This window comes from Hemitrygon akajei, chromosome 24 (genome assembly GCF_048418815.1).
Source record: "Hemitrygon akajei chromosome 24, sHemAka1.3, whole genome shotgun sequence".
Classification (NCBI taxonomy): Eukaryota; Metazoa; Chordata; class Chondrichthyes; order Myliobatiformes; family Dasyatidae; genus Hemitrygon; species Hemitrygon akajei.
In genome coordinates, this window is record NC_133147.1 from 49,055,265 (window position 1) to 49,127,353 (window position 72,089).

Sequence of the window (72,089 nt, forward strand, 5' to 3'; positions counted from 1 at the left end):
TTCTTGTTCAGACACAACCGAACGGATGTGACGTGTCCACGAACCGAGGTCTTATGTGAAGAAGAAACGACATCTTGGAAAGAGAAATAAAAAAAAGACTGAATACTTCAGCATAAAAGATATAAAGCAAAAGCGTATTCATACTTAAACAACATTTAATTAGTAGCTCTCAAAATCAAAAGAATAATAGTCAATATTTATTTGATTTCTTTGTTGTATTTGCACAATTTGTTCTCTTTAACACATTGGTTGTTTGTCCGTCTGTATTGGTAAACAGTTTTTAATTGATTGTATGTTGTTTCTTTGTATTTACTGTGAATGGTCTGGAAAAAAAAAGAATCTCAGGGTTCTTTCGGTGACGTTTACTTAGATAATAAATTTTCTTAGAAATTTGAACTTTGTAGATTTTACTCAGAACTGATTTTCCCACAGACGACGGACTGTTCGTGAGTAGAGATGCCCTTCTGGGGAAAGCTGCGCAAACACTGGTGTTCAGAGTTCTATTGCTTGTGACAGCTTAAACGGTTTTGGAGTAAAATTGAGTTTGGCTCATGGGTAAATTTCAGATTACATTTACAAAATAAATAAAGAATCGGTATCACTGTATTGTTGCGAATATTGTCAATATTGTCACGGGATTCGCCAGGATAAGAATGAATTGAAACTATTGGCAGGAAAATGGTTAATGGGGTTCATCCAGTTCAGTGTCTTGTTTTCCACTGTGTGCGTGTATCTGTTAGGTCAGATATCTGACATATGTACAAGGTGATCGTGTGGACCATTAGTATTATTGACATGCACTCAGAAGCTGTTTTATTAGGTATCTCCTGTATCAAATAAAGTTGCTGTGAAGTCTATGTTCGTCGTCCTTCGTCATTGCAACCCATCCACTTCAGGATTCGACGTGCTTTGAGTTCAGAGATGCTTGTCTCCACACCGTTTGTGACAATGTAACTTTAATTAGTTTGAATTTAAAACATGAAACATCAGAATGTTTGAAACTGGAAAAGATCAGAATGTGCTTCGTTACTTTGACTATGAAAAGATTGTTGGTGCAATTTAGGGTGGTTTGTGTTTCACAGAAACTGCTGATTTCCTAGGAGATACACACACAACAGAGTCTAGAGTATACATTGTATGCTGGGAGAAACAAAAACGTTCTGTGAGCGGCAATACCATTCAAAAAGCTCAAGTGTTGTATCCCTTGTCCCATATCTATCACCATCAATGTCGCTCAGCCGAGGCCCGCGAGGAGAATCCCTGAGATGTTGTCTCCAGTGTGAAGAGGCTTTGGATTTAACTTCCCCGACATTTCACTACGGCGCCATATGCCTCGGTATCCACATCTCACAGTTCAAGTGTAATTGATGCACAACCATGCATGAATACCCATGTATATAGCCAAACGGAATAGCGTTCCTCCGGTACCAACGTACAAAATACAATATGACACGCACACACACCACAAGGGATATAAGATAGCATGCACATATAAGATATCAGTAAGTACGTCAGACAAAGCAAATAGTCCAAGGTCCTGAGTCTATGAAGGTTGCAGTAATCTGAATCAGTATATGAACAAGACGAACAGTAACCAGAACAAAGCGACTTTCAGCGCCGAATTCCTCACGAAGGAAGTGATAGTGTGTGACTGGCTGCTCACCATGCAGGTTCCCCCCCCCCCCACAAACTCCCACATCACTCGGTGCCGCCTGTACTCCGTATCCTTGCTGACTGTCCCTTTGCCCCCTTGTTCTTTTTGAATACCTCCTCCACCCCCACTGGGACTTCACTGTGTCTGACCTAGGCAGAGTGTGTTGGGACGGCATGGGGGAACCTCAATCTGCATCGGACCCCGGGAGTTTGTTATGTGACGGTGTTGGAGGATCTTCATTGTGTGACTGATCCTGGGAATGTGTGATGCGGAGGTTGTCGAGTCAGTTCTCAGCCTGGAAAATGTGTAATAGGACGGGGCGGTATGCCTGGCTCTAAGAGTTTAGTGTGAATGCATCGCCATCCATCCATCAGACCTGGGAAACGATCGGCTTATCTTCCTTCCCTTTACTCCCCCTCCTCCCCTCCAACCTCCTTCCCTTTCCTTTCTATTCTATATAGGAGCCGTGTTAGTCCATTTAACCAATTAATTCTGCTCCACCATCTCATCAACACGGATCCAAATTTTCTCTCAGTCCCATTGTCCTATATTCACTCGTATCCCTATCCATTCATGCCCTGACTACTCAATAATTTTTTAACCTCTTCCTTAAATATATCAAGAGACTTTGCCTCCACAACTGCCCGTGTCAACGAAATCCACAGATTCACTGCATTCTGGCCAAAGACATTCTTGCTCAACTCCGTTCCAAGAGGCCACTCCTCTACTGATGCTGTGTTCCCTGGTGTTAGACTCTTCCACTAAAGGAAACCTCCTCTCCACAGCAACCCGATAAAGGCTGTTCGATACGTTTCAATCAGCCCACGCTTATTCTAGTGAACACAGGTCCAGAGCCATCAAACGCTTTCCATTTTTCATGTCCTTCAACCCTGGAAAGGTTTTCGTGAATCTCCTGTGAACCCTTTCCAGAATCAGCATATTCGTCTGAGATAGTGAGCCAATAACTATCAAAATAGTGCAAGTGAGACCCTAGCATTGAGTCATAAATACTGAACATTAAATATTTGTTTTTTATATTCTGTATCCTCCTGAAATGCATACAGACATCACGACTTTCTGTTGGTTTGGAACAGCTTCGAAATACTCTCACATTCCTCTAATTTGCTCTATGATAAGCTCACGCTTTGTTTTTTATGTTGGCCCTGACTTCCCTTTTGAGCCACGGTTTTGTCACCATGCCTTTAGAACACATCCGTATTGTGCTAAGTGGATCATTTCCTTTCTGATAAATTCCAGAAATGTCAGCCATCGCTGCTCTACCTTCATCCCTGTTAGAGTTTGTGAGACAGTTGAGTAGTGAGTCTGCGCCGTAGCTTGTGTCAGAAAGCTGGTTGCTGGTGGAAGTAACAGGTCTGAGGTCCTGCTCTCTCCCTCACCGGAAAAGGCCGGTGTCTTCCCACCTGCCCTGTGGGGCTCTCTTCCCCGTCTGCTTTGTATATCGGCCACCTTTAGTTCTTGTGTTATTTGGGTGAGGTTGCTGTGGAGGATGGAGTCGTATACGGATCTCTGACATCTCCGTTCCTGCATCCCCCTCTCCTTCGGAACTGTGTCCCAGGCCAGTGTTCCTGTACGCCACGCTTTCCTGTTACCCGCACACGCTGTCATTCAGGGGTGGTACGCGGCTCCATTCTCACCCTCCACAAAGCTGACTGGAACGTGTGGGTGTGTGTGAGATGCCAGGTCCAAAGCATCCGGATTCTGGAGCTGACTACTTCACCTTTCCCCTGTTTTGAGAGTCGCTTTTGTACTGCCGTCACTGTCTGTGTTCCCGTCTCTGTCCAGCCCTTAAACACTCCTTAGCTTTCACCTTAGCCCGGCGGAGAAGGATTTACCCGACGCCCGCCGCCTTTTCTTTTAATCTCTTCATCTCTTCAAAAGGACCAGAAACTCGTCGCGGGATTTGGAGGCTTGTGTGCCTCAATCGCGCAAAGAGCTACTTTGGCTGTAGTCAGGCCTTGATGCTTTGGGTCCTGATAGGTTCACCCATGCCAAAGAAATCTCGGGATAGATCTGAGACTAAGAGTGATCCACTGGTCCTCCAGACTCGGGAGTTCAGCAAAGGGTCTACCCTGATTAGTAAAACAAAACTGTTATAGAAACAGCAGTGAAGAATCCTTCTACATCTGAGCGCGATGGCATTCCGGATTCCCCACCTTGCATGCCTAACAGTAGTGAAAACCGAGAGTAAGCTACTGAGACGATGATGAACACTGCCAGAGACGGAGGACCTTCAATGCTGCCCCAAATGCCAATGGCGTAACGCCACTGTCTCTGTACAACACGTTGTCCTGTTACCCGAGGATGCTGCTATTCATAGCAGAACAGGAAGGACAAGAAGTTCAACGAAAAAAGAACTGATTTAAAATTATTTGAGGATATAGTCAATTTGTCTACATTCCCCAGGCGCCTCCACGACAGTGCACATGCGTACTACACGAAGATCGACGCCACTGCTCCCGTCGTGTTTGTGTCTGCCGACTGTTTTCCCGGTGTGTGGATCCGCCTTTGTCCCACCCTGAGCGTAGCTTTTTTATGTCCTCCCCCGCCCCGAGGCAGGCGGTAAAGATGCATCAACCAATAGATAGAAACGCAGCTGGTTGTCACCGTCGTCCACCGCCTCTTCTTCCGCCGTTATATTTGGGTTGGAAGGGCGGGCGCGACCTTTGAGGGAAGGGGCGGTGGGTTTGGGTGGACGCGGTGGCTGCAGATGCCGTTGGTCAGAAGGGTGCTCTTTGGACTTGCCAGGGAGGAGCGAAGGTACAGACTGGCGGAAGAAGAAATTCCTTTATAGAGCTAGGCCGGGTGGGTTGTGGCTTCAGATGTTCGTGGACCCACGTCCCTGCCCTGTTCCTCCCAGTAGAACGGACGGCGGAGTTCGCCTCTGCGTGAAATTGTAACGGGACTTGTTGACATGGGGAATTAGAATGGTGGGTGTTGGCACAATAAAAGTCGAGCGTATCGATTTATCTCGCTTATTATCACCGCAATGTAGTTGTCGTGACATTTGTTGATTTGTGGTAGCATATACAAATTACAAAATACGTAATTAATGTGTAAAATAAAAAAAGAACTAGTGAGGTCATCTTCGTTGGCTGCTCAGATGACGGAAAGGAAGAAGTTTTTTTCTGAATCACTGAGTGTGGATCTTTAGGCTCCTGTACCGCTTCTCCCTTGGTTGTAACGAGAAAAGAGCTTGACCACGGGTGGTAAGGGTTTTTAATGATGCATGCAGTCATCTTGAAGATATTCTTGGTGACGTCCGCATTTCTGCCCATGATGGTGTGGACTGATTCTGCAAACAACAGCAGCCACCTTTGAAGGATGCTTGGTTGAAAGAATTCAGACTGGTGTCGTGCTCAGAGCCCCCAATATTTTCATCTATTTTAAAGCTGTCATGAGACTTTGGAGAAGTTCCTTGTCATCCCTTCCGCTAACAATGATGTAATCTAAGTTCCCCAGCAGCTTTCCAGCACCTGGTCCATGGCTTTCTGACAGACTGCAGGTGCAGATGCAACTCTACAAACAAGCCTATTTAGACATAAGGGGCTTTGTAGGTGGTTTTGGCGAGTAAAACGTTGGACTCTTCTTCCGTGTACATCGCTATGTAGGCCTCAGCTAAGAACGGTTTGCTGAAGTGTTTTCCTCCAGAATGGTTTATCCTGATCAAAGTGTATTGATCTACTGTCAGTATTGGATTGATGGTGAAAGGCAGATCATCACAGATCCTGCAGCCGAATTTTCTTTGCACTCTGGATTACTGGAGTTCACCATAGTCTCCACTCCAGTTTGGACAGAAAGCCGTTCCTATAATCTGCCAGACTAACTATTTTGTCCGGGATGGTTTAAGGAGTCAAATCGGATTTCTGTAACTTTGATGTATTCTTTTAGCGTTGACAAGTCTGAGAATCGATGCGGCTTTAAAAGGAAAGGGTGGTAATCACAAATATTGATTTGATTTTCTTTCTTTTTACTGTTTGATGCTCTTCATAGCATTATCGTGATATTTAAAAACTCAACAAATCATTATCTTTCAACTCATCTCCACTTCGCACGATTCTTAAACGTGTGTGTATGAGATATTTTGACAGTGTTCTGTACACTCAATGGCTACTTTATTCAGTACACCTGTATACCTACCCGTTTATGCAAATATCTTATTAGCCAATTAATTGGCAGCAAGGCAATGCAAAAAAGGGTGAAGTCATGGTCAAGACTTTCAATTATTGTTCAGACGAAACATCAGAATGGGGAGGAAATGTGATCTGAGTGACTTTGACCGTGGGATAATGGTTCAGGCCAGACAGTGTGGTTTGAGTATTACAGAAACTGCGGATTGAATGAGATTTTCACGGACAACAGTCTCTGGAGTTTATAGAGAAATGAGTGAGAAAAAAAACCATTCTGTTCTGTGGTTGAAAATGTCCTGTTTACGAGAGAGTTCACAGGAAAATGTCCAGCCTCGTTCAAGCTGACAGGAAGAAGACAGTACCCCACATAACCGCAAGTTAGAACAGCGGTGCGCAGAAGAACATTTCTGAATGCACGGCACGTCGATCCTTTCAGTGGCTGGACTACAGCAGCAGAAGGCCACACAGGGTTCCCCTCGTAGAGCTGATGAATTGGCCACTCAGTGTATATTGGTACAGATACAGCCAAGATATGGACCTAGAAATAACTGATGTAGACAAGGGAGAGCAGTTGCCCTTTTGGAGCTTATGTGTACAGGGAGAAATAATTCCTTGCAACATTTTTTTTTCTCCGAGGGCATTAATTAACTTAGCGTTTTAATTCAGTATACTACAATAGAAAAAGGAACCTCAGGGAGATTGCGGTGGAAATGTTGCAAGGGGGCGGACCCAAATGGAAGACACAGACTCTATAGTACTAGAAGCTCGACAAAGGTTATCAAGAATACATGGGATGTCGGGAAGAAAGGATTGATCAGAGGGAAATCCAGGCGAGAGCAAAACAGAAGCGGGGAGAAACGAAGCTGGACACGGACACAGGGCCTGGGCTAGGTCTGGTGTAGGAAATATTGTGGAATTGAGACGGTTGCAGAATGGAGAGACGGGGAATGCAGGAGGGAACGCGAGAGTGATGAGGGAAATAGACGAAGGGGAGTTTGGATGGGTTGTAACAGAGAACAGAAACCTGACACACCAGAACGTCACTGCACCCTGACCGCCCCAGCCCAGGCCCTCGATCTGTCAAGGGGCGTGTGGGGTCTTCCCTTGCATTAGCTTGCCCACGTTAAGCAAATTTACACACAGGTGTTCTCCTTTGAGGAATCCACCCTCAGATCGCGGTTATGTGGATCCTAGATCAATCTGTACAGCCAGCCGAGGACCCACCGATAGACAATCACTCAGGAGAACATCAGACTGGACTCGAGTAAGCAAGCTATTCCTACCACTAATATTAGCTCCCGTGACCGTGCGGGATTCCTCCGGGTACATCGCTTAACTCCCACATCCCAAAAACATACTGGTTATAAGTCAATAGACCTTTGTAAACTTTCCTGTGGATAGGCTAGGGTTAAGCAGGTGTGTTGCTGGGCAGTACGGCTCGTTGGTCCGGAAGGGTCGAAAACTGCACAGTACTTTAGTAGTTTTATGTATTGCACTATCACCAAAAGAGAAATATATTTCATGTCAGATATGAGTGACGATAAACCCGAATCAGATATGGGTTCTGGTTGTGGACTGAGACTGGGAAGAGGGCTTGGAGAATGAAATCAAAGCTTGGAAAGGGGGAACGGAGAGGGAAGGAAACGGGAAGCATCAAAGAGTCATTCTGTAATGATCAATAAACCAATTGTTTAGAATCAAATTAATTGGCTGGTATCTTAGGGCTATGCGTGCCTGAACCCACGCCAGCAACCATCCCCAACACCGACCCTGGCAATCCTTCTCTGGCACCTGTCGCACATCGTTCCCTTGACGCTTCACCCTCATCATTCCCAACAAGCTTTGCTTCCGCCCTCCAGATTCACAAAGGAGCTCTCCGGACTACCTTGATAAGTACAGTACTGTGGAAAATTCGAAGCCACCCTCACTACCGAAGTGAGCCCAGGACGGTTGCAGAGTCCTATAAGAACACAGAAGAATACAGCACAGAAATGGTCCACAATATTATACCGATCCAATTAAATTAGTCATCGCATGGCCAACGTGATTGATCGCGTCTGCTAACACAATGTCCACTTCCTTCACACTCATGTGCCCATCCAAACGTCTCTTATCAGTGTCAAATAAGTCTGCCTCCACCAACACCTCTTACAGCGCATTCCAGCTATTCAGCGCACTCTGTGAAAAAAAATCTTACCCTTCACATCTCCTTTGATCTTACCCCCTCTCAACATAAAGGCACGCACTATGGTACTGGGCATTTCAACACTTGGGAAAATATACTGTCTGTCTACTCCAGCTCTGGTTCTCATAATCTTAGAAGCTATTTCTACCACTGCCATCATTAGTATCTTTACTAGCACTACTGTACTTACTAGCACTACTACTATTATTACTACCAGTATTTGTGCAGATACACTGCAGTAAAAGGCCCTTGGCCGTACATGCCATGCCTACCATTTTCCCATTTTCACCAATATAAGTCCATAAGATATATGAGCAGAATTCGGACATTTGGCCCATCGATTCTGCTCCGGCATATTCATTTTCTGCGACAGTCTCCGTATCCCAGCATGCCTGACAATCAAGATTCTTTCACCTTAAAAGCAGGTAAAATTAGAGCTGCCAGTGGCACTGAATTCCACATTTTCACCACTCCCGGGCTTGAAATCCCTCAGTATCTCCCCTCTAAAAGGACTGCCCTTTATTCTGCGGCGGTGTCGCCTGCCCCAATATACGAAAAAATATTACTCCGGATCGACCCTATGGAGGGCTTTCAACAATAGACAGGGTTCAATGAAATCACCCTTCATTCTTCTGAATTTCAGTGAGAAGCCCAGGACCATCAAACTTTCCTCATCTGACAAGCCTATCAACCGCAGAAGGCTTGAGGCTCAAATATGTTAAGTGATCACATGGGCATAATTGGGCGGGGCGGAAGGGCTTGTTACTGGGCTGTATCACTAAATTGAATTAAACATTAATATAAACTGTCCCTGATATTCGACTTAAATCTCATTTCCTCAAGTTAAATATAAGCCTTCGTCTCAATGTTGTTCCCACCATGGGAAAGCGATTCTGACAGTCTGCACTATCTCTGTATCTGTTATCTGAATTTCTTCTGGAAATTCATCTCAGCTTTCTCTGGAACCTCCGGCTCCTTCCCGGTCCTCAGCAGTTTTGGATACTTGCACTCAAACGTTAAATTCACTTGAGCGCATTGAACTAATATTGAACAGGACCTACACAGCGACGGACGGTGGAATTCCTCGGGTGCTCGAGGTAAATAGAGGAATTGTTTTTTTGTGCGGAAACTGGATATTGACTTAGCAAAGGTGGGGTCTTTATTCCGAATGAGCGAAGAGATGAGTTAGTCCACCTCGGTAGAGACACTCTGTGTGTGAAGTTCCAAGAAGCTCAATATGAGGAAGTTGAGGTGTTGACATCATGAGATAATAATTTACTCGGAAAACAGTGAAGACCAAAACTTTTCCTTTTATTTTTGAGATAAATTTCTAAAGAGGCCACGTGGTTAATTTCTGAAATTAACCCTATCCTCTATAGATCATGCGCGGTTGAAGTATTCCTCAGTACTACATTTCCCAAGATTCTTCACAATGGAGAGCATGCCCTGTACGGAACAACATTTTAGACTACATTCAGCAGGATCCTCCACCAAAAGCGTATTTTCACCAGGACAGTCGCCGCGTGCTCGGGTCTGCCGTCTGATTTCCTAGCGCGTGGATTGGTACTTACTCCACCCCACCCCTCAGCTCCTCTGTTGTGCCGAGGCACCCAGTCGAGGTGTACCAACCAAAAGATACAAGTGCAGCCGGTTGTCGCTATTGGGAAAGGCTCCTCTCCCGTCGCCATGCTTGAGTTGGAGGCACTGAGTGGTAGCGGTCGGGTTAGCAGAGGCGCAATGGTGAGAGATACAAATGAGCTGAGTGGTACTGTTGGGTCCTGCTACTGAGGAGGAAAGGGAAACACTGCAGGAAGAAACCAAGTTCTTTAAAACGCGGAGTCGGCTGAGTGGCGGCTCAGATGTTCGCGGCCCCGCCCTCTTCCCCAGTGCTCAACCCCAGGGTGAACAGCAGAGGTTGGCCCACTGCGTGAAGTTATAACGTCATCTTTTGACATGGGGAATTACAATGGTGGGTGTTGACACAGTACTACTTAATTGTATCATTGTTATCTGTCTTATTACCTCCTAATTATCTGTATGTATGATTAAACTCTGATATCTGTTTACTCCAGATAGCCATTAAATTCAGAAAGACGATGGTTGTTGATGAAAGAAAACACATCAACTCCCCCCACGCCAACCGGCACGAAAAAGAAAAGAAACAAAACTCGCAGACCCCAATATCCACACCCCTTCGCCCGCAGTAAAAAAAAAGTTGTATCAACAAAGTCTCAAACCATATAACCATATAACCATATAACAATCACAGCACGGAAACAGGCCATTCCGGCCCTCCTAGTCCGTGCCGAACTCTTAATCTCACCTAGTCCCACCTACCCGCACTCAGCCCATAACCCTCCACTCCTTTCCTATCCATATACCTATCCAATTTTACCTTAAATGACACAACTGAACTGGCCTCTACTACTTCTACAGGAAGCTCATTCCACACAGCTATCACTCTCTGAGTAAAGAAATACCCCCTCGTGTTTCCCTTAAACTTTTGCCCCCTAACTCTCAAATCATGTCCTCTCGTTTGAATCTCCCCTACTCTCAATGGAAACAGCCTATTCACGTCAACTCTATCTATCCCTCTCAACATTTTAAATACCTCGATCAAATCCCCCCTCAACCTTCTACGCTCCAATGAATAGAGACCTAACTTGTTCAACCTTTCTCTGTAACTTAAGTGCTGAAACCCAGGTAACATCCTAGTAAATCGTCTCTGCACTCTCTCTAATTTATTGATATCTTTCCTATAATTCGGTGACCAGAACTGTACACAATATTCCAAATTTGGCCTTACCAATGCCTTGTACAATTTTAACATTACATCCCAACTTCTGTACTCAATGCTCTGATTTATAAAAGCCAGCGTTCCAAAAGCCTTCTTCACCACCCTATCTACATGAGACTCCACCTTCAGGGAACTATGCACTGTTATTCCTAGATCTCTCTGTTCCACTGCATTCCTCAATGCCCTACCATTTACCCTGTATGTTCTATTTGGATTATTCCTGCCAAAATGTAGAACCTCACACTTCTCAGCATTAAACTCCATCTGCCAACGTTCAGCCCATTCTTCTAACCGGCATAAATCTCCCTGCAAGCTTTGAAAACCCACCTCATTATCCACAACACCTCCTACCTTAGTATCATCAGCATACTTACTAATCCAATTTACCACCCCATCATCCAGATCATTTATGTATATTACAAACAACATTGGGCCCAAAACAGATCCCTGAGGCACCCCGCTAGTCACCGGCCTCCATCCCGATAAACAATTATCCACCACTACTCTCTGGCATCTCCCATCTAGCCGCTGTTGAATCCATTTTATTACTCCAGCATTAATACCTAACGACTGAACCTTCTTAACTAACCTTCCATGTGGAACTTTGTCAAAGGCCTTGCTGAAGTCCATATAGACTACATCCACTGCCTTACCCTCGTCAACATTCCTCGTAACTACTTCAAAAAATTCAATAAGGTTTGTCAAACATGACCTTCCACGCACAAATCCATGCTGGCTACTCCTAATCAGATCCTGTCTATCCAGATAATTATAAATACTATCTCTAAGAATACTTTCCATTAATTTACCCACCACTGATGTCAAACTGACAGGTCTATAATTGCCAGGCTTACTTCTAGAACCCTTTTTAAACAATGGAACCACATGAGCAATACGCCAATCCTCCGGCACAATCCCTGTTTCTAATGACATCTGAAAGATCTCCGACAGAGCTCCTGCTATCTCTACACAAACTTCCCTCAAGGTCCTGGGGAATATCCGGTCAGGACCCGGAGATTTATCCACTTTTAAATTTCTTAAAAGCGCCAGTACTTCCACCTCTTTAATTGTCATAGGTTCCATAACTTCCTTACTTGTTTCCCACACCTTACACCATTCAATATCCTTCTCCTTAGTGAATACCGAAGAGAAGAAATCGTTCAAAATCTCTCCCATCTCCCTCGGCTCCACACATAGCTGACCACCCTGATTCTCTAAGGGACCAATTTTATCCCTCACTATCCTCTTGCTTTTAATATAACTGTAGAAGCCTTTCGGATTTACTTCCACCTTATTTGCCAAACCAAACTCGTAACTTCTTTTAGCTTTTCTAATCTCTTTCTTAAGTTTCCTTTTACATCCTTTATATTCCTCGAGCAATTCCTTTACTCCATGCTGCCTATATCTATTGTAGACATCCCTCTTTTTTCGAACCAAGTTTCTAATATCCCTTGAAAACCATGGCGCTTTCAAACCTTTAACCTTTCCTTTCAACCGAACAGGAACATAAAGATTCTGTACCCTCATAATTTCACCCTTAAATGACCTCCATTTCTCTATTACATCCTTCCCATAAAACAACTTGACCCATTCCACTCTCTCGACTCGAGGTCCAGTCCTGTCCACATAACGTTTCCGAGCCCTCACATGTAGAAAGGAAAACGGACAGTATCTCCTCCTACACGCAAAAATTAATAGGTCAGCGCCCCCCCCCCAGCACCGCCAATCAGCCAGATGAAAGAAACACCGAAAAACCGAAGGAAAGTAATATAACATGCAGTCTAATAATCAATCAAATTAATTTCAGAAGATGGAAAATGTCTTTACATCTGCGTAAGAGGAGAGCCTGCGCACAAATTCTGCCCTTCCATAATGAGTTACCGCCGACCCCGGTCCTAATATTGCTGATTCGGGGCCGACGGTTGCTGACTGTCTCTGTTTGAGCCGTCGCTGAACCCAACCGCTCCGATGCGATCCTCCATACTGGGCCCTCTACACCAGATAGTGATGCCACCAGTCAAAATGATCTGCATAGTACATCTATCCATATTTGCCATTTTCACCAGCTTTTCGGGACCGTGCATTGTCCCGGAGAGTGTTGAGCTCTGGAAGTATTGGAGCATCTGCATTTGTTAACTGTTTTTAACGAGACTTGTTCTTCTTGTTTTCCTTCTCGAGTGACTCGTTCTTTGCGGTGCAGTATCCGGCGCTTTCTGTTTAGACTTGTTCAGTTTATATTGAGAGGCTCAGGAATTCCATGTTACTTGTATTATTTTAGTGGACGCCCAGATAGAGTTAATTCCGGGGTCCTAGTTTTGGGCATGTTACGTCTCACAGTGAAAATCGGCCAAGCGACTGATGTTCTGTTGGAATTTTGATGAATAAACTCTGGTCACCATCTCTGCATTGGGAGTCTGTAACCTCCTTTAACATTGTTCCAACATTGACAGCAGACATGATGACTGCTGGAGTGATTGGTGACATCATATCCCCTTGAATTCCAAATTAATTATCTAAATGACACACAGTGGGTAGAGGTTTACTGTAAATGATGCTTGGTTTAAAGATTACACACGTGTCGTACTCACAGACCCAAAACATTAATTTTTTTTACGCTGTCATGAAACTTTGGAGATATTCCTTGTCGTCCGTACTGACAACAATGATGTAATCTAAGTGCCAGGGCGACCTCGCAGCAGCTCATCCATAGCTTTTAGGCAGAGCGCACGTGCAGGTCGAAAATCAAGCCTATTAAGCCATAAGGTCCTTTGTAAATATTTATGGCAAGAAACATTTTGGACTTTTCTTCCATCTCTATCTACAAGTAAGCCTCAGCTAAGACCACTTTGCTGAAGTGCTTCTCTCCTGAAGAGTTCGCCAAGATATTCTCCATCCTCGGAAAATAGCATTGATATCCCTCAAGTAGTGGATTGATAGTGACTCGGGGTAGGACGATGGCAAAAAAAAACCAAACAAAAATAGCGTGCAGTCAGGAAGGCAGCGAGATGATTGGATGTATTTGCAGCCAGAAGGGTGAGTATTAATGTATCAAGTGTGCAGAATCAAAAATGGTAGCAAATACAGTCCTCAATGTGTTATATCTCAATGCACGGAGTATATAAAATAAGGTAGATGATCCTGTTGCACTATGACAAATTGTCAAGTACGATATTATAGCCATCGTTGAACTGATGAAAGGGTGTAGTTGGGAGATAAATGTCCAAGGCTACTCATTGGAATGGAGGGATTAGAAGGTAGGCGGAGGGGGTGGCGTGGCTCAGCTGTTAAAGAATGGTATAATATCAGTAGAAAAATGTCACATAGGTTTGGAAGATGTTGAATCCTTGTGGGTTGAGTTAAGCAACTGCAAGGGTTGAAGGCAGTAATACACAGGCCTTCCAGCAGTAGTTGGGAGGTTAGAGCAGGAAATGGAAAGGCATGTCAAAAGAGCAATGTTATGAGGTCAATGGAGATTTCAACATGCAGGTGGATTGTGAAAATCAGGTTGGAAATGGAGCTCAAGAGTGTGGGTTTGTTGAATGCCCACTAGATGAATTTTTCGGACAGTTTCCCGTTCAACCTACTAGGGGATGAGCTACACTGGGGATAATAATGGAGCTTAAGATAAAAGAACCCTTAGGAGTTGAACTCACTTGAAATTTGATAGGACGAAAGTAGAGTCTGATGTAGTAGTATTTCAAAGGAGTAAAGGAAGTTACTTGTCGACACAGGAGAATACAAGACGGATTTGTAAAGTGGATGCAATGGAGGCTGTGTATTTGGACTTCCTGAAGGCCTTTGACAAGCTGCCACACATGAGGCTGCTTACGAAGGTTAGTCCCCATGGTATCACAAGAAAGTTACTGGCATGGTTAGTGTATTAGCGAACTAGAAGGAGACTGCGAGTCGGAATAAAAGGACCCGTTTCTGTTTGGCCGCCGGTGACTAGTGGTTTTCTGCAGGGGTCGGAAGAGGTTCACCAGGATGATCTCGGTCATGAAAGGGTGATCATACGAAGAACGTTTGATTGTTCTCGATCTCTACTTTCTGGAATACTGAAGAATCAATTGAATCTCATTGAAACCTTTCGCATATTGAAAGGCTTTGACCGAGCTGATGTAGACAGCTGTCTCCCATTACAACCAGGAGAAAAATCTGCAGATGCTGGAAATCCAAGCAAAACGTACAAAGTTTTGGAGGAACTCCGCAGGCCGGGCAGCATCTTTGGGAAAATATACAGTCGAAGTTTTGGGTTGAGACCCTACAACAGGACCGAAAGAAAAGAAAAGATGAGGAATAAATTGAAAAGTTGCGGACAGTGGGTAGAGCAGCACAAGGCGATATGTGAAACCTGGAGGGGGAGGGATGAAATAAAGAAGTGATAAGTGGTGAACTAAAGGGGTCCCCAAACTTTTTGCATCACGGACCGGTTTAATACTGACAATATTCTTGCGGACCGGCTGACGGTAGTGGGGTGGGGGTGGGTATTCAGGTAGGGTTGCCAACTTTCTCACTCCCAAATAAGGGATAAAAGTAGCAGTCAAATACGGGACACTTGTGTTTACCCTGAAAAAGACTACCATGACCATGAGGCCTCGCGCGGGAACCTATGTGCGCATGCGTCAAAGTGCAGATTTTTTTGGAAAACTCAGCAATTCAGTGTTGCCTTAGTCTTGCCGATTCTGTTCAGTGAAACTACACTGTACGTACATTATGTCTACTTTATGTAGGATGTGTATTTATCATGTCATTTATGCTCTTACTATATGTTAGTGTTATTTTAGGTTTTATGTGTTATTTGGTATGATTGGTCAGTTATTTATAGCTCAACAGTGCGTGAGCGGGAATGAGGAAAGGTGCAGCTAACTCATATCGTCTCATATCGCCAAATCATATCATTTCTCTCGCGGCCCGGTAGTACATGATTTGCGGCCTGGTACCGGTCGTCGACTCGGTGGTTGGGGACCACTGGCCTAGACAATCATACATGCCAATCTGTAACTGTGCGACCCGCCGACCTTCACAGGCTCCTGAAACAGACTAGATCACTTCACTCACCCCAACACTGAACGGATCAGTCAAGCTGTCACTTTCAAGAACTCTATACTCAAGTTGTCAATATTTATGTTGATTTCTTCATTGTTATTTTGCTTTCCTTTTTTGTATTTGCACAACTTGTTGGTTATTGGTCTGTCTGTTGGTATGCAGCTTTTCATTGATTGTATATTGTTTCTGTGTATTTGCTGTGAATACTCTGAAAAAAATTCTTAGGGTTGTAGACGGTGACATCTACCTTGTTAATAAATTAACGTTGAAATTTGAATTCGGATTCTTGGTATCAGATCTGACTTTCCCACAGACAATCGCAGGTCCGGGTGTAGCTATGTCTTCCTGGCGGAAGCTGAGCAAATAACGGTGTTCGGAGTTCTGCTCCTTTTGACATCTTAAATGGATTTGGACTAAAATTGAGCTGGGCTCATGGGTTAATTTGTTGACATTTAGAAAATAGAAAGTTATTAGTAACGTTGGATAGTTGGGAATATGGTCACAGCTGTCATCGGGATGTTTCGGAAATGAAAATCTGGACAGGAAAAATGTGAAAAGAGTCATTCCGTCCAGTGTGTGGTTTTCCACTGTTTGTATTTGAGGGGGCTGGTGGTGAAGGTGTGGGGGTCAGTCAAATATCAGAGATGCACAAAGTCAACGAGTGGACCATATGGATTATTGACGTACAGTCAGCGACGATCCGCTTCCTGAGAGTTTGAACGAGATTTGCTATTCTACTGTGACGTCTCACAGCAGTAAGTTTATTTTTCCCTTCAGAACAGACTCTCACTGCTTTTTCAAAAATTTTTGTTCCTCACACCATTCCCTGGAAAGTTTAGCGTCTGCTGTGGGTGAAATCCCCAGCTGATCAGCAGTATCAATATACACAAACCACCAACAATCAATTAAGTCAAAGAAACTTAAATGACCTTTTAACGTGTTAAAGTTTCAAATCTTCTGATGTTTGATCAAAGGTTTCAAAGGCACAGTTAACGTCTGATGTTTTAAATTGTCCATTTAATGTCAGATGTTTTAAATTCAGAGTATTTTTAAATCACATTCTCACACTCAGTTTGCTTTTATGCACTGACTTGCTGCCACTTGATTGGGTGATTAGACATTTCTGTTAAGGCACTGGTGTACTGGTGTACCCGAATAAAGTGACCACTTAGTGTATTGTCATCAGGGTCGTCGGGATGTAGGTCAATCGCAAATATGTGCAAAGAAACGGCTTATCGGGGTTCATGCAGTCGAGTATATGGAGTTCCACTTTGAAAGGAAAAATGACAGAGGTACGTTTGCAATAAGTGGGTGGAGTAGGGGAGCAATGATATGTGGAAGACTCTCAGGTGTTTAAGTCCATATCAACCAGAAAGTGCTAGCACAATTGGAGAGGATGCTTATTTTGTATAAAGTAGGGAGGCCAAATTCCACATTGCATCAGTGGATAATGTTGGTTCGCTTGCTTTTGGAATACATACATTCAGTGGCCAGCAACTCATTAAACACGTGTTATAACAGTGTGTGCAGAAGAGAATCTCGAACCTCGAATTGGATGGGCCACTGTTGCAAAAGAATATGAACAGATAATACACGCAGTGATCACTTTGTTAGTTGCAGGAATTATCTACTTAAGTAGCCGCTGAATGTAATTACGAGACGCAGGAATGTGTTGAGTCAGGGGTTCCATGTCTTTGTTATGTTATGGACCATTATCATTCAGCAAAGTGTCCACCGTACCCCTGAACACCCTGAGTTTCCACTCTCACCTCCTAAACACTTCAACTGACTTTCCCCGGGTGGACACTCAAGGCTTTCAAGTCATTGGGTGGTTTTGAGGAGGAGGTTGTGCATTCGTTCGTTATATGCCCTCGAGTATGACATGCAGTATCATGGTTGTTCATGGTTGTTAATGACCATGATTGTTCATGGCAAAGTTTTCTACGGAAGTGGTCTGCAATTTCCTTCTTCTGGCCTGTATCTTTACAAGATGGCTTAGCCCAGCCATTATCAATGTCCTTCAGAGGTTGTCTGCCTGGCGTCAGAGGTCGCATTAATGATTTGTGATATACACCCGCTACACATACCACCTGTTCTCACGGCTTCATGTGACACTGATCGGGAGATCTAACCAGGTGCTACACCGTATCTAAGGGTGACTTGCAGGCTACTGCAGGTCTTCCAGCTGTTTTGGTCGATAGGTATCTCCGCTACCCAGGAGGGTGTTGAGCGCTCGATTGAGATAAGCTGTCGTAGATTGTGAATAGAATGTTGTTGAGGGGAATTGTAAATCAGACATGAAGGATTGGTAAAGAGTCCCCGATGGGTTGAATGGCCTCATTCTGCTTCTCTGTCTGATCGTCCTATGGTGTATAAAATGGAATGTAATGAAGGGATATTCATCAAATTTAAAGTGTTTAATGTAGGTCGGAGTCGGGTTTATCGGGAAATGGTGTGCTCTAGGACCTGTTCTTGTGTTTCATTGTTCAATATTCTGTATTCTGAACGCATTGTGCAATAGTCTCCGCTCCAGGTCCCTGATGCAAAGGGGGAGGACACCCTCGTTGAAAAAGCTCCATTTCCGTCCCTGCCAATATGGCTAGGCCGAGGGCCCGCGAAGGAGAATCCCTGAGATGTTGTCTCTAGGGTGACGGCGCTTTGGAATTACGTTGCCTAACGTTTAATACGACGCCATGAGCCTTTGCATCCACATTTGATAGTTTTATTTATTTGTTAATCAAACATACTTGAATATAGCCAATCGGAACAGCGTTACGCTGGGGTCAAGGTACAAAATATAATACCAACATAAACACATAACAAAAGGTTATATAGGTTAGTAAGTGCATATAAGATATCTGCAAATACAGTCAGACAGAAAAATATAGTCTAAGACTATATTTAGTGAATCCATGAATGTTGCAGAAATCGGAATCAGTATATTAACAAGAGTTTCATAGCCAGTGCATGGTGACAATCAGTGCTTTCTTCCTCACTGGAACTTGCTGTGACTGACGCTGGTCGTGGAAGATGGGATGGCGTAAGTGGAGCTTCAATTTGTGTCTGACCCATGGAGTGGGTATGCAGGGAACTTCACGCTGTGCCTGATCCTGGGAGTGTGTATTGGGACAATGTGGAGGGAGATTCACTGTGGGTCTGCCTGGGGTAATGTGTGAAGGAACGATTCGGAGGACCCTTCATTCTGTGTCTGACCACGGGAAAATGGGATGGGAGAATGTATAGCGGAATTCACTTGGTGTCTGATCTGAGGAGTTGCTGTTGCAGTGCCCATCACTGGGACAACTCTCTCATGCCTTTTAATACCTTAGCCGACTCCACACATTCACTGAGTCAATGAATATGGCCTTGCCCCCTCCCTGACCCATTTCGCTTTACCACACCTCCCTCCAAGTGGACCACAAGAAGAGAGTCATTCCGTTCGGTGGATTGCTTGCCTTAATGGCCCAGCGAGCTATGTCGGCTGGAGTCAGAGGTTTATGCTTTGGGTCTCGTTAGGTTAACCCATGCCTACAAGTCAAAGGATAGACCCCAGACTGAGAATGATCGACCAGTCCGCTAGGTTTGGGACAGCTCAGGGTTAACAACCTTGACAGGTAAATCCTCACCTGTCACTCATTCGGCATCCCATCCATGCCGTTTAACACCACTCTCCAGCACTAGCGGACAGTGTATGCTCGCACAATTCACATAGTTGTCTCATAGCCCTGATGTTTTCCCGCGAGGGGGAGCATCGAACACTACCACCAGCTGGGTCCCCCATCTCCGATCCATCCGCTAGCCCAACTTCATAAGACCCTAAGGCATGAGTAGGCCAGTCGTCCGATCAAGTCTGTTCTGCCATTCGATCATGGCCAATTTAAATCATATCGATCACCGTCAACGGTTCTGAACCCTCAGCCTCGGCCCCAGCCACCGCTTTCAACAGACTGTTGCGATTCAAGGGCGCCGTTCACCCTCATCTTTCTGGAGGGCTGTTGGGAATATGGGATACATACCGGCCTTGTTGGATCTCACAGTGAAACAGAAACATAGAAATCCTCCAGCACAATACATGACCTTACCTTAGAAATCACTAGGGTGACCCATAGCTCTAAAAGACCTTATCGTATCCGCCTTCACCACCGTGGCCGGCAGACCATTCCAGGCACTCACCGCTCTCTGCGTAAAAAAAAAACTTACCCCTGACATCTCCTCTGTACTTACTCCCCAGCACCTTAAACCTGTGTCCTATTGTGGCAACCATTTCAGACTTGGGAAGAAGCCTTGACTATCTACTGGATCAACGCCTCTCAACTTCTTATACACTTCTATTAGGGCACCTCTCATCCTCTGTTGCTCCAAGGAGAAAAGGCCAAGTTGACTGAAACTGTTTTCATAAGGCATGCTCCCCAATCCAGTTAACAACGTTGTAAATCTCCTCTGCACCCTTTCTATGGCTTCCACATGCTTCCTGCAGTGAAACGACCAGAATTGAGCACTGCACTCAATGTGGGGTCCGACCAGGGTCCGATATAGCTGCAGCATTACCTCTCGGCTCTTAACTTCCATTTCACAATTGATGAAGACCAATACACCGTATACCTTCTTAACCACAGAGTCAACCTGCGCAGCTCCTTCGAACGTCCTATGGACTCGGACTCCAGGATCCCTCCGATCCTTCACACTGCCAAGAGTCTTCTGAAAGTAACTGGGCATTTCTAGTTTAACGTGCAGAAGCCAATGAGACCTTGTAATATTGTGAAACTAGAACTCACAGGAGGCTACAGCACTCCCAAAGAGCTCAATAACTATAGAGCACGCGCGGTTGAGTATTTCCCATTAACTATATTCCCCAACATCCTCCGCAACACAGAGCTTACCCTCTAGCAATAGTTTTTTAGACTACATTCCCCAGAAGCCTACAACTACCGCATATTTCCACTTCTGGAAAATGGCCGCGGCTCATGCAGTGTTCTTGTTTGCCGTCTGCTTTCCAAACGGGTGAATTGGCGTTTACTCCGCCCGACCTCTCAGCTCCTTTAGTGTGCCGAAGCACCTGGTCTAGGTGTATCCACCAAAGGATACAAGTAAAGCCGGTTGTTGATATTGGCAACGGCCACCTATCTCGTGGCCATGTTTGGGGGGGAGGCGCGGGCGCGACCACTGAGTAGGAGCGGTAGGGATGGAAGAGCGCTGTAACGGGAGATACCATTGAGCTGTTGGGACCTGCCACTGAGGAGAAAGAAGCCAAGTATTTAAAAATCGGCGTCGGCTGGATGACGCTTCAGATGTTCGTGGCCCCGCCCTATTCTCCAGTGCTCAACCCCAGGGCAAACAGCATGCATGAATAAAGTCTCATATCTGTTTACTCCAGATAGCCATTAAATACAGAAAGAACATGAATGTTGATAAAAGAAAACACATCGACTCCCCCAGTGCTCCCGGCACCTAAAAGAAAAGAAACAAAACTCGCAGACCCATTATCCCCCTTCGCCCGCAGTAAAAAAAAACAAACAAAATAACAATCGAATAACCCAACGGAGCCGCTCACAAACAACAACTAACAGTTCAGCCCGCGCCCCCCGCCAATCGGCCACAAGAAAGAAACACGGAAAAACTGAAGGAAACTCATACAAAATACAGTCCAACAATCACATTAATTTGAGAAAATGGGAAACGCCTTTTCATCTGTGTAAGAGGAGATTATCCACACAAATACAGTTCTTCTGTAGGGAGAGACCGCCGACCCCGGTCCGATTGCTGTTGTTTCGGGACCGACGATTCCTGATTGTTTCTCTTGGGAGCTGTCGCTGACACCATTAGATTTCGCTGCGATCCTCTGTACTGGCCCTGAACACCGAATGGTGATGCAGCCAGTCAGAATGATCCCCACAGTACATCTATGGAGATTTGCCAGTGTCACCTGCTCTTCGGGACTCTGCAGGGTTCCGGAAAGTGTTGAGCTCTAAGAATACTGGAGCACGTGGATTTGTTTGACGAGACATGTTAAAGAATTACACTTCTTCATGTTTCTTTTTCTCGAGTGACTCGCTTTTTGTGATGCGTATCCGGTGCTTTCTGTTTGGACTTGTTCAATTTATTTTGATAGGCCCGGGGATTCCATGGTACTTAGTGCACTCCCAATTAGAATTAATCGCGGGGTCCTAATTTTGGGCATATTCGGTGAAAAGGATATGTGTCGTACTCCGATCCCCAAATTTTTTGTTCTTTTCAAAGGTGTCATGGACTTTGGAGATGTTCATTGTCATCTCTACCGGTAACAATGATGTCACCTAACTGCCTGGGAGACTTGCAGTACCTGGTCGATAGCTCTCTGCCGGAGAACAGGTGCAGATGCTACTCCGAAACAAGCATATTACAGTGGCAAGGATGTTTGTGAGTATTTATGTTGAGAAACACTTCGGACTCATCTTCCATCTCCATCTATAGGTAGACCTCAGCTAAATTCACTTTGCTGAAGTGCTTTCCCTCAGATAGGTTCGCAAAGACAACCTGTATCCTGGGCAAATGGCATTGATATACGTTAAGTATTGGATTGATGGAGATTCTAAAAACTCGCGATAGGACGATGGCAAGAACGAAAAACCAAAGAAAAATAGTTTACAGTCAGGAAAGGCAGGCAGATGATTGGGCATAATTGCAGTCAGCAGGGTGACTGTCAGTGCATCAGAGATGCAGAATTATAAATAGTAGCAAATACAGTCCGTAATATGTAGTATATCAATGCACGCAGATTATGAAATAAGGTAGATGATCCTGTTGCATTATTACAAATTCTCAGGTACGATATTCTGTTCATCACTGAGTCGTGGCTGAAGGAAAGTTGCAGTTGGGAGCCAAATATCCAAGGCTGCACATTGTATTAGAGGGATAGGAAGGAAGGCGGAGGGGGTGGGGCGGCTCTGCTTGTAAAGAATGGCATCAATTCAGAAGAAAGATGTGACAGAGGATCGGAAGATGTTCAATCCTTGTCGGCTGAGTTAAGCAACTGCAAGGGTAAACTGACTCTGATGAAGGGATACTAATGCGCCCTAAGAGTAGCTGGGATGTGGACCACCGCTTACAACAGGAAATAGAATAGGCGTGTCAAAAGGACAATGCTATGATAGTCATGCGAGATTTCAACATGCAGGTCGGTGGAAAAAATCAGGTTGGAAATGAATCTCAAGAGAATGAGTTTGTTGAACGCCTAGGAGATGTTTTTGTAGAACAGTTTGTCGATAAGCCTACTGTGGGATCAGCTATTTTGGATTGGGTTTATGTAATAAACCGGAGGTGATCAGGAAGCTTAAGATACAAAAAAAAAATGGTGAATAGAGGTATTCTGCAGGGGTTGGTGCCGGGAACGCTTCTTTTTATGCTGTATATCAATAAGTTAGATGATGGAATAGTTTGAAGATGATACGAAGATTGGTGGAGCTGGAATTAGAGTTGAGACAGATAGGATAAAGACGGACTTAGACAGATTCAGGGAATGGGCATAAAAGTGGCAAATGAAATATATATGGTCATGCACTTTGGTAGCAGAAAAAAATGTATGGACTATTTTCTAAATGGGGGAGAAAATCAGAAAATCGGAGATGCGAAGGAAACACATAAAGGTTAAACTGGAGGTAAAATCGGGTGGTGAAGAAGGCACATGCCATGTTAATATTCATTTCAAGAGTTCTGGAATACAGGGGCAGGAATGTGATGGTGAGGCTTTTTAAGCACCGGTGAGTCCTCACTTGTGTATTGTGAACAGTTTGGGCTGTTCATCTGAGAAAAGAAGTGCAGGCACTGGAGAGGGCTCAAAGGAGGTTCAGAAGGATGATTCCGGTAAAGAAAAGGATATCATACGAGGAACGTTGGATAGCTCCGGGTCTGTACTTTCTGGAATTCAAAAGGTTTGATGGGATGTCATTAAAACCTTTCGAAAATTGAACAGCATAGACAGAGTAGATGTGGAAAGGATCAAATCTGCAGATGCTGGAAATCCGAGAAACGTACAAATTTCTGGAGAACACAAAAGGCCAAACAGCGTCTTGGAAAAATGTACAGTCGACGTTTCGGGTTGAGAACCTTCGGCAGGAACGGGCGGGAAAAGTTGAGGAGTAGATTGAAAAGGTCGGGAGAGGTGAGAGAGAAATACAAGTTAATACTTGAAACCGGGAAGGAAGGGATGAAGTAAAGAGCTGGGAAGATGATTGGTGAAAGACATACAAGGCTCGAAAAGGGAAGAGGACAGAAGCTCATGAAAGAAAGATAAGGCAGAAGGCACAACAGGTGAGAAAGGAAAATAGGGGATGTGGAGTTGTATAGCAGGGAGGGCATTATCGTAAGTTTGAGAAATCAATTTTCATGCCATCAACTGGAGGAAGTCAGCGATTGCTATATCGGAATGGAAATTATGAAATGCACAAACAGAGAGTATAATTTACCCAAGGTTGAAATGTCTAACATCAAAGGGCATGCATTTAAGAGGAGAGGGCGTAATTCCAAATGATATGCGAGGTGCAAATAGTTTACACACAGAGTGATGGGTGCTTGGTGTTGCGCAGACTGGGTTGGTGGTAAACACAGATAGTTTAGAGTCTTTATAGAGATGTTTATATCGGCAAAATGAGCTTAATGGAAGGATATCGACAGTGCATAGGCAGAGGGGATTAGATTAATTGGCCATTAATTTACTGATTTAATTGATCCCGGCCATTGCAGGACGAATGGCCTCTGCCTGTGCTATACTGTTCTACGCTCTATGTTCTTAGAATAAAAGTGCAGGAAAGCATCGAACGCCGATCATACTTGTAACCGACCGTCCACTGTGTCTGTGGTCAGGAGATACTGGTCGGCTGAGGGCCGATGAGCTATTCCGTCAGACATTCCTATTTGAGGTGGGATTGCGGTTCGGGGTTTCACCCTGTAGCTCATGCTCGGTGAGGGCCAGCTGGAGCGAGGCAAACACGGAGCGCTTGAAGATCTGACGGAAGTCGCTGCCTGCGAAGACGTAGATAAGAGGGTTGAGGGCGCTGTTGAATGAGGCCAGGGCTTGAGTGAATCTGTACCTGTCCACAGGAACAATTATGTTGAAACGTATTAAGAGGACGCAGAGACTGAAGGGGAGCCAGCAGATCACAAAGGCGGCGACTGCGATCACGATCAGGCGTATGAGCTTCCAGGACTTACCGAACCTTTTCCCGTGCAGCCTCCAGCCAAGGACGGTGTAACTAATAACCATAATCACAAAGGGGGGGGGGGCAGAAGCAGAAGGCCATCACAATAGGTATAGTATTGAAAGGATACCAACTGAAGAGTATAGCCAGCCACATGGCGATGGCTATGACCCAGGCCACGAAGCAGGTCACACGTACCCATGCGAGTCTCAGATGTTGCTGGATCCAGATGGGCCGTGTAACAGCGAGGCAGCGATAGATGCTGATCAGGCATAACAGAAATGCGCAGGCAAAAGCGTTTAGGTACATAATTGATATACACAATTGCACGTTGATGTTAATGAAGTACCCACTGTAATGCTCGGAGATGTGAATCGTGAGGAAGGGGAGAAGTAGGCAATACATCAGGTCAGCCGCAGCCAGGTTCAGAAAGAACACAGTGTGGGCAGTGGACTTCATTTTGAAGCCGGTCACCCAGATGACTGCGCCGTTGCCCGGGACGCCCAGTAGGATGGAGAGGATGATGATAACCATTGACATGACGGAACGTGCTCCCCATTCCATGCTGAATCGACTATCCGTGAAATTGTAGGAGGAGAGATTCCCAGTGAGCGTCGAATTGTACATTCCTTCAGAGTGCGACATTGTCGGATCTGGTAGTGGAAAAATTGTGCAAGTTAGAGGGGTGAAGAATTGAGTGAAAAGCTATTGAGGGGGGAAGGAGAACGAAGAAGGAAGGGGGCCACACGGAACAGAAACAGGACACATAATATGGCAGTGAAGATGGAGTAAGTCTGCTGCAGCGCAGAGACCACAATCTTCTTTCATTACTCGCCACTGGACCCTGACCGCCCAGAACTGTCAAACACCGTGTGGTGGCTGCCCGTGTTTGAGCCTCCCCAAGTGAAACAAAGTCACACGGAGGCGTTCCCTGTGAAGGGTATCCACCCGAACACCGCGGTTCTGTGGATCCTCGATCATCCTCTGCAGCTAGGAGAATATTACACTGGACTCGAGTGAGTAGGCTGCTAATATCTCTGTTACAGGAGGGCGACGGAGGAGAACCCAAGCGCTGGACACTGGCACGTCGACTCAGTTGGGGAGGCTCAAACGTAGAGCAGGAAACTAGAGGAATCTTGACAAGGAGACGGGATTCACAGGGACTCTCGAGAACTAGAGCGGAACTTAGAATTACCGGTTTTAATCGGAACAGGGAACGACGCATCACACGAGAATCGACCAACGAACTGGCAACCTGTTATCGAGTCGCCATCGTATTTATTTCCCAGTCTCTGATGAAAGCCAGATGTACGATAATTGGGTAACTGGCAGCAATTGACTGAAATTGGGGCATGATCAGGGAGAAAGAAGTGTTAAAGGGGAACGGCCAACCGGAACCATGACAATCTCGTGATGAGGCTGCGGTTAAATAGGTTGGTTGCTGGGCGGTGCGGGCTCATTGGGCAGAAAGGCCTGTTCCACCTGAGTCTCTAAATACAGTATGTGCCTAAGACTTTTGCAGGGTACTGTATAATGCGCAGGAATACAGTACAGAAATATCCCACAATATTGGGCAGAAACAACTAAATACGTAGTCACATGGCCAATAGTATGAATCGCGTCTGGTGACACAATCTGCAATTCCCTCACATTCATGAGCTCATCCAAACGTCTCTCAAAAAATCTCAATGTATCTGCCACCACCACCTCAGACAGCACAGTCCTGCTGATTACATATCATTTCATCTTACCCCCTCTCAACTGATACTGTCAGTCAACTCTATCTCTGCTCTCATAACCTTGTAAACTACTTCAACCACTGCTCCACTACAAACATTACTAACATTACTACTACTATTGCTACAAGTACATTGCAGAAACAGGCCCTTGGCAGAGCAGGCCATGCCTACGATTTTCCCATTTACACAAATAATTTTTGCAACCCTTTTAACCTGTGACCCTGTATGTCTCATCTGCTCATCTCCCTGCATAAATATCTCTGAAACGTAATCGTTGGATATGATGTTTGCCATTCTGGCAGCCACACTGAAGCTGTCAACTGATTATGGACGACATGGTTCAATAGTGATTGACATAGCTTTGCCGCACGCGCAAACGAACCAAGTTCCATTCACGCCGCTGTCTGTAGGGAGTTTAGAAGTTGACCCCGAAAACGCGTGGATTTCTTCTGTGTGCTCCGCTTTCCGCGCACATAAAATTATGAGTCGGTAAGATATAGGGGCAGAATGAGGCTATTTGGTCGATCGAGTCTGTTCCGCCATTTTCCTTCTCAGACCAAATCTCTTGCTTCCCCCACCCCGTATTCGAACATGCCCTGACCAGTTAAAAAGCTATTAACATTTGCGTTAAAAATATATAAATATACAGCAGTCTGTTGGATGAATTCCACAGAATCACTATTCTCTGGCTTTAGGAAGTCCTCATAATCTCGCTTCTGAAAGGACGGCCCTCTCATCTGAGGCTGTATCGTTTATACTTAGCCTCCATTACCATAGGAAATATCTACTCCATATCTACTCTATCGAGGCCGTTTAACATTCGACAGGTTTCGATGAAGACAACCCCCATTCTTCTGACTTACGGAGAGTAGAAGCCCAGGATCATGGAACATTCCTCATATTACAAACTTTTCAACCGCAGAAACTTGAGACGCCAGTAGATTAATTGATTACATGGGGGTAATTGCGCGGCACAGTCTCGTCGGGCCAGAAGGGACGGTTACGGTGCTTTTTCTCCATATTTATTTAAAAATTAAAATAAATTTTAAAAAGCCTATCACTTATATTCGGATAAGTTTCCTTTCGTTCCTTCAAGGTAAATATAAACCTTACCTCAATGTTGATCCTACCAAGGAAAAGCGATTCTGACTGTCTACACCATCTCTGTAGCTGTTATCTTATTTTCTTTTGTCGGGTCATCCGTCAGCGGCTTTCGCCGCTTGGAAAACAAGTTCAGCCTTTGCAACTTCTGAAGTTCTTCTCACTGAACTGCATATTGATAATCCCACTGCCCTGCCTTCATTGCCTGACTGAGTGCAATCTCGTGAAAAACCCTCCCAAAAGAAGTAAGGCAGGATTTTCTTTCGCGGCGCAGGTCCGCTGATGATCCCTGATCAGCCGCCACATTTCCAAATTAATATAAAACCATGGAAATGTATCTCACCCTATCCTGGAATCTCCGGCTCCGTCACAGTCCTTAGCAGTTTCGGATACTTGTGCACAGACGTTAAATTCTCCTCAAAGCACGAAAGAAATCTTGAGCAGACCTGCACAGCGACGGGCGGTGGGATTCCTCGAGTGTTCGAGCTATATCGAGGAGTTGTGTCTTGTGCGGAATTTGGATGCTGATTTAGCAAAGGTGGGAAATTGGTTCCGAGTTAGCCGAGGAGATGAGTTACTCCACCTCGGTATAACTCTCTTGGTTTCAAGTTCCAAGAAGCTCAATATAAGGAAGTTGATGTGTTGACATCATGAGATAACATTTTACGCAGGAAGCACTGAAGAACAAAACATTTCCTTTTATTTTTGAGAAGTAAAGTAGATAAAGAGGCCACGTAGTTAATTTCTGAAATTAACCCCATATGGTCAAGTGAATTATTTACCTTCAGACGTTTGTGGTTCCCCAGAACTTTCTCACTAGGAATAGTGAATCCACACACTTCATGCAGGTGTCTTCCACAGTGAACACTGAAGGAAAATACCTACTCTGGTGGTCCGCCGTTTCCGTGTACGCCTTTACTACCTCTCCAGGACCCTTTTACAGCCGTCCAAGCCCTGAGGGTTTGAAGGTCCAAGAAGCCCAATATGTGGAAGTTCAGGTATTGACATCATTAGATAATACTTTACTCAGAGAGCAGTGAAGAACAAAGCATGTGCATCATTTTTTGAGCAGTATAACAGATAGAGAAGCCACGTGATTTATTTCTGCCGCACACTATGCGAATGGACAGTGCAGAGGGGGTTTCTTTCTGAGATTACTCCATCTGGTCCAGGTGACTGATCTATCCCAGAACTTTGAGGCTCTCCAGAACTTTCTTTCCAGGAATGCTGAATTCACACCCATCATGCTATTGTCTTCCACAGTGAGCACGGATGCAAAATACATATTCAGGTCATCTACCAATTCCGTGCCCCCCATTACTACTCCACAGCACCTATTTACAGCGGCCCAATATCCATTCTCGTCTGTCTTTTACACTTTACTTATCTTAGGAAACATTTGGTATCCTCTTTAATATTATTGGTCAGGTTACCTTCATTTTCCATCTTCACCTTCTTAATCACTTTTTAGTTTCCTTCTGTTGCTTTTTAAAAGCTTTCTAATCCTCTGAATTCACAGTGTTTCTTGCTGTATTATTAATGTTTACCGTTTGGATTTCTGTTGGCTTAACTTCTTTTCTTGGCCACGATTGTTTCAGTTTGCCTTCAGAATACTTCATTCTGTTGGGATGTATATATGCGGAGCCTTCGAAGTGCCGACAGAAATTCCAGCCGGTGTGTTCTGCCAACGTCCTAAATGTTCTTTTGCAATCAATTTTGGCCAACTCCTTTCCATGACACTAATTAACTTTATTCTGCTTTAACCTTATACATCTTTGTTTAGCGTAAATTTCTCAGGATAAATTCAATCATATTGTCATCACTTTTCCCTTAGTGTTCTTTTTCCTCAAGCTTTTTATTCAATTCCTCAGCGACTAAGACAGGGAGTTCTTACACTTGCAGTTTCTTAGCTCCATCCACAACGATTCAATAATTTTCTTTCTATTGTCAGCTCTTCCTAATGATTTAATTTCATTCTTTCAGCATCAGACCCACACCACCCCCTCTGCCGTCCTGTCTGTCCATGCAGTACATTGTATATCCCTCGACATTGGGCTCCTAGCTTTTATCTTCCTTCAGCCACACAAGGATATTGGACCGCCTCGGTTTCAAGTGTAATCAGTCCCTTTTGAACAAGTCATACCTTCCCCAGAAGAGATCCCAATGACAGATGCATCTATGTCCCTGCGTGCCCCATGCACTAGTTCATCAGTTACGCAATCATCTACCAATTCTTCCTATTCTTACGATGACTGGCTCATGACACAGTTAGCCTCGTTTCTTAGTTTGTACCGAATTCCCTAAAATCTCTCTTCAGGGTCTCCTCACTTTGTCTCCCTATTTCATTCACGCTAATACGACCTAACACTTACGGCTCTCACCCTCGTTTTTGGGAATGCCTTGGACCGATTCAGAGACATCCCTGATCCTGGTACCAGGGAGGCAACATGCCACTCATATATCGTAACTGCGGCCATATAACCTCATCTCATTTTCTTGGACTATGGGATCTCCTGTTAACACTCTGCAGTCGTTTTTACATCTCTGCTCTTCGGAGCCACAACTCCAGATTCAGTAACCTGGTCACTGTTTCCCCATTTGTCCCGGTAGGGCGACCCCCTCAACAGTATTTAATGCTGTATAATTATTACTGAAGGAAACAGCCACAGGTGTAGTCTGCACTGGCTGTGCAGTTCCATTCTTTATCCTGACAGTCGCTCATTTACCTGACCCCTGCATTCTAGGGTTGACGACCTCCCCTGTAACCTCTGTCTAGCACCTCCCCATTTACCCGTATGAGCCGAAGCACATGCAGTTGCAGCTCTAGTTCCTTAAAACGTTCTTCTCAGGAACTGCAACTCGGTGCAACTGGTTCGGATGTGTTTACCTGGGACTCCGGGCAATCCATATCCCACACAGAGTACAAAACACTGCCCCTGGAGCTATTTCCACTAAGAAAGAACAAATAACAACAAAGAGAGAGAATAACTTAAAATAGATTCTTCTCCCAAGCCTGATCTAGCCGAAATCTAATTAGCCAAAGACACTCCAGACACTGGCACATCCAAAAGAATGGCCGCTAAGGTGACTCTTGAGTTATTGTTATTGACCCTTTCTAATGAATCCCTCTTGCTGAATGGACGCTCTTCGAATCAATTTCCACGAAGCTCTGTCTTTAAAATCTCGATAGATCCCCGTTCTGATGGAAATGTAGCTCTTTCTACAGTGATATTGATTGCCCATCTCAGCAAAAACTGTCGCGAAGGACTGCTTTTTAAATCATGAACACGGATCTGACTGAAATAGAACTCTTTTTGCACACTACATCTTGCTGATTGGTGGCTCCTCAGCTCAGAGGAATGACCGTGAAACTCTGTCTTTCAGATTCGATCGCCGTTCTGACTGAATTGCAGCTCTTTTTAAGCACCGCTGACGTTGATTGTCCAAAAGGTTGGGAACCCTCGGTGTGGAGTGAGCCTCTTCTCCCAGGATCGTTACCTTGACATGGTGGGGAGGATCGAGACTTCTTGTGGTCTCGTGAGCGCTTCCGTCTGGAGATTTGCTCCACTTCGGATTTCCCATTGCGGTTATATCAAGGGAGGAGGTGGTCCCGAGCAATGAACCCTCTGAAAACTATGCGTATTATTCCCTCTAATTATTGTTGAGCATTAGAGTGTTTGTAGCACATTCTCTGAAGCCGCTACACGGTCCTTGACAGATTAGTGTCAGACAGTTGTGTCATGGATTGCAAGACGACTCGGGACTTTTATTGATGCAGCCTTTGTCTGCCTTCACTGCCATCTTCTGCTAGCTTCACCAGCTCGAGATCTTGCAGCCTGTAACAGGAGCCGGATGCCGTTGTGCTCCGAGATTTTTAGAGCAGCGGAATTGTTTAGGTTTGTGTCAGTCATTTAAACCTGGTATTTTGTGTTTCATCTTGTAAAGTGTATTCTGATTGGCTCGGTCACTCCGCGTCCTGTTATTACCAAAGTGGACACCTGATTCGAGCTTATTGCGAATATATCAAAAGGACAGGCAGGAAGGAGAGGAGACGGCGTAGCTCAATTGGTAAAAAAAAATAAAATAAATCATTAGAAAGAGGTGTCATGGGAGCTGAAGGTGTTGAGTCAATGTGGATAGAGCTAAGGAACTGCAAGGGTAAAATATGTTGATGAGATCTATATATATAGACCCCCCAACAGCAGTGAGAATGTGGTCTACAAGTTAGAAAGGGAGGTGGAAATGCATGCCAAAAGGTCAATTTTACAATAGTCACGAGAGATTTCAATAGATAGGCAGATAAAAAAAATCAGGTTGGTGTGTGATTCCAAAAGGGGGAAATTCTAGAGTGGCTATGGGATGCACGTTTGAGGGCAGCTCATGGTTAAGCCCACTTAGAGTCAGCTATTCTGGACTGAGTGTTGTGCAATGAACTGGAATCGATTAGAGAGCTTAAGATAAAAGGATCCTTAAGGGAGAGTGACCAGAATATGATCGAATTCACCCTGAAATTTGAGAAAGCGGAGCTAAAGTCAGATATAGCATATTAGAGTGGAGTATAGGAAATTAAAGAGATGAAAGAGAGGAATTGGCCAGAATCGATTGGAAAAGAACACTAGAAGGGTTGTCGGCAGAACAGCAATATCTGGAAATTCTGAAAGCAATTCGGAAGGCACAGTAAATATGCTTTCCAAAGAGGAGGACTAATACTAACGGCAAAATGGCACAATCCTGTCTAACAATGGAAGTCAAAACCAACGTAAAAGGCAACGAAAGGGCGTACAGTAGAATAAAAAAGTCGTGGGAGTTAGAGGAGTGAAAGCTTTTAAATAGCATCAGCAGTAATCGAAAAGTATTAAGGTGGAAAGAGGAATATGTAGATAAACTAGCCAATAATATTAATGAGTATAACAACGATTTCCTCAGATATATAAAGTGTTAAAGAGAGGCGTGTTTGGATATTGGATTGCTCCAGAACGATGCTGGAGTGGTAGTAATTGGGAAGAAGGAAATGGCGGATGAAATGAATAAGTATTTTGCATCAGTATTCACTGTAGAAGACATAGCCGACAGTGGAAGTTTCGATTATCATGGATCATGAAGTTATCATTACTACAGAAAACATTCTTCGGAAACTGATCGTTCTGAACGTGGATAAGACACCTGGACAAGATGATGATCAGAAAGCGGTGACTGAAGAGATTGTAAATGCATCAGTAATGATATTTCAAGAATCAATGGACTTTGGAATAGCTCCGAAGACTGGAAAATTGCGAACGTCATTCCACTCTTCAAGAAGGGACAGAGGCAGAAGAAAGGATAATGTACGCCAATTAGCCTGACCGCAGTGGTTGGGAAAATTTTGGAGTCGATTGTTAAGGATATGGTTTCGGGGAACCTGGAAGCACATGATAAATTAGGCCCTAGTCTGCATGGTTTCCTCAAGGGATAATTTTGCTTGACTATTCTGTCGGAATTCTTTGAAGAAATAATAAGCAGGATAGGCAATGACGAATCGGTCGTTGTTGTATACAGTACTTAGATTTTCCGAAGGACGTTCATCATGTGTCACCCACGATGCTGCTTAACAGGCCATGAGCCTCTGGTATTACGAAAAAGATTCTTGTATGTAGAAAACAGTGGTTGATTGGCAAGAATCAAAGAGTGAGATTTAAAGGAAATTGTTTTCTGGTCGGCTGCAAGAGCTTAGTGATGTTCCGCTTCTGTGTTGGGACCGCTTCTTTCTACGGCATATGTCAACGATTAGGATGATAGAATTGATGGCCTTGTTGCGACGATTGCAGACGATAGGAAACCGATGGGAGACAGGTCACTTTGAGGAAATGTGGAGGCAAAAAAAGGACTTAGACAGTTTAAGAGAATGGACAAATAAGTGGCACATGGAATATAATGTCGGGAATTGTATGGTCATGCACCTTTGTAGAAAAAATGAAAGGGTTGACTGTTTTCTAATTAGAAAGAAAACACAAAATTGAAGACACAAAGGGATTTGGGAGTTATTGTCCAGGATTTTCAAAAGGTTAATTTGCAGGTTGAGTCTGTGACGAGGAAGGTCATTGCGATGTTATCATTCATTTCAAGTGGAGTAGAATATAAAAACAAGGATGTAATTTTGTGTCTAAATAAAGCACTGGCGAGGCATCACATGGGTGCTTATCTTAGAAAGGATGTGCTGACAATGGAAAGGGCTCACAGAAGGTTCAGGAAAAATTTTCCAGGATTGATTGTCTTGTCACATGAAAGACGTTTGATGGCTCTGAACATGTGTTCAGTGAAATTAAGAAGAATGAGGAGTGACAAAATAGAAAGGTATAGAATAGTGAAATGCCTGGATAGAGTGGATGTTGGATGAGCATTTCCTATGGCGTGAGTGTCTAAGACCGGAAAACTCAGCCTCAAAAAATGGCTTCCTTTTGAACAGACATGTGGAGGGTTCTTCAGATAGAGAGTGGAGAATTTTTGGAATTTCTTGCCACAGGCAGCTGTGGAGGCCAAGACGTTATGTACATTTAAGGCAGAAGTTGATAGATTCTTGATTGGTCAGAGCATGAACGCATACGGCAAGAAGACAGGAGACTGGACTGAAATGTGGATCGGCCATGATGAAGTGGCGGAGCAGACTCGATGGCCTCATTCCGTTCTTATATCCGATTGTCTTATTGTCTTATGCTCTTCCATTGGTTAACTTTTTCTTCTGTAGTGATAATTTCTTTATTTCTCTGGGCTCTGCTCTCACTGAAGTTTAGTGGTGTATAATTTCTTATCAGAATTGCATATCCTTACATGAAATGCTGAATACAGTTTTCATCGATGAAAGCGTATCTTTAGAAGTCTCATGGCACTGTTCTGAAATTTCTTTATGACTTTATTCCTTTTTTCCCTTCTGTCCTAATTAGTGTAAATCTTTGTATGTATCTGTGTACCCAGTGTATTCCAAAATTTGTCATATCAGTTCTTATTTTTTTTTTGTAAATATTGATTCTAACCGTTGTTGGTAGAATCTCAGATGGTGACGAAAGGGCGTACAGGAGCGAGATATGCCAACTAGTGGAGTGCTGTCACAGCAACAACCTGGCACTCAACATCAGTAAGACGAGAGAGATGATTGTGGGATTCAGGAAGGGTGAGACGAACGAACACATACCAATCCTCATGGAAGGAATCGAATTGGAGAGAATGAGCAGTTTCAAGTTCCTGGGTGTCAAGATCTCTGAGGACCTAACGTGGACCCAACTTATCGGTGAACTGATAAAGAAGGCAAAACAGGGACTATACGTACTTCATTGGGATTTTGATGAGAATTTAGTATCTCAACAAGTACACTCAAAAACGTTTATAGAGGTACTGCGGAGAGCATTCTGACAGGTTGGATCCCTGTCTGGTGTGGGGGAAGGGGGCTATAGCACCGGATCGAAAGATGCTGCGAGGGTTATTAATTCTGTCGGCTCCATCTTGGGTCCTAGCCTACAAAGTACCCGGGTCATCTCAGAAAGACAGAGCCCATTATCCACGACCCAGGGCATGCCTTTTTTTCACTGATACCATCAAGTTTACAGAAGCCTAAAGACACACATTCAGCGATTCAGGAACAGCTTCATCCCCTCTGCTATCCGATTCCGAAATGGATATTCAACCCTTGAGCACTACCGCACATTTTAACATATACAATTTCTGTTTTTGTACGATTTTGATCTTTTCCATATACGTATATTGTAATTGATATACTTATTAATTATAATTATTTTATTCTTTCTTCTTCTACATTAGGTGTTGCATTGAACTGCTGCTGCTAAGTTAATACATTTCAGGGTACATACCGGTGATAATAAACCTGATTCTGATTCTGATATTACTAGTTATTTTTTTCTCAGTTAGAGCTGGTAAACACTCAGGTTCGCACACAATAAAGCAACCTTATGTGTAAATTGCTTGGAACTTCCGAAGTATTCTAGTGGTGTGGCTTTCTGAAGATTTACGTAGATATTCCTGTGTAGCACTCATTATTTAGTGCTATTGTGCTGTAGATTTTACAATCGGGACAATTTATACCCTTTTCATGTTCCATGATCTTTATTTTCACTTTAAATTCCGCAATTTTCTGATGGTTTTCACTTATGATTTCTGCAGGTTATGTGTGTTTAGAATGACTGTATCTATTATATAGGTTGTTCTTGCTTGTTTATCCTGTATCATATCCGGACGGTTATTATCGATTGTCCCATCTGTAATACAGGATCGATCATAGTATCGTTTGTGGGATTTTAACTCTAAAATTGGATCAGGCTTTTATTGAGACTAAGATATGATTTATTTTATGAGTTTGCATTTTAAAGTAAGATTTTGGTGAATTACTTTTATTAAGCAGTTGCAGAGATTGTCTGCTTTTGCACATTGTTTTTCAGTCTTTGTTTTACTGTGTGTAGTTTTTTTTTTTTGATTTTTTAAAATATATTTCCGGCTGGATGAGATCAACAGTGATATCCAACGGACAGGAAGGCGGTTGTGCAACGCTTTGTGGAGAGCGTAAGGCATGACAAAGCAGATAAGACGCTATGGTCATCCACTGCAATCTCGGACAGAAGTCATTTTTTTACACTGCTCGGGGAAGAGAGGCTAGACTGCGCAGGCGCGTCACGTGGCGTCAAAGGTTTTTATGAAAGACCACCATATACAGCGGGCAGCGTTGAGAGCGGGCAGCGGAGTCAGAGTGAGCAGAGTGGGATGGCTTTGGCTCAACAGGCTTCGGCGTGAACAGGCAGAGGCGAGGGTTGGTTCCGTTAAGTTTTGTTTTGTTTGTTTAGGGTAGAGTAAATTTCAAGCATGATGTTACAGTGCTCCTCTTGCAGGATGTGGGAAGTCAGGGAGACTTCCGTTGTCCCTGACATCAACACCTGCAAGAAGTGCATCCAGCTGCAGCTCCTAACAAACCACGTTAGGGAACTGGAGCAGGAGCTTGATGACCTCCGAATCATTCGGGAGAATGAGGAGTTTATAGCTAGTAGTTTCAGGGAGGTAGTTGCGCCAAGGAAGCAGCGCCCAGATAATTGGGTTACCGTCAGGCAACGGATGGGGAATTTGCAGGCAGAGCAGGGTTCCACTGTGGCCATTCCCCTCAACAACAAGTATACCGAATTGGATACTGTTGTGGGGAATGACTTACCTGGGAGAAGCTGCGGCAGCCGGATCTTTGGCACTGAGTCTGGTTCTGCAGTGCAGAAGGGAGGGTGGAAGAAGAGGAAAGCGGTAATGATAGCGGAGTCGATATTCAGTGGTGCAGAAAGGAGGTTCTGTGGACGTGACAGAGACTTCTGGATGGTTCACTGCCTCCTCATTGCCAGGGTCAGGGATGTCTCTGATCGCGTGCACAGCATTCTGAAGCAGGGGGGTGTTCAGCCAAAAGTCTTGGTACGCATCAATAGCAATGACGTAAGAAGAAATAGTGAGGAGGTCCCGAAGAGTGAATATAGAAAGCTTGGAGGGAAGAAAAAAAGCAGGACCTCGAGGGTGGTAATCTCAACATTGCTACCTGTGCCACGTGCCAGTGAGGGTAAGTGTAGGATGCTCTGGCCGATGAACATAGGGATGAGGAACTGGTGTAGGGGCTGTGTTTCATTTTGCAGGATCGTTGGGACCTCTTCTGGGGCAGGTGGAATATTTAGGAGCGATTGGTTACACCTGGAATACAAAGGGACCAATATCCTTGCAGGAGTGCTAATGGGGAGGGCTTAAATTAGACATAACCATATAGCAATTAGAGCACGGAAACAGGCCATCTCGGCCCTTCTAGTCCGTGCCGAACGCTTACTCTCACCTAGTCCCACTGACCCGAACTCAGCCCATAAACCTCGATTCCTTTCCTGTCCATCTACCTATCCAATCTTACTTTAAATGACAATACGGAACATGGCTCTACCACTTCTACTGGACGCTCATTCCACACAGCTACCACTCTCTGAGTAAAGAAATCCCCCCTCGTGTTACCCTTAAACTTTTGCCCCCTAACTCTCAACTCATGTCCTCTTGTTTGAATCTTCCCTACTCTCAATGGAAAAAGCCTATCCATGTCAACTCTGTCTATCCTCCTCATAATTTTAAATACCTCTATCAAGCACCCCCTCAACCTTCTACGCTCCAAAGAATAAAGACCTAACTTGTTAAACATTTCTCTGTAATTTAGGTGCTGAAACCCAGGTAACATTCTAGTAAATCTCCTCTGTCCTCTCTATTTTGTTGACATCTTTCATATAATTCGGTGACCAGAATTGTACACAATACTCCAAACTTGGCCATCCCAATGCCCTGTATAATTTTAACATTCCATCCCAACTCTTATATTCAATGCTCTGATTTATAAAGGCCAACATACCAAAAGCTTTCCTCACCACCCTATGCACATTAGTTTCTACCTTCAGGGAACTATGCACCATTATTCCTAGATCAGTCTGTTCTACTGCATTCTTCAATGCCCTATCATTTATCATGGATGTCCTATTTAGATTATTGTTACGTACTCGTGACACGTGACAGTGGTATCCTTGTCACGTGACTGGGGTTGAAGTTATACTGGACTTGAGGTAATGGTCTTGTGATGGTGGAGTGACGTCATTTTCCCCACCAGTAGAAGTCATGTGACAGGTTTTTTTTACAGGGTATAAAAGGAAGACTCCACCCTGTGGGGAGGGGCAGTTCGTGGCTGGATTTGCCAAGTTGACTTCATGCCACTGTGTGATTGAATGTGATGACGCAGTTTAGTTGAAAGATGAAGTTTTATCTAATGCCTAAAGTTTAAAAGGTCATTGCCAGCAGTTTCTTTACTGTGGAGAGTGAAGATAAAAGTTCGGAAGTTAAAGATCGAGGAGAATCGATTTTCGACGGTGGATTGGGTTCGACCTTGTGTGATCCTCATTCGGAAGGATTTCGTTGACTGTTCTCGCGTTAATCTCTGCGGGAAAGCAGGAGATTGAGAACAGTGTGGAAGGAAAGGTAAGTGCCTTTAAGCCGTTACGTTTCATAAAATTCTACGTGGGAAGAGTTCGATGTCGGGGATCAAAGGAAAACGACGTGGAAGAGAATTTAAATCGCCTTAAAAAGTCTCTCCTTTTAAATGGACTGAGCATTTTGAACTTTTGGCAATATCGCTTTAAACAACTGTTTTTGCAACATCGCTTTAAGAACTGTGAAGCTGCCGCACAGCAGCTGTTTTCCGGTTACTTTAGTGTTTGTATACTTTTGGGGGGTTTGTTTTCAGTGTTTATTAAACGTGTTATTTGTTATATAAACCCATTGCTTAACTCACATATATTTATTGTTGCCTGAATACGTAACATAAATATAGGGGCTCGTCCGGGATTGTATTGTTTGAGTTTAAATGCTTGTTAACTTTTGAGTCGGTGTTTTGGTAACGGGGAATACTCGATTCTTTTGTTTGATTGGCTTGTGACTGGTATTCTGCAACGATGAATATTGATGAGTTTCTGGCTTCACCAGGTGCAGAATTGTTAGCGAAGGCGAAAAAAACTGAGGTGTCTGAGAAAGCTAGTAGATTGCAACTTAAAGGTATTTTGCAGACTACGTCAAAGGCTGTTATACAGTGAAAAATCGCGTCTCAATATGTGGATTCGGGTGTTTTTGATGATTCGGTTTTAGAATCGTTTCCAATAAGTAATTTGGAGATGCAGTTGCAAATCGAACAAATGTTGTTAGAGCGTTGTAAATTAGAGGCTGAACAAAAGCAGAAAGAATTTGAATATGCAATGGAGGAATTAAGGTCTGGGAAACATTCTGGTTCTAAAAAACCGTTTGTTGCTAGTCAAGAAATTAAATTGGTCCCTCCATTTAGTGAAACAGAAGTGGAAAGATATTTTCAACATTTTGAAACTATTGCTCGGATGTCAGAGTGGCCGAGAGATAAATGGTCATTGTTGTTACAGAGTGTAATTAAATGTAAAGCACAACAAGTTTACACAGCTTTAACTGCTGAGCAAGCATTAGATTATGATATTGTGAAAACGCATAAACTCAAAGCGTACGAATTAGTCCCAGAAGCTTATAGGGAAAGATTCAGAAGTTTGAAGAAGTCTGTGGAAAAGACTTACGTGCAATTTGCCTATGATAAAGCTGTGTGTTTTGAGAGATGGGTTTCTTCTAAAAATGTAAATGGGGACAATGATACATTGAAAGAGCTGATTTTAATGGAGGAATTTAAAAGAAGCATTCCTGTTGAAGTAAGGACCTACTTAAATGAGAGGGATGCTGATTAATTGCAGGACTGTGCTAGATTCGCTGATGAGTATGTTTTAATCCATCAGAATAAATTTCCTCAGGGCAGAATTTTTAAGAGGAAAGATAATATGAAGACTCAAGGTAAATCAGAAATTAAATCAGAGGTTAATAAGAAAGGTAAGGAGGAAGGAAATCCTGTGAAGGAAAGACAGTTTGGTCTTATTTGTAACTATTGTAAGAAGCCTGGCTATGTAATAGCTAACTGTTTCAAATTGAAAAAGAAAGAGAAGGAAGCAGTTCCAGATGCTTGTGTGCAACATATTGAAGCACCTGTTAAATTACAGGGTTTGGTAAACACAAATGAGGCTTTGTTAGAGTCTGACCAAGTTAGAAAGGGATATGATCATTTTATAACTGAAGGGTTTGTATCCTTGAAAGAAGGATCTACTCTGGTGCCAATAAAAATCCTTAGGGATACTGGAGCTTCTCAATCACTGATGTTAGACAGTGTGTTGAAGTTTAATGAAGAGAGTGATACTGGTGAGGTAAATTACGTAAGAGGTGTTGGGAGTAATTTTATGCCTGTACATTTACATAAAGTAAATTTAAAGTCAGGGTTAGTTACAGGATTTGTTAAAGTAGGATTACAACATAGCTTAACCGTGAAGGGTATTTCTTTATTGTTAGGTAATGACTTGGCAGGTGGACAAGTTTTTCCTGAAGTGCATTTGACAATGGAGTCAGAGGAACCAGAGATGAATTCTAACACAGATTTTTCCTGTGTTGTGACTAGAGCTATGGCTAAAAAGATTGGTGTGCAGAATGAGGTTGTTACTCAGGACTGTTCGCCTCAGGATCCGAGTTTTGAGGATGTGTCAGAGACTTTCTTACCTTCGTTGTTTGAACAAGATTCTGGGAATATGTCTGACGATGAAGATTTATCTCTGTCTCGGAAGGAGATGATAGCAGAGCAGAATAGAGATCTTGAGATTATAAAATTAAGAGAACAATCTTTACTAGGTAGTGAAATTGAGAAGGTGTCAGTAGGATATTACTTGGAAAAAGGAGTGTTGATGAGGAAGTGGAGGTCGCCTACAATTCCTGCAAGTGAGGAATGAAATGTTGTTTACCAGGTAGTTGTTCCTAAAGTTTATCGGAATGAGATTTTGACTTTAGCTCATAGTGTGCCTTTAGGTGGACTTCAAGGGGTAAGGAAAACAGTGGACAAGATTTTAAAACATTTTTATTGGCCTGGTCTAAGAAAAGATATGGCGATGTTTTGTAAAACGTGCCATACTTGTCAAATTGTGGGTAAACCAAATCAGGTTACACCAGTAGCTCCATTACAACCTATTCCAGCATTTGGTGAACCGTTTTCTAAAGTTATTGTAGATTGTGTTGGTCCATTACCAAAGACAAAAACTGGTTATCAGTATTTGTTGACTATCATGTGTACTTCGTCTAGGTTTCCAGAGGCAGTACCACTTAGGAATATAAAAGCTAAAACTGTGACGAAGGCTCTTATAAAATTCTTTACTTATTTTGGATTACCTAAGAAAGACAAACTGATCAAGGCAGTAATTTTATGTCTGGATTGTTTCAACAGATAGTTTATAAATTGGGAGCTAAGCAAATCACTTCTGCATACCATCCAGAATCGCAAGGTGCCTTGGAGAGGTTTCATTCTACCCTCAAGAATGTGATTAGGACATATTGTGTGGAAAATGAAAGTGACTGGGATGAGGGTGTAAACGTACTTTTATTTGCAGTAAGGGAATCGGTACAGGATTCTTTAGGTTTTAGTCCATTTGAACTTGTGTTTGGGCATAGAGTTAGAGGACCTTTAGCTTTATTGCAAGAACAGTGGATTAGTAAGGAAGTACACACTAATTTGTTGGACTATGTTTTGAAATTTAAGGACAGGTTACATAAAGCTTGTAGCTTAGCCAAGGAAAATTTAAAGTTGGCTCAGGAGAAAATGAAAACTTGGTATGATAAAGAAGCTAGGATGAGGATGTTTAAGCCTGGAGATAAGGTGTTGGTTCTTTTCCCAGTGCAGACAAATCCTTTACAAGCTAGATTTCATGGTCCTTATGAAATTGTGTTTAGAATCAATGATGTGGATAACGTAATAAAAACTCCAGATCGTAGAAGGTCAACACAACTTTGCCATATAAATATGATTAAACCATATTTTGGGAAACAATCTGATACTGTGACTGTTGTGGTTAGTGAGAATGAGTTTGATTTAACTAGGAACATGATAGATGATTCATCTGACATTCATTCTAAATCTAACATTGTTTCTGTTAGGTTACCAAATTCAACCATTTTGGAAAATATGGATGAGAAATTAGCACATTTACAGCTAGAGCAGAAACAGCAGATGAAGGAATTGATTTTTAAGTATAAGGATTTGTTTCCAGATGTTCCGAGAAGGACTCCTATAGCTTCACATGATGTAGATGTTGGAGATGCCAAACCTTTCAAACAACATCCATATAGGATGAACATGGAAAAATGTGAACTTGCTGAGAAAGAAATTGAATACATGTTAGAGAATGATATTATTAGACATTCTAACTCGAATTGGAGTTCGCCATGTGTTATGGTGCCAAAACCTGATGGTAGTATTAGGTTTTGTACGGACTATAGGGAGGTGAATGCTGTAACGAAAACAGATGCATATCCAATTCCTAGAGTATGTGATTGTGTAGATTGTTACGTACCCGAGACACGTGACAGTGGTACCCTTGTCACGTGACTGGGGTTGAAGTTATACTGGACTTGAGGTAATGGTCTTGTGCAGGTGGAGTGACGTCATTTTCCCGCCATTAGATGTCATGTGACAGGTTTTTTTTACAGGGTATAAAAGGAAGACCCACCCTGTCAGGTGGGGCAGTTCGTGGCGGGATTTGCCAAGCTGACTTCATGTCCCTGAATGATTTAATGTGATGACGCAGTTTAGTTGAAAAATGAAGTTTTATATAATGCCTAAAGTTTAAAAGGTCATCGCCAACAGTTTCTTTACTGTGGAGAGTGAAGATGAGAATTTGGAAGATAAAAATCGAGGAGAATCTATTTTCGACGGTGGAAAGTTCGACCTTATTTGATCCTCATTCGGAAGGATTTCGTTGACTGTGCTCGTGTTAATCTCCGCCTGGATAGCGGGAGATTGAGAATAGTGTGGAAGAAGAGGTTAGTGCCATTAAACCATTACGTTTTATAAAATTCTTCGTGGGAAAGTTCGACGCCGGGGATAGGACAACGACGTGGAAGAGAATTTAAATCGCCTTAAAAAAGTCTCTCCTTTTAAATGGACTGTGAGCTTTTGAACTTTCGGCATACCGCTTTAAAGAACTGTTTTTTTTTTCAATACCGCTTTATAGACTGTTTGGACTGCAACGCTATTAAGAACTGTTTACCCTGTCGCACAGCAGCTGTTTTCCGGTTACGTTTGAGTTTGTTTACTTTTGAGGGGGTTGGTTTTCAGTGTTTAATAAAAGTGTTATTAGTTATGAAAACCCTTGCCTAACTCATATGTATTTACTGTTGCCTGAATACATAACAAGATAAAGTTGGAAAAGCAAAGTTCCTTACAAAGATTGATTTATTGAAAGGGGTATTGGTGTGTTCCATTAACGGACAGAGGTAGAGAGATTTCTGCATTTGTAACTCCATCTGGGTTATATGAGTATAATGTTCTTCCATTTGGGATGAAGAATGCCCCAGGTACTTTCCAGAGGATGATTAACTCTATGATTCAGGGATTGAAAGATACTGATGCTTATATTGATGATTTAGTGACAGGAAATGATACTTGGGAGGCACACATAATTGCGGTGGAGAAATTGTTTTGAAAGGCTTTCAAAAGCTAACTTAACTATTAATTTAGCTAAGAGTGAATTTGGACATGCCACTGTGACTTACCTTGGTTATGTTGTGGGTCAAGGTAAGGTCGCTCTTGTTCAGTGCAAAAATTCGGGCAATTTTAGAGATTCCCCCTCCAACGGGGATAAAAAGCTCTTCGAAGATTTTTTGGGATAGGTTGGATATTATCGGAAATTTTGTAAGAATTTTGCTAATGTTGCCCTTCCATTAACTAACCTTTTGCAGAAGAATGTGAAGTTTGCGTGGACAGTGCCTTGTCAAGAAGCATTTGAAAAATTGAAAACAATGATATGTCAACAACCTGTGCTTAAAGCACCTGACTTTGAAAAACCTTTTTCATTAGCTGTAGATGCTAGTGATGAGGCTGCGGGGAGCAGTATTAATGCAAAGGAATGAGGGTGATTGAGGTTGATCATCCAGTAGCTTAATTTTCTAAGAAATTCAATAAGCATCAAAGAAACTATTCGACAATAGAGAAATAATTATTATCTCTTGTTTTAGCTTTGGAATATTTTGAGGTATATGTTGGTACAGCTCAAAAACCACTTATTGTTTACACTGATCATAATCCGTTAATTTTTCTGAGTAAGATGAAAAACAAAAACAGAAGATTATTAAATTGGAGTTTGAAGTTACAAGAGTACAATATTGTGATAACTTATATTAAAGGTAAAGATAATGTCGTTGCTGATTGTCTATCTCGATGTTGAATGTACAATGTATTTTTCTTAAGTGGTTTTTTCCTGATTGTAACACTCCTACTGTATTGTGAGTGTAAGATGTTATATGATGGTATTGTATTATGTGTATGTTATATAATTTATACATTTGTTTTTCTTGTAAGTAATTGTTAAAATTTTTGTTCTTGTCAGACCAAAAATGTTTTTGTTTGGAGGGAGGTGTTACGTACTCGTGACACGTGACAGTGGTATCCTTGGGTACTGGGGTCCTTTTTTACAGGGTAGAAAAAGGAAGACTCCACCCTGTGGGGAGTGGCAGTTCGTGGCTGGATTTGCCAAGTTGACTTCATGCCACTGCGTGATTTAATGTGCTGACGCAGTTTAGTTGAAAGATGAAGTTTTATCTAATGCCTAAAGTTAAAAGGTCTTTGCCTAGCAGGTTCTTTACTGTGGAGAGTGAAGATAAAAGTTCGGAAGTTAAAGATCGAGGAGAATCGATTTTCGACAGTGGATTGGGTTCGACCTTGTGTGATCCTCATTCGGAAGGATTTTGTTGACTGTTCTCGAGTTAATCTCTGCGGGAAAGCAGGAGATTGAGAACAGTGTGGAAGGAAAGGTCAGTGCCTTTAAGCCGTTACGTTTCATAAAATTCTACGTTGGAAGAGTTCGACGCCGTGGATCAAAGGAAAAACGACGTGGAAGAGAATTTAAATCGCCTTAAAAAGTCTCTCCTTTTAAATGGACTGAGCATTTTGAACTTTTGGCAATATCGCTTTAAACAACTGTTTTTGCAACATCGCTTTAAGAACTGTGAAGCTGCCGCACAGCAGCTGTTTTCCGGTTACGTTAGTGTTTGTTTACTTTTGGGGGGTTTGTTTTCAGTGTTTATTAAACGTGTTATTTGTTATAAAAACCCTTGCCTAACTCACATATAATTATTGTTGCCTGAATACGTAACATTATTGCTTCCAAAATTTAGCGCCTCACACTTATCAGCATTAAATTCCATCTGCCATCGTTCGGCCCACTCTTCTAACTGACCTAAATCTCTCTGCAAACTTTGAAAACCTACTTTATTATCCAGAACGCCACCCACCTTAGTATCATCTGCATACTTACTAATCCAATTTACCACCCCATCATCCAGATCATTAATGTATATGACAAACAACATTGGAGCCAGTACAGACCCCAGAGGCACACAACTAGTCACCGACCTCCAACTGGACAAACAGTTATCCGCCACTACTCTCTGGCATCTCCCATCCAGCCACTGTTGAATTCATTTTACTATTTCAGTATTAATACCTAACGATCGAACATTTCAAACTAACCTTCCGTGCGGAACCTCGTCAAAGGATGCAAGGGGATGGGAAACAGAATGCCAGAGCAGGTACTGGAGCGGGGGTGAAAATAAATGATGTTAAAAGTTCATGCAGTGTTACAAATAGAAAGGTTGTGTGTGGTGGTAATAATCTTCTGAGGCGTGTCTATTTCAAAGCCAGGAGTATTGTGGGGGAAGGCTGACGAGCTGCGGGCGGGGAATTGCTAGTCAGGGAAAATGTTACAACAGTACTCAGGCAGGACAGATTAGAGGGCTTGTCTCCCGAGGCCATATGGGTGGAAAGGTATACCCACATTAATGGTGTTGCTTTATAGACCACCCGATAGACAGCGAGAATTGGGGGAGCAAATCTGCAGAGAGATAGCAGAAAACTGCAGGAAAAATAAAGTTGTGATAGTGGGTGATTTTAATTTTCCACATATTGATTTGCACTTCCATACTTTTAAAGGTCTACACGGGTTAGTGTTTGTAAAATATGTTCTCGAAAGTTTTCTAAATCAATATATAGAGGTACCAACTAGAGAGAATGCAATATTAGGTCTCCTATTAGGAAACGAGTTAGGACAGGTGACGGATTGGTGTGTAGGGGAACACTTTGGTTCCAGTGATCATTAGTTTCAACTTGATCATGGACAGAGATAGATCTGGTCCTCGGGTTGAGGCTCTAAACTCGAAAAAGGCCAAATTGGAAGATAAGATAAAAGATCTAAAAGCCTGGAATGGGACAGGTTGTTTTCTGGCAAGGATCAGATTGGTAAGTAGTAGGCCTTCAAAGGAGAAATTTTTAGAGTGCAGAGTTTGTATGTTCCTGTCAGGATTAAAGGCAATGTGAATAAGAATGATGAACTTTGGTTCTCGAGGGATATTAGAACTCTGATAAAGAGAGAGAGAGAGAGAGAGAGAGAGAGAGAGAGAGAGAGAGAGAGAGAGAGAGAGAGAGAGAGAGAGAGAGAGAGAGAGAGAGAGAGAGAGAGAGAGAGAGAGAGAGAGAGAGAGAGAGAGAGAGAGAGAGAGAGAGAGAGAGAGAGAGATGCATGACATGTATAGGAAACAGGGAGCAAATAAGGTAATTGAGGAGTATAAGAAGAGCGACAAAATACTTAAGAAGAACTCATGAGGGCTAAACGAAGATATGAGTTTCTTTTGGCAGTCAAGGTGAAGGATAATCCAAAGAGCTTCTGCAGGTATATTAAGAGCAAAAGGATAGTACGGGATAAAATTGGTCCTCTTGAAGATCCGAGTTGTCGGCTATGTATGGAACCAAAAGAAATAGGGGAGATCCTAAATGTTTTTCTTTTCTGTGTCTGTCTTTACTAAGGAAACTGGTATGGAGTCAATGGAAATAAGGCAAACAAGCAATGAGCTCATGGAACCAATACTGATTGTAGAGGAGGAGGTGCTTACATCTTGAGGCAAATCAGAGTAGATAAATCCCCAGGAGCTGACAGAATATTCCCTCGGACCTTGAAGGAGACTGGTGTGGAAATTGCAGGGGCCCTGGCAGTTATATTTTAAATGTCGGTATTTACGGGTGAGGTGCCGGAGGATTGGAGGATAGCTCATGTTTGTCCGTTGTTTAGAAAAGGCTCTAAAAGTAATCGGGGAAATACTAGGCCGGTAAATTTGACGTCGGTAGTAGGTAAATTATTGGAAGGGATACTAAGAGACAGAATCTACACGTATTTGGATAGACAGGGACTTATTGGGGAGATTCAACTTGGCTTGGTGCGTGGTAAGTCATATTTAACAAATCTATTAGAGTTTTTCGAGGAGGTTGCCAGGAAAGTGGATGAAGGGAAAGAAGTGGATGTTTCTACATGGACTTCAGTAAGGCCTTTGACAAGGTCCCGCATGGGAGGTTAGTTAGGAAGATTCTGTCGCTAGGTGTACATGGTAAGGTAGTAATTTGAAATAAACATTGGCTCAATGGGAAAAGCCAGAGAGTGGTAGTGAAGGATTGTGTCACTGAGTGGACGCCTGTGACTAGTGGTGTGCCACAGGGATCATTGCTGGGTCCATTGTTATTTGCCATCTATATCAATGATCTGGATGATAATGTGGCAAATTGGATCAGCAAAATTTGCTGATGATTCAAAGATTGGAGGTGTAGTGGACAGTGAGGAAGGTTTTCAAAGCTTGCAGAAAGATTTGGACCAGTTGGAAAAATGGGTTGAAGAATGACAGATGGAGTTTAGTACAGAGACGTGTGAGGTACTGCACTTTGAAAGTACGAGTCAAGGTAGAACATGGCAGGTAAATGGTAGGGAACTCTGGAGTGCAGTAGCACAGAGGGATCTGGGAATACATATACAAAATTCGCTAAAGGTGGCGTCATAGGTAGATAGGGTCGTAAAGAGAGCTTTTGGTACATTGGTAAATCAAATTTCTGAGTACAAGGGTTGGACTGCTGTGGTGAGGTTGTATAAGTCATAGATGAGGCCGAATTTGTAGTGTTGTGTGCAGTTGTGGTCCCCAAGTTACAGGAAGGATATTAATAAGGTTGAAAGAGTGCAGAGAAAGTCTACAAGGATGTTGCCGGGAATTACGAAACTGAGTTACAGAGAAAGGTTTAATAGGTTAGGACTTTATTCCCAGGAAGAATGAAGGGGATTTCTTAGATGCATATAAGTTTATGATGGGTATAGATAGAGTGAATGTAAGCAGGCCTTTTCCAATGAGGCTAGGGGAGGAAAAAAAAACAGAGGACATTAAAGTGTTCCCTTCATCGAAAAGTGTTAAGAGAACATGGGGGGCGCTCCTTCACACAGACTGTGGTGGGAGTGTGGAATGATCTGCCAGATGAAGCGGTAAATGCGGGCTCGATTTTAACATTTAAGAAAAACTTGGACAGGTACATGGATGAGAGGTTTAGGGAGGGATATGGTCCAGGTGCAGGTCAGTGAAACGAGGCAGAACAATGGTTCGGCAAAGCCAAGAAGGGCTAAATGGCTTCTTTCTGTGCTGTAATGTTCTATGGTTCTAAATGACTAACCAGGGAATTAAATCTGCACTTTAGGGGAATTCCGCCATCAGAAGAGACAATATTCGGTGTATTGATGATCAAAGCAATGTATTAGTTAATGAGGATTCAAAGTTCAGGAATTTTAATGTTGTAAAAAGAACGAAATAATTATTTCTCCAGATCCGCTCCAGCACATAAAGAAACAAATAAGAGAAGGAAAACAATAATAAAAAACAGAATAAATGAAAATACATCATCATTATTATTATGTGCCACGTCTCATGAGGTAAGCGATCATAATTTATAACTATGATTGTTTTTGTAAATTTTTTCTCAACAGAAGTGATTTGCTTTTACCTTCTTCTGGGTAAGACGGGTGACCCCAGCCATTGTCAATACTCTTCCGAGATCGTCTGCCTGGTGTCTGTGGTGCATAACCAGAACTTGTGATATGCACCACCTAATCCCATGGCTTCACGTGCCCTGATCGGGGCATAGCAAATGTTACACCTTGGACAACGGAGACCAGCGGGTTAGCAGAGGGAAGGGGTAATTTACACTTCCGTTGGTAGAGGCGCATATCCACCGCAATACCCAATACATTTCCAGTAAGGAGGTGTAAAAGAGAACGAAATAATTACTACCTCAGATACGACCTGGCGCTAAACAACTGAATAAGATCAGGAGCACAAAAATTAAAACATTTTAAAAAACTGTAAATACACAAGATAGCTAATTAACCATAGATTGATTGTATGCCCATAAATTTTCGCCAGGCACAAGGTGCGTCTGAAAGGAGATAATGATAGTTGGGGCTGGGGGATGGAGGTGCTGTAGTGTGGGTTAGCGGGTGGACGAGTTGATCAAACTGCGTAAAGCAAGGGATCCAAAACTACAGTCGGGGATAAACGTACTGAGGTACTCCATTCAGCTTAATATTCCCTGTTCAAAATTCTGATTTTCGATGATGAAATATTGCCCCACAATGCAGGTGAACGGAGTTTACAGCACCTCCCTCATCTGCTGCTTGAACTTCCTTTGAGTCACGACGTAAAGAGCTCGTGCAGCAGCTCAGGAGCTGCAGCATGTAGCCCAGCACCCTTATGGTCAAAGGTGAGGACATAAGCACAAACATGGAATATGCCAGATATGATAGAGCATCCACACAGTGTGCACCATAAATACCGTCCACAACAAGATGAAATTGTCCAACACAACCAACAGTAAAATAAGCGACTTCATATGGCTCTACTTCTCCGGGTCTTTGGAACTATCCTCATTGCTGTGACTCCAGAGTCTCCTCCGGGCTCTGCTCACCACTAACACGTGTCTGATGGTCAAAGCATTGAGCAGAAGAATGACTACAAACGGGATCACAGGCGTTAGGTGGTAGCTACTGAACACGACTACTGTCCAGGGCACTGAGAGCAGCACACCGTATCTTCCTTTGCAAATCCAAAGGAAGTTACTAAGCTGGTATTTTCCTGAGAGCAACAAATACCAGAAAATACTAGAAAATGTTTTTAAACAGCTCAGCCCGGCCACAGTCCCCAGAACCACAGCCGCCGTTCTCTCTGTGTAATCTTTAGCTTTCAGATAACGGCAGCGAATAGCCACAAATCGGTCAAAGGTGAACGTGGCTGTGAACCAGACGAAACAGTCGTTTGCTGCGTAAAGCAGGGCGGCGTGGACATTACGCAGGGGGATGTTCCTCAGGAAATTAAGCGTTTCCCGAAAAACTATGGAAATCTGCCTCAGTAGCAGGTCGAAGATAACGACCACGAGATCCGTCGTTGCCATGACAATCAGGTTACAATTGACGACTTTAGAAAGACTGCACTTTCCCCGGAACAGGATGTGGTGTTTCAGTCTGATGTCCGTGCTCCGGTCCGTGGACGCCGGACTCCGAGTTTTAAGGGGGTCACTTGCAGAGGTTGGACTAAACTAGAAACACTTGAGGCTCATATTGGAACTGGGAATATAACTGGCCCTGGTATTGAGTGTCGTTGGGGGGGGGGGGGGTCGTCTTGTTAAGATACTCATGGCACAGATGGCTGGTGGACGGCTAGAACGGAATCTTGCCATCCTTGGGGACGCGTTGGAGAACCATGGCTTCTGGGAGCCTTGCTGATAGTAGTCGCAGCGGTCATTGCGGTATGGATTCAGCTGTTTCCCAGGCCAGCTGGGTGGCCGTCAGCCATTCAGAGCTAGGTAGGGGTCCGGTTGTTTTCGTAGCAGCCAAGCTGTCGGCCGTAACGGCTACTCGGAGCTACCCCGATGCAGAGGTGGAACTGTCTATCGTTCCTTGGTGTTTGTCTCTTCCTGTCCACGCCCCCGTGGGGTAAGTCCGGCCGTTCTGCCGTTGCCCTGCGGGGGGATCTGTCCTGCCTGATCCTCGCCTCCGTGGGGTAAGTCAGGCCGTTCTGCCGTTGCCCTGCGGGGGGAATCTGTCTTGTCTTGTCTTTGCCTCTGTTCGGTAGGTCAGGCCGTTCTGCCGTTACACGACGGATGGTCCTGACCCACTTTAGTGTTGAGTTATAGATGAGCCCCGGCTTGTCGGTGGATAAGTCCCGGCTCCATGTTCATGTAAAGTTCCCAGTCTGCCCCAAGCTCCAGTCTCCGAGTTCCCCAATTTCCAAGCTTGCAGCCTCCAGCCTCAAGCCTCGACCGAGCCCTGCAGCCTCCGGCGTCAAGCCTTCAGCAATTTCTTGATTATATCGAAAACATTGATCAGATAAATTTGAGTTCAATCTATTTACTTTTTGTGGTGTAATATATAATTGACGTAAAAAGTTATATTGTACTAATGTTAGTCGAACATTTATTGTATTTGTCATACTGTCAAGACATAATCTTGACCAACTTGTTTCAAAAATTTTAATATTCAAATCAGGTTCCCATTTTTGTCTTGACATGAATTCCTAGTTTAATTGCCTGTTTTTGAATCAAATTATACATAGCAGAAATAATTTTTAAAATTTTTCCTTTATGAATTAAAGTTTCTATTTCATTAGGTTTCGGCAATAACATTGTTTGACCCAGTTTATCTCTTAAATATACACTCTACTTGGTCTTGTTTTAAAATTCGACCTTTTTGGACAATTTTAAGAATTTTACTGGAACAAATTATTGGAATACAACTTCCACATAATCCAACATTATTTTTACTAGGCGATATTGAAGGGATAAAATCGAAATCCAAATTGAATAAATATCAGAAGGAATGCCAAAAAAAATTGCATTAACAGTAGCCAAAACGGCTATTGCAGTTACTTGAAAAAATCGGATTCATACTTAAATATAGATCGTTGGAAGAATGAAATTATTAGCTGCATTACACTTGAAAAAATTACTTATAATTTAAGAGATAAATATGAAATATTTCTGAAAATTTTATGCCCTTATTTACAAAAGATAGGATTAAATATATAGGTGCTCCGAAAATAAAATTATTGGTTATCTGGGGAAAGAAAGAAATATACATATTAAAGCTATTATGAACTCCATGGAGCATGTTGGGATCTTCCGATATCCAGGAATTCTTTCTTCTTTTTTCTTTCTTTCTTTCTTTCTTTCTTTCTTTCTTTCTTTCTTTCTTTCTTTCTTTCTTTCTTTCTTTCTTTCTTTCTTTCTTTCTTTCTTTCTTTTTTCTTCTCTTTTTTTTCTATAGGGATATGCTAGTGGGGAGGGGTTAAGGGGAAGGGGGAAGTGTTGATTTTTTTTTCTTTCAGTAACCTATTTGAAAATTCAATTTAAAAAATTATATTAAAAAAAGCCTGCAGCCTCAAGCCTCGACCCAAGCCTCAAGACCCAAAGTTCCTAGCCAAGCCTCGTCACGTCCTCGCCTGGGTTTGGAGGTCCGAGCTCGAGGCAAGATCCAGGTTCTGGGTCCTTGTCCAGTCTTGAGCTCGGAGTCTACCCCAGGCTCCTTGTTCACAGTCCCTCGTCCTGATCCTGCTTCCGCTGCCGAAAGTTTATTCCGTCCAGTTCTTGGTTTCCTTCTCGTCCTGTTTCCGAGACTCCAGTGTCTGTGTTCTGCAGTTGGGTCCTGATTCAACACCCAACTTATGACACTGGATCACAATCGTCAGCAGTTCAATATCGGGATGGAAAGAAACACAAATGAGTGGACAGGTAATTAATTCAGATTCACAGAGAGGGAAATATAGAAAACTGGTCCGGGACACAGAGTAGAAGATTTTGGTTTCCTGAGCATCGGCAATATCTGCTGGGGGTGGTGGGGAGGGGAGTTGGTGGTAGACCATACGTCCGTGAAGTCGACAAGTGACTGGAAAACACCATCATCACGCAACCAACACGGAGCTGAGCAAACCTTTTCCCGGATTTCGGTAAAGATGGATTGTGATTTGGGCTCCGAATTGGTCATTGAAATGGAATTGGTTTATTATTGCCACATTGGTATGCCAATGTACAGTTAGAACCGCAGAACAGAAACTGTCCCACAGCACGGAGATAGTATTCTCAGACATTCTACCTCCTGACTGATGGAAGAGGGGAGAGGAAAGATGGGCTGGTGCGGGCAGGGTCTTTGTTGAATGCTTTACAGAGTCAACAAACGGTGTGAACAGACTGCATTGGGAGAAACGGATGGCGGTTGGGTTCGGTGATGAGCTGAACTGTGCACACATTTTATTTCAATCCGTAAAATGAGTTTTAGATTAATTAATCGGGTCTCTAATTTGAGTAGTTTGAGTACTGTAATACTTTCTGTTGTTCTTCGGCCATTGTCTTATAATTAATCAATCTCTCTCAAAAGATAATTGGCAATTTTGCTATTTCAAACTACCCACCTAAACTGTTGTACTTAGTACCCGAAACTATAAGGGATGCTTACTCTTTTGACACTTTCAAACGCCAACTCAATACCAGTGTAAGCTTGCCCTGAACTAACATTGCTTTGTACTTTCTTCTCTCTTTTTTATATTTCAGTTGCACTCTATCAAATTGATAAGCTCTTTGAACTGCACCATATGCCCACTAAATAAGTTATTGTTATTATTATATTATTAATAAACACGGCATTCAAAACGATGATCCACGCATACGGATCTTGTCTAGGTATTACAATCTTCCTTAGTTACTGAAGACGATTGTCTGTCTTAACTGGAACACGCAATGCAATCCGTATGCATCAGACCTCTTATCGGAGTCCGTGACCACCGCTTCTTATCTGCTCGATGCTCGAGTCGCTGTAGAGGAAAGTACTTCGAACGGCAAGCAGAGCGGGAACGGGATAATAAATTGTTGAATTGTCCGGAGTAAAGTGTAGATCCGAATGTCTACTGTAATCCAAGGATTATCTGCGAAAATAAAGTGAGCCATACTGAAGACACCCTTCCCCATCGCTGTAACATTCCACACTCCTCTTTTCCGATCCTCAGACATCCCCTTTCAGTGTTCCCAGATTCCAGAGGATGACTAGCAATAAACACGCTGCGGATCTAACCGGTTATTCTTCGCAGCTCCCCAATTATTGTCTGACGCCGTGGAACTGCTGCGCTCTGTATGATCCACAAGGGCTGGTCCCACTGACACTGAGACACTTCATCAAAAGTAGCAATTTTAAAAAGAGCTGCAAATCCCCCAGTGTCACAACAGGCTCCATGCGGTCTGACGTTAATTGCAAGCGCTCAACAAATGCCTACGGTTAACCCTTTTGAATCCGGATTGCTGGAGCAGCACAAGTTAACAGGGTGATGATGACCAGGTTGTATATCCACCCATCGGTGAAGGAGGCACAAAGAACTGAAAGCAGGTTCTACCAGCTCACAACCACACCTTTAAAATATTAAACATTTCACCAGGACGATAAGATGGATTCTTGACCTCAACATCTGTCGAGCTCTGTCTTCGCAATTTGTCTTTTGCCTGCGTTGTACTTGCTCAGTACATGCAGCACTTTACTCTGCCCCTTGTTATTGTATGATCGAGATCCCCAATGTTTGTTGCAATGTTTTGTTTCCTATGATCGATATGTAATGCAAGTTTGCTTTTTCAAAAGAACGTCGGTACATGTGGCAATGTACCATCAACGTTTCATCATGGAGGAGGCTACGTAGCATCCACGGCAGTACGAACAGATTCGAAAGCAGTTACTTTCACCGAGAAAGAAGGCGGATCAGCACCTCCAACCACCCCACCTCCCATCCTCCACACCCTCACCACTACATTATTGTAGTGTTCTCATTCCGGTGTAAAAAACTCTGAACCAAACACCGGGTTTAAACCGTAGTCAATGAGGCACGATCCCAGTACGATTAACTGTTTACTGTTCACACTTCCACATTAACGTATGGTGAAAAGTGTTGATAAACCAATATCAAATATATACAGTATTTGTTTCCTTTTTGGCATCGCATTTGCATCATAATTACTGGTAAAATTAAAACTGCAACAAACTATATTACATTAAAATACAACATACAGTCAGAATCTACCTGGGCCATCAACTGGCTTTCAATACACTTCAACGCTTTCAATAACAAAGAAAACAAACTTTATCAACCGTCATTACTTTTAACAGAATCAGCGTTGACATTTTTACTTCAACATATCGATTATCTTATAAACTTAAGGCGTTGCTTCCATGATGTTTCTTAGTGCGTAGAAAGAAAACTTTTCTCCCGTTGATCCTGCACACACAAGCCCCCTTCTTCCCGTTTCTCCAAACCGGTATTTTCCCACAAGGCGCGGCGAAACCGGGCGTGACGTCATCGCATGCCACGATACATTACAGACAACGAATTTATTTTCAACAACCTTAACTTTAACTAGAAAATAATTACAAACGAATTACTAAAGCGAAAATGTAATAAAGCGAAACAAATGCATTTAGGGCAGCACCCCTCCTCCCCACCCTCCCCGTCTGGCCTTTGTAAGGTCACTATGAACATAATATAAAACTTCAGTCTCTAAATCTGTCTTTAGGTAGAAGTAGAACGACTTCTGCAACTGGTCTTTGGTAAGTTTTCACATCACCTTGGTCAGAAATTTTCAACTCGACCTTCCTGACATGTCCATCCCTACCAGGGAATGTGGCAGTGATTCTGGCCATTGGCCAGCAGTTGCGGGCGATCTGCTTGTCCCTGAGCAGGACTAAATCTCCAACTTGAAGATCGCAGCGAAGTTCTGTCCACTTTTGTCTGTGTTGTAAAAAAGGTAGATATTCATGTCTCCAATGGGACCAGAACTGATTTGCGAGAGCCTGAACCTGTCTCCATTGCTTTGAGTACAAGTCCTTATCTGAGAAGTCCCCAGGTGGAGGGGGAACTCCTACCTTCTGCGTAAGGAGAATTGATGGCTTGAGGTTGAAGGGGCTTTCCGGGTCAGAAGACACAGGTAGCAGTGGTCGTGAATTTATAATAGCTGTGACTTCTGCAATTAGTGTGCGCAGTACTTCGTGGGTCAGTCGGGTGCGTTGCTGCAAAAACATTGAATCCAGGATCCTTCTAGCGATACCAATCATCCGCTCCCATGAGCCTCCCATGTGAGAGGCGTGTGGTGTGTTGAATTCCCAGTTGCATCCCTGCTCACAGAGGTACCTTTGCACCGTCTTGTCCATCCCGAGCTCCTTGGACGCTCCAACAAAATTCGTGCCGCAATCAGACCTTAACTGTTTTGCAGGACCTCTTAGTGCAAATAAACGCTGGAGAGCATTAATGCAGCTGGATGTATCCAAAGATTCGATTACTTCAATGTGTACCGCTCTTGAGCTCATGCAACTGAACATGATGGCCCACCGTTTGCTCTCTGCTTGTCCTCCTCTGGTGCGTCTACTGATGATAGTGCAGGGACCAAATACATCTGGCCCCACATATGTAAAAGGAGGGCAGGCGTTCAGGCGTTCTGGTGGGAGGTCCGCCATACGTTGAACTTCGAGCTTCATTCGGAGTTTCCTGCAGGTTATACATCTGTGAAGTACTGAATCGATCAGTGTTTTGCCTCCTTAGATCCACAGTCCCGCTGCCCTGATTGCTCCCACTGTCAGGTGATCACCTGTTCTTGTGATGGCGTGTGAGCAGTAAGGACACGTGGCTGTCTTTGGGCAGGATTACTGGGATCTTTTCTGCAGCTGAAAGGTGAGAGTGTATTAACCGGTCTCCAATGCAAATGAGGTCGTTCTTCGTGATCGGGCTGAGTTTCCTCAAAGGGCTGTCCTTTGGTATAGGTTTATTAGCTTGGAGGGCCGAAAACTCCCTTCCAAAGGCTGCTCTTTAAATTGCTTTAAGGATGACGTCCTTTACCTGGGCCAATTCGTCCGCAGTGCGAGGTAAGTTACATTTGTGCCATCCCTTGCATTTACTCTTTTGGGATTAGAGTTTGTGGGATCTGGCCATGTGAATGAGGAACGCAAGTCCTCTCACTAAGGAATTCAAAGTGGAGAACAGCTGAATGCGTTCGGTGATACGCATTGATGCTTCAAGGTAGGTGACTCATGTTTGTATTTGTGGCCGAATTTCCGAGTCTCATTTGGGTTCGATCAGCTCAAATGTCTCGCTCATTTGAGTTTATCTGTTGGTGGAGCAAGTTTATCATCATGCTCAGTTTGAGCGAAGATTGACTGTCCCAGTGTCTTGTTAGTTACTTTACTACATTTCTTGAAGCCTTGTCGTGCTTGCTTGATACACATGAAGCTTTTGCGGGTTTGAAAAATTGAGTGGCGGCCACTCTCTAGCACGTTAGTCTTGAATGTGTTAACTGTCGGATTGTGTACATTGCCAAGGCACACCTCTCCTATCACCACCCAGCCCAGATCCAGGCGTTGGGTAAAGGGGGCGTCGATTGGTCCATTGACCTGCTGCCTGACGTTGTGCACCTGGAGAAAGACTCTTCCGAGTAGCAGGGGTATTTCTGCTTTTGGATCCAGTTCTGGGATGTGCTTGGCAATGTGGTGGAGATGCTGCTGATGTCGCACTGCACTTGGCGTCGGGATCTCGGCACGGTTATTCAACATTTCTTTGCACTCTAAGAGCGGTGGGAGACAGATGACAACTTTACCATCCAGCAACTCGAGCCGGAAGCCTTCTGCCTTCCTGCCATATGTTGCTACGCTGCCTGAGCAAGTTCTAAGGTAGTATGGGAACTGATTAAACTCTACGTTGAACAAGCCGAAGAACTCTGGTCTGACTATTGAGCGATTGTTCTGGTCGTCCAGAATTACATAGGCTTTGATGGCCTTGTCTTTGACTCCCTCAGGGTACACCTTAGTGAAGCAGATCTTTGAACAAGAACGGATTGACTGACCTTGACCGCAAACTTCTGTGCAGCTCGAGCTGACAACAGTTGTCTTGGAGTGATCTTCTCCCTCCCCGTCGTCCTCTTGTGAGGGTGAAGGAGCTTTGTCGGTTTGCGGTAACGGGCCCGGATGCATGGCCCCATCGTGATTAGTGCTATTACATTCCGAGCACCTCACGGGGATCGTACACTCTCTAGCGAGGTGAGAGGTAGAGGAAGAGCATTTAAAACATATATATTTTTTTCTCCTTGAGAAAGGCCATTCTCTCGTCAAAGGGTTTTTTTTTTCTAAACGTTCTGCATTTTTGAGGGGGTGGGGTTTGTTGTGCAATGGACAATTCTTGCTAGGGTCGTTGTTAGTTGTGGAGACTTCAGTTTTATGCACCGAGACATGTTTATTGATGCTAAACTTATTCGAATTGGATTCGACTGGCTTGCTGTGAATTGTACTGCTACCTTGACACATGAAGCTAGGTCGTTTCGCTTCTTCGCCTCTTTGCTCACAAACCTAGTGAAATACTTAAAGAGAGGAAATCGACCACCGTTCTCTTACTTGAACTCTGAGCCAACAGACACCCACCTTTTTTGCAGCCCAAATGGATGTTTGTCCACGATTGGTCTAATTCCGAATGAAGTATCTAGATATGACAGGCCAGTTAAATAGCGGTCTTCTTTAGCGCCTTCAATCTCTATGAGTAGATCTCCGAGCTCTCTTAGTTTAGTGCATTCTTGACTGACACCCTAAGAAAATGATATAGTGCCGTTTCAGTTATTTCAGGGGCCGCATAGCACTCCCGAAGTCTCTCCCATGCTTTTTGTAAGGCTAACTTGGGGTTCTTGATGTGCACTGAACGCAGGCGTCTCAGCTGTTCGCATGATTCTTTTCCCAGCCATTTTGTCATGAGATCCAACTCTTTGGTTGCTTCGAGCTCGACTCCGCCCGTAGCGTTAGTGAATGAGGAGTACCATGCACGGTAATTTTCAGGCTTATAGTCAAGCTGGTATAGCCCTGAAGTAACGAGATCTCGTCGTGCTAAATACTGTACCATGGGTTCAACTGCAAATGGCACACTGGCTGGGGGAATATGTTGGCGGGCATAAGGCTGAGGGTGTACGTTCGTTATGGAATTTGCTTTTTTGACTTCAGCCTTTGCCTCTTCTCTCGCCAAACCTGGTAAGTTTGGTGTCGAGAAGTATTTGTCATCAGCCCTTTCATTCTTGAATTCGCCACGAAGTTGCAAGGGTAAATTGTCATCCTCAGATGGATGCGGTGCAATTGGGCTTCTCTTTGACTCCTCATGAAATGGGACGTTAGCATATAAGTATGGAGAGGAAGAACGAGTCTTCAGGTCCATTTGAGATCGGACGTAGTGGCTAGTGCGTTCCAGTCTGTCCCTTTCTGAAGTAGATTTTACTTCATCTAGAACGCGCATTTCTTCAGCGCTTTCTAATATTTTTGCTTCCACCCTGGCAGCTTGGGCTTCTCGGCGTAGCGTCAGCACTTCTAACTCTGCTTCTATCCTTACCTTTGCCAACTGGTTTTCGGCTTCTCTGGCAGCTTCTTCCTTTTGGTTTTCGGCTTCTCTGGCAGCCTTTTCCCTTTGGTTTTCGGCTTCTCTGGCAGCCTTTTCCATTTTCAGCTTTGCTTCCTTTTCAGCGTATGACGCTCGCACACTGGCGGATTCTGCTTTAGCTCTTGCGTGGATAGCCTTATATGTAAATGCCCTACTGCTCCTGGCTCTGGATGGCAACGACTTGACGCTGGATCGCGATGCCATCGTACCACTTGTTGAAACACCTGGTAATGCCGCCTTCTCACTGCAGTGTTCTCATTCAGGTGTAAAAACTCTGAACTAAACACCGAGTTTAAACCGTAGTCAATGAGGCACGACTTCAGTAAGATTAACTGTTTATTGTTCACTCTTCCACATTAACGTATGGTGTAAACTGTTGATTAAACAATACGAAATATATACAGTATTTATTTCCTTCTTGGCATCGCATTTACATCATAAATACTTGTAACCTTAAAACTACAACAAACTATATTACATTAAAATACAACATACACTTAGAATCTACCTACGCCATTAATTGGCTTTAAATACACTTCAACATTTATCCAGCAACGCTTTCAATAACAAAGAGAGTAAACTCTGTCAACCGTCACTAATTTTAACAGAATCAGCGTTAACATTTTTACTTCTACATATCGATTACCTTATAAACCTACGGCGTTGCTTCTATGATGTTTCTTAGTGCGTAGAAAGAAAACTTTTCTCGCGCTAATCATGCACACACAAGCCCCCTCCTTCCCGTTTCTCCAAACCGGTATTTCCCGCAAGAGGCACGAAATCGGATGTGACGTCATCGCATAGCGCGATACATCACAGACAACGAAATTACTTTCAACAACCTTAACTTTAACTAGAAAATAATTACAAACGAATTACTAAAGCGAAAATGTAATAAAGCTAAACAACTGCCGTAAGGGCAACACAATTACCATTTCCTGAGATTATCTACTTGCAGTCTCTAGTTTCGCTTTATGAAATGCAATACATTTATGCATATAACATAACTTATGTATTTATATTTATCACCATGTTATTTATTTCATTGTGTTTTGTGCTCTACCGGTTCTTTCGTTCTTCGTTACACTTGTGAACTGAAAATGACATTGAACGTTTGCAAATCTTGAATCATGACCGATTTCCTCATTTACCACTATCCAGCGAGATGGACAAATGACATCACAGCGCTGCCAGCAGGGCTGATAGAATCGTAGTGTGTTATCAGGAAAATGAATCACTTCGAGCAGTACCCTCTCTCACCCTCGCGCCTTGGCCTCCCATCGCCTGATCTGGTGCCACCCCCACCTTCTTCTTTCTTGCACGGTCTTCTGTTCACTCCTATTAGATTCCGCCTTCTCCAGGCCTGTATTTGTGTCACCAATGAACTTCCCAAATCTTTACTTCAACCCGCCCTCCTCCCGGTTTTACACTCCCCTCCTCCACCCTTTTACTCTGACTTATCTTTTCCTTACAGTCCTGTTGAAGGGTCTCAGCCCGAAACGTCCACTGTACGTTTTTTTACACGATGCTGACTGGCCTGCTGAGTTCCTCCAGCATTTTGCGTGTGTTATTTGGATTTTAGTATGTGGAGATTTTGTCTTGTTTGTATACAAATTCCACCTTGACACGTTCAATGTATGGACGATTTAAAATTATACGCTCCTTCATCAATAAATCTAGAGCAATGAAGTCAAACAGTAGAATTATCTGCGGAAAATATCAACAAAAACGTAGGACCAGTTAAGAGTCGAACAGTGGACACAAAGCAATGATCAATAGGGATAGCAGAGCGGCATGATCCAATATAATGATGGATGAATATGAAACATTATTTATTAGGGATATAAACAAGTAAGGAAAATAGACATAGTGCGATAAAGACAAAACCGTCAATAGAATTTACATCAAATCTTCAGAAAATCTGCTTAATGTTGAAAATAGAACAACGGCAATTACCGGATTCGCTAATGTTATATGTTATATCTTTTGGCATAAAATCTCTGTCCAAAACCGAACTGGAAATTTTATAACGGAAGATAAGAAATGAAATGACAAGTTTTAGAAAGCACTATGTACACCCGAACGCAATTAGGTTAATACCGCCGAGAACAGAAGAGGGAGAGAAATAACCAACAAAAACAACTCGTGTCCGCTAAAATTTCTAACAATACATTTCCATCAGCGAAAGCAGGATACAGCACGCCATGCGAGCATAAGCAATTCTGACAAGCAGTACACAATATAACCATATAACAATTACAGCACGGAAACAGGCCATCTCGGCCCTTCTAGTCTGTGCCGATCGCTTACACTTAACTAATCTCACTGACCCGCACTCAGCCCATAACTCTCCATTACTTTCCTGTCCATATACCTATCCAATTTTACTTAAATGACAATATCGAACCTGCCTCTACCACTTTTGCCCCCTAACTCTCAACTCATGTCCTCTTGTTAGAATCTCCCGTACTCTCAATGGAAAAACCTATCCACGTCAACTCTATCTATCCCCCTCATAATTTTAAATATCTCTATCAAGTCCCCCCTCAACCTTCTACGATAAAAAGAATAAAGACATAACTTGTTCAACCTTTCCCTGTAACTTAGGTACTGAAACCCAGGTAACATTCTAGTAAATCTTCTCTGTACTCTGTCTATTTTGTTCACATCTTTCCTATTATTCGGTAACCGGAACTGTTCACAATACTCCAAATTCGGCCTTACCAATGCGTTGCAGAATTTTAACATTACATCCCAACTCCTATACTCAATGTTCTGATTTATAAAGGCCACCATACCAAAAGCTTTCTTCACCACCCTATCCACATGAGATTCCACCTTCAGGGAACTGTGCACCATTATTCCTAGATCACTCTGTTCTACTGCATTCTTCAATGCCCTACCATTTACCATGTATGCCTTATTTGGATTATTCCTACCGAAATGTAGCACCTCACACTTATCACCATTCAACTCCATCTGCCATCGTTCAACCCACTATTCTAACTGGCCTAAAACTCTCTGCCAGCTTTGAAAACATACTCCATTACCCTTCAGAATTAAACGTCAATGAAGGCAGAAAGAAGAAAAACGAAGTTTTTTTTTAATGTAGAAAATAGAAGAACGACGATCACGAACCTCCATGGAAAACATCCACGGTATGTGACAGACCCTATGTCGACAAGGAAGCATCGACGCCTGACTCAGAGTTCAAGACTTCTTTTCAGAAACCCTGGGGATACTTTTGGCAATACAAGTTCAGGTGGTTAACACAAAAATGATCAAATATACGACAAATTCGGGACGATAAATATAGAGAATGAGAAAAGAAACCTTAAACAACCCAACGCATTACAGTGCCCTGCAGCAGTTTTACAAACTCAGGCACAATCACCTGGAAAATTTTATCCACCAAAGTCTTTCTGCAAAATACAGACTCATAAAAGACATCACAGGCAAGTACACGTTAATTGGAATCAAGCGAAAATCCTCAGATGCTGGAAAACTGAGCAACACGTACAAAATGCTGGAGAAACTCAGCATTTCACCTATTGCCTGGCATTTCCCTCTCCCCTTCCCCAAACTTTCGAGTCCACCCCTCAGTTATTTTTTCCGGTCCTACCGGAGGATTTCGGCCCAAAAAGCCATCCATGGCCAACTCAACTATCGAGATAAGGTCATACTTAGGTTGCAGGAACAGCACCTTGTATTCCCTTGTAAAGGTGAAACTTGGAGGGAGGGGAGATAAAGCAAAGAGCTGGGAATTTGATTGGTGAAAGATACAGAAGGCCATGGAAGAAAGGAAGAGGACACCTCCCAACCTCCTCCCCGCCCTCACCGACTACACCAACACCACCTTTTGGAGCACCAGACGAAAGCGATGGTCGGGAATTGAAATAACATCGAGAGAGAGAGAGAGAGAGAGGGGGGGGGGGGAGGGGAGTAGGGGAGAGAGAGGGAGAGGGAGGGAGGGAGGGGCAAGGGTTATAAAAAAGGGGAAGATTTGGGGTGAGGCATCAAGGGAAGTTTGAGAAGTCGATGTTCATGCCATCAAGTTGGAGGCTACGCAAAGGGAATACAAGGTGCTGTTCCTGCAACCTAAGTATGACCTTATCTCGATAGTTGAGTTGGGCCTCACCCCAAATCTTCCCCTTTTTTATAACCCTTGCCCCTCCCTCCCTCCCTCTCCCTCTCTCTCCCCTACTCCCCTCCCCCCCTCTCTCTCTCTCTCTTTCTCGATGTTATTTCAATTCCCGACCATCGCTTTCGTCTGGTGCTCCAAAAGGTGGTGTTGGTGTAGTCGGTGAGGGCGGGGAGGAGGTTGGGAGGTGTCCTCTTCCTTTCTTCCATGGCCTTCTGTATCTTTCACCAATCAAATTCCCAGCTCTTTGCTTTATCTCCCCTCCCTCCAAGTTTCACCTTTACAAGGGAATACAAGGTGCTGTTCCTGCAACCTAAGTATGACCTTATCTCGATAGTTGAGTTGGCCATGGATGGACATATCGGAATAGGAGTGGGAAGTGGAATCAGAATGTGTGATTACTTGGAGTTTCCGCATGTCTGGGATAATAAATGAATTGGCATATTCCTATGAATCAAAGCATTTGTTTGCATATTTGTGAAGGGGTCAAGTCCCGTACAGACAAATCACTCATTGGAAGTTAAAATATAAACACCAGCTTGGCTTAACTCATCCAACCATGAATACCTTCAGAAAATGCACAGTTAATTTGTCACTCAATTGCAAGGCGACGTATTACGAACGTTCCATAAGAGCACCTGCCCTACCACAAAGACCGAGGACGACATCAGGGCAGATCTCCACGTTTTACAAAACGTCGCATCCAAACTGTAAATACATCTCCGAGCTATCATCTTTCCGTTTTCTGAACTTGGGCAACATAGCAGATGATTGTCGCAAACAGTCAGCACCCTGAAGTAAAACCGTTATATCAAATGGTTACTTCTGAGCTACAACATTGGCATTTTTGCAGCGATTTGCTGGGAACTCCAACCGCTGAAATCACAGGATAATAATTGCTTTCAACGTGCATGTTTGTCAGCATTCTCATAATTGAAAGAAGTGGTGAATTTCGAATGCGCAGTTGGCGACAGCATGGACATACACTCTGATCAGATGCTCTGCAAGGATACCGGATTCATAATTGGATTGCGATTCCCGTGAAAACGCTCTGCGAAAGCCTGCATAAAAGCCAAAGAGAGGGCATGTAATCCAGCAAAATTTAGTGGAAAGTTAGAGGATTGGAAAGCTCAGAAAAAAAACCAACAGGGGGCAACCAATAGGTCATTAAGAAGGTAAAGATGGAATACAAAAGTCAGCTGGAGGATACAAAAAGTTTCTTCAGATGCATCCAGTGTAAAACAGAGGCGAGATTGGATATCGGAACGCTGGGAAACGATGCTGAACAGTGAGCAATTGGGGATAACGAAATAACGGACAAACTGAAGAAGTGATCTGCAACTTTTTTTACGGGTAGAAAGCAATAGCAGTATGGTGGACGATCAAGGTGTCAAGGGGCCTGACGATTGTGAAGTTACCATTACTAGAGTGAAGCTTTTTTGCGAAACTGACAGGTCTGTAAGTGGATAAACCACCTGGAGCAGATGGTGTTCAGAAAGAGTTGTCTCAAGAGATCGTAGTTGTATTAGTACTGATGTTTCAGAATCACAAGATTCCAGAATGGTACCGGATTTCTGGAATATTGCAGATGTCATTCCAGGCAGGGAGAGAGGCAGAAGAAGTGAAACTATAGGACAGTTAGTCGGACATCAGTCGTGGAAAGATGTTGGGTTCCGATTATTAAGTATGTCGTCTTTGGGTATGCCCAGGCATATGATAAAATAGACTGTTGTCAGCATGGCTTCCCCTAGGGAAAATTTTCCCAGACAAATCTGCAGGAATCCAATGAGGAAATAACAGGAAGCATAGTCAAAGAAGAATCTGTTTAAGTGGTGTACTTGGATTTTCAGAAGGGCTTAGAGATGGGGCCATACATGAGGCTGCCTAAAAAGGTAAGATCCCATGGTATTACAGGAAAGATTCTAGTAGGGATGAAGCAGTAGCTAATTGGTAGGAGGCAAAGAGTGGGAATAAAGGAGACATTCTTTGCTTGGCTGCCGGTAAATAGTGGTGTTCCACCGGGACCTGTGTTAGGACCGATTCTTTTTGCGTTAAATGTCAATGATTTGGACGATGGAATTGTTGGTGCTGTTGTAATGTCCATAGACGATATGAAGATACAAGGAAGGGCAGGTAGTTTTGAGGAAGTAGTGACCTACAAAGGATTTAGACAGATTAGGAGAATGTTCAAAGAAATGGCTGGTGGAATATTTAGTTGGAAATTGTATGACCATGCGCTTTGGTAAAAGAAATGGAAGGGTTGGCTATTTTCAAAATGCAGAGATACTTTTAAAAGCTGAGGTGCAACAGGACATGGGAGACCTTATGCAAATTTGACTAAATGTTAATTTGCAGTATGAGTCGATGGTGAGGAAAGATCTCGGGCAGAAACGACGACTACACTCATTTCCATAGATGCTGCCTGGCCTGCTGAGTTCCTCCAGCATATTATGTGTGTTGCTTAGATTTCCAGGTTTTTTTCCTTGTTCGTAATCGTTACATCAAACTATTTATTTCCGAGTCCTGACCGTGCAGAAAATAACGTGACGACTTTGAGGTCATACTTCAAGGGGATGTTCGTGATGTCAACCCACAGTGAAGTGTCCAGTCTCTACCATTTAAACATAACATTAATATAGCAGATTCCTTTCAATTGGGATAAATCTGGACCACGACAATTAGGGCTAAATAAGTGCCTACCACAGTTAGCAGCTTTAAGGAAATAGTTGAAAACGCATAAAAAGACCAGGCTAATGTTTCAATGAGTTGAAAATGTGTATGTAAATGAAGTAGAGAACAAAGCAGAATGTACCAGTACTACTGTAAAACTAAAATACACTTTATTGAAAATGTTTAATAACAAAGTTACCAAAAAGCATAAACTAACGGCAAATTAAAAACCGCAAAAAAAACACGGGAAATGTAAAATACAATCCATTTCGAACCGACACAACCGACCATTTGCCACGTTTACAACACCAGCAAAGCAGCACGCCAGCAGCTGAGTCAGTGTACGTTAAAATTCTTTCTTTAGAATGAAAGTTTCCCCCCTATGTTCTACTACAGTGGCACAGATTCTTCCCTCCCATCATTCAGTCGGCGGCGCATAAGGGGAAGTTGGGGGAGGTTATTCGAGCGAGTTCATTGAATCGAAAAACGAACTTCACGCTGCTCATCAGCTTACTGTCCTCCCCGTCTTGCAATATAGCGCTCACTGATCATCAACGGCTTTCTCGACCTTGAGTGAGAAACTGAAAATGGACGCCAAACGTCTCTACTACGCACTGACATACTGGGCTAGTGTCACAAGGGGACTTGGAGTCTGGACCCAAATGCAGGACGCAGGCAGTGAAGTACTAGGGGCAGGACGGGAACAACTAAAGGATAGAACAAGATGGGGAGACCGTGTCATGCAAAGGTGATCTTGGGGTTCTGAGAGTTCATGGCGAAGGCAGGACCCTGGAGTTCAAGGCGAAGGCAGGACCCTGGCTAGGCTAAAGGATCGGTTTATGCGACAAGGAATGCTGGCAGGATAGCCCGCTGGGCGGGCCGCATACCATCTGGGCAGGGCCGGCCTCCCAGGCAGGAACACAGGGGCCTGGGCATGATGCAGGGCACCTGGGCAGGTTGCGGTGCACAACCCGTCGGAAGAGAGGGGTAGGAGTCTCCCGTCAGAGTACTCCGCCGGGCAACGGCGGTCCGGCCTGCTTACCCGACGGAGGCAACGGATCGGAAGGGCGCTCGGTCCAGGGTGACTACGAGAACGGACTTACAGAACTAGATGATTAGCGGTGGGAACTCCAAGCCGTGGTCGAAACGGAATTGACAGGCGAACAGCGCGACAGTGCGAACAAGGCGAACCGGACGGAACAGCAGGTACAAGACAAACAGAGGAACAGGACGACCCCCCAACTAGACTCAGTCCCAGAGCCCCTTATATACACCTGCCAGACGATCGGCATCAGCTGCGCCTCCTTTAGCCAAGCTGCTGCTATTTGGCTTAAGGAGGGACGGCTACAAAACCCGGAGTCTGGTTAAACGGACCTGATCATGATCCGGAATGCGGGTTCCGGTCCGGACCATAACTGCTAGAGCCCCCTAACTAAATTTAAAACGTGCTGCTCTATCACAGCACGATGAGCCAAGTTCTAAAAATGATGATCATTTTTTTTTTACATTACATTCTCGCAGAAAAGTTGGTGATCTCTTGTGGAACCACTAGGGTTCCAGGAAACACCGGATGATATCCATTTTCAAAGTCTGATAATGTAAAAGAGATAATGAAGAGATATACTGTACTTGGCAAAGGTCTTAGGAACTGAACACAATGGTCTATGAGTGTGTTATTCAGGCTGCAACGTTACCTCACGGCTTTTGAAATCGATACCCCGACTGATGAACACACCATACTGCTTCTAAACCAAAGCGCGTGGCCACGCTAAGGATTTTAAATGTGCGGACCTCCAGGATTCCTCTTTTCCTCCATATTGTTCAACGTTCTATCATTAATCTTGTATTCTGCGTTGACATTCGACCCACCAAAGTATAAACATTACAAAGAACAGACGTGCAAGAGCATATCCCTGCGTTACATTAGTTGCCAGCGACCTCTATGCAGAAAAAACTTAAAACTACAACGACTCTCTTCCTACCATGAGCAAGCCAATTTCAAAACAGTTAAGGTAGCTTTCCCTGGATTCCCTTCCTTCTAACATTCTGAATGAGCCGACCACGTTTTTCTTAATCTATTACAAAAAGTGTTCAGCCAAGAAGGCATGCCGATTGTTAGCAACATTTTTCAGAATTGCCATGATTTTCCGTAAGGTCCTCCGTTCAACCAGCTGCTTTCAGGGTGTCCAATTTGACTCCTATCACAGAGCCAGCACTTCTAATGTGTGGCATTATCTGTGTGGATGCCTCTGTCCCAGCATACAGCCGCATAGAAGATTGTACTGCCGACAACTGACTGGTAGAAGACGCTTTTATCCATGTCGTACACAGCTCTGAAGGCGCACAAACGGTCACATAGTCCATTATTCATGAACGCAACTACCCTCACCCACAGGAGTGATAATTGTATGTTATTGAAGACACTTGAGAAATCTAAATAACATGATTCTTACAGTGCAGCCGTGCTTATCCAAATGGGGGTAAACTCTGTTCAGCCGGTAGGTGGCAGCATTGTCGCCTCCAGTGTGCTCCTGGCAGGCAAACCACAGCGAATCGAGAGATAATCTAACCAGGGGCTGGAGGTGAAACAAGACCAGCCCTGAAGCTCCACGTGAGTCCCTGCTAACTTCACTGCCCCGCTCGCTCTCCACAGCCCTGTGTCTTGAAGTGAACTAAACCAACTGACCTATTCTTGCCATCGTCCTGTGCCCCCTCCAAACGAATGACGCTGCCCCACTTTCATATCCACAGCTACGTCTCAGTCCCTGGACTAATCCCACTGCTTCTCTCTCGGCACAAACCTGTTTCAGTTCCCCAAATCAACCACGTTGCTCTACTCCTTCCCCACAGTCCTTTGTCAGTCCACGAACCGATCTCACTCCCTCAGTCTCTCCCCACAGCCCCGTATCTGTACTGAACTAATATCACTGATCCAGTCTTGTCACGTTCCAAATGAACGACAATGCCCCACTCTCTCCCCACACTCTGAACTAATTCCATAGCTCCACAAACTCGTGACAGTCCAATGCCAACGCCCAAAGAAATGCACTTCCCTGCACACGCGCCACAGCCTGGTTCGTCCACGAACAAACCACACTGCCCCACCCTCTTTAAATTTGTCCCCAAACTAATCCCACTGTCCTAGGGGTTTCGACGGAGGCGAACCGAAAGAAATGCCGGAGAGAAACATACACAGGGAAGAATAATCTCAGTCAAAAAATTTACAGAGCGGAGGTATTGAAATCTAGTGAAGCCTCTGTCGCCGGCTGGGGAGCAGAATTCCAGCAGTTCAAATAACCCCATCACTCCATCACAAACTTTAGTTCTTCACTCTTTACTGTGAAATACTCTACCCCGGATCAATCACGAGGTTGGCTCCACACCAGCACCGAGAAACAAAGATAATTAGCCGTCGGCATTCAATTTATGTTCTGCCGTCCTCTTTAGTGCACATTGCTAATGTTCATCTTACTTTGATTCCTATTTCATTCTCACAGGTAAAGTCAATGTAGGAGATACATACCGTTGGGGCAGGAACTGATCATTTGCAGTCCAATCCAATTGTTTATGCGATGCAATTTGGGTCAGAATAGGATAAAAAAAAAAAGCCCGTTACTCTTCTGTAATTGATAAATAAAACCTTCGTCACCCACAGCAAGATGAAACAGCCCGTTATAGTGAAGAGAAAAAACAACAGTTTTCTTTCGGTTTTCCATTTCCGGGTCTTTCTCATTCTCTCCATCCCTGCAGCCGCGGAGGCACCTGCTGACACGACTGGCCGCTAGAATCCGCCTGACAGTCAGAACATTGAGCAGCAATATCAGAAAGACCGGGAGGAAATGGTTTAAAATGCGATCAACTAAGTCAAATGTTTCCCATGCTGGTGAAGACAGGAAACTATTTGTAATACGACAGCCGAAATCTGCACTAGGCCTATAAACAAAGTACCAAGGGGCTGTGACAAGGAAAATCAGCAGGCTGGCCATCGTTATCACCGCTGCCGCCATTATTTCCGTGCAATATTTAAATTTCAGCTTTTCAAAACAAATGGCCTCCAATCGATTGAATGTGAAAGCGACCGTCAGCCCGTCAGAGATATTCGAGGCCGCAGCAAGCAGGACGATGGTGATTCTGCAAACGTGAGTGACGTTCACGAATGAAAGCGGGAAGGAATTCCGAGCAGTCCACCTCTCCATCATGGATCGGTGAGAACGACCAGGAGATCGGACATGATCACATGGCCTTCAAATAGCTAGTGACGCACTTGGAGAGACCGCACTTACCCCGGCAGAGGATTACAATTGTCACCAAGATAACTGTAAAAGAGAGAATGAGAGAATAATCAGAGAAAGAGGAAGGGTATTTCGAGTCCCCGGCAAAAAATAACCGTCAGTTGACAGAAGGTTGACTTTCTCTGACCGTTAAGTCAATATAAAGCTTTATGATCCTCTTGCAATGGAGTGAAAGGCATTTACCGTAACCCCATTACGCCAGATTTTCAATCTCACTCCTGTATGCTGATTCGTCGCCAGCTTTGATTTGGCCAACGACAGTGGCGTCGTTAGTAAGCTTAAATGTGGCATTGGAGCTAACCTCACCTTTATCGTCACAACGATAAAAAGAGTTGAGCAGGCAGCTAAGCATGCACCTGTGAAACGCCTGGGCTGATGAAGTTTGAAGAGGAAATTTTGTCAATCGGAAATGACTGGGATCTGCAAAGGTTCCTCATTGTTTTGACGGTAAAAGCTAACACTGAAGGCATTGAGCGAAACCTTGCTGTCACCTTTGTCCCCTGTTTTCATTTTGTAAGAGGTAATGGCATTCAACGCCTGCCAAAAGTATCGAACACCCTTTAGTGACTCCGTCATTGTGTGCCCAAGGAGGACTGGACCCAGCTGTGGAGGAATCTCAGGATCCCCAGGAAGAAACGGAAACAAGAGGTTAAACGTCGAAATTGGAGCCTAGGAGGAGCGATTAAACTTCACAGCGAGGCAATTCATCCTCTCCAACACAATGACCCTACCCGGACACTAAATGGGAGTTCTCTTTAAATGATCGTGGATTCCGGGAAACATGTGCCTGCCACAAATAGCTTAGCAAGATTATGCCAAAGACACATGAGTTTAACAACTCTAGTTAATATATAGTTACCTCATGTCACTTGGAAACAAGGCATGTGAATTGGAAAGAATTTATTTCGCTCTGAAGCAGAGCAGGATCATATAGATCAAATACATTGCGTTTTAATTGGAAGCATAGGAAGATCACATAGCTCAGAAAAATTGCATTTCACTCAGAAATATAGCATATAACACGAAGCAAAACAGTAAATAGGAGACCTTTCGAACCCTGTGAACTCAAAGACGCAGGGTAAATGTCTTGATCACAGACTGGAGAAGTTCAGCATCTACATTGGGTCGATAGGACAGCGTGGTCTTTCAGTCCTGGTGCGCTCACTTTGGACTGGACCCAGATGTGGAGGCAC

General features: G+C 43.6%; 1 protein-coding gene across 1 annotated transcript; it reads right to left on the minus strand.

The window, feature by feature from the left end:
* Nucleotides 1-4,205: 4,205 nt before the first annotated feature.
* On the minus strand, nucleotides 4,206-25,648 carry LOC140715718 (C3a anaphylatoxin chemotactic receptor-like). Its single transcript, XM_073028089.1, has 4 exons — nucleotides 25,134-25,648; nucleotides 24,794-24,895; nucleotides 24,522-24,558; nucleotides 4,206-4,439 (listed from the first exon to the last, which is right to left on the minus strand). The coding sequence occupies exons 1-4, from the start codon at nucleotides 25,646-25,648 to the stop codon at nucleotides 4,206-4,208; spliced, it is 888 nt and encodes a 295-aa protein (XP_072884190.1).
* Nucleotides 25,649-72,089: the final 46,441 nt, after the last annotated feature.

Excerpts from the sequence above, each read along its gene's own strand:
- LOC140715718 (XM_073028089.1), bottom strand. The coding sequence starts at position 25,648 with ATGTCGCACTCTGAAGGAATGTACAATTCGACGCTCACTGGGAATCTC. Across the intron at positions 24,896-25,133 it reads CTGGCTATACTCTTCAGTTG|GTACAGATTCACTCAAGCCC; the intron begins GTATCCTTTCAA and ends TCCTGTGGACAG. Across the intron at positions 4,440-24,521 it reads GGCCGGGATCAATTAAATCA|TCTGTACCTTCGCTCCTCCC; the intron begins GTAAATTAATGG and ends TTCTTCCGCCAG.